The 71262-nt window shown below is 43.6% G+C and overlaps 3 protein-coding genes and 2 long non-coding RNA genes across 5 annotated transcripts in view; 1 reads left to right on the top strand and 4 right to left on the bottom strand.

Moving 5' to 3' along the window:
- LOC121642152 overlaps nucleotides 1-419 on the bottom strand; it is a 947-nt gene extending 528 nt beyond the window's left edge. The window contains exon 1 of the long non-coding RNA XR_006010847.1: nucleotides 369-419. This is a non-coding gene — a long non-coding RNA (uncharacterized LOC121642152). The remainder of the gene's footprint in view (nucleotides 1-368) is intronic.
- A 73-nt stretch (nucleotides 420-492) lies between these two features.
- LOC121642139 lies at nucleotides 493-1745 on the bottom strand. The gene is made up of 3 exons (XR_006010842.1): nucleotides 1675-1745; nucleotides 931-1543; nucleotides 493-824 (listed from the first exon to the last, which is right to left on the bottom strand). It is a non-coding gene; the product is annotated as an uncharacterized LOC121642139 (long non-coding RNA).
- Nucleotides 1746-25536: 23791 nt separating this feature from the next.
- On the bottom strand, nucleotides 25537-34527 carry LOC121642121 (E3 SUMO-protein ligase KIAA1586-like). The gene is made up of 4 exons (XM_041988615.1): nucleotides 33508-34527; nucleotides 33197-33292; nucleotides 32344-33004; nucleotides 25537-25693 (listed from the first exon to the last, which is right to left on the bottom strand). The coding sequence occupies exons 1-4, from the start codon at nucleotides 33659-33661 to the stop codon at nucleotides 25537-25539; spliced, it is 1068 nt and encodes a 355-aa protein (XP_041844549.1). The 5' UTR covers nucleotides 33662-34527.
- Nucleotides 34528-43363: 8836 nt separating this feature from the next.
- On the top strand, nucleotides 43364-51231 carry LOC121642120. The gene is made up of 11 exons (XM_041988614.1): nucleotides 43364-43492; nucleotides 43658-43785; nucleotides 43879-43987; nucleotides 48388-48486; nucleotides 48679-48720; nucleotides 49056-49103; nucleotides 49343-49582; nucleotides 50207-50257; nucleotides 50306-50350; nucleotides 50591-50884; nucleotides 51077-51231. Exons 1-11 carry the CDS (start codon nucleotides 43468-43470, stop codon nucleotides 51229-51231), a joined length of 1236 nt encoding a protein of 411 aa, XP_041844548.1. The 5' UTR covers nucleotides 43364-43467.
- LOC121642082 (proline-rich protein 36-like) lies at nucleotides 51168-53777 on the bottom strand. Its single transcript, XM_041988570.1, has 5 exons — nucleotides 53135-53777; nucleotides 52520-52581; nucleotides 52358-52413; nucleotides 52109-52182; nucleotides 51168-51422 (listed from the first exon to the last, which is right to left on the bottom strand). The coding sequence occupies exons 1-5, from the start codon at nucleotides 53426-53428 to the stop codon at nucleotides 51402-51404; spliced, it is 507 nt and encodes a 168-aa protein (XP_041844504.1). The 5' UTR covers nucleotides 53429-53777; the 3' UTR covers nucleotides 51168-51401.
- Between the last annotated feature and the right edge of the window lie 17485 nt (nucleotides 53778-71262).

Genomic DNA, 71262 nt, shown 5'->3' with positions numbered 1-71262 from the left:
TGCACATGGATAAGTAAAGATAACTGTATTCATGGTGCATTAAAATATTGATAAGAAATAGTGATTAACTAGATTTAAGCTAAAAGGCATACTAAGTTTATTTTGTTTGTTTTTGTGAGTGCAGACATAAGCAGTCAGCTGAAAAGGATTTGAAAAGGAAAATTGCTTTAAAGAAGTAATCATTAAAAACCACTGAAATCTGAAGTATTTAACTACCATAATAATTATATTACTGTTTGAATGACGACTGTACCTGGCTCCTCAGCATCGTCAGACATCTCATTTGGGGCAGCCTTTAGTTGTTGTTTTTGGAGGACAGTCTCTTTAAGTGTCCTGGCCTCCTGGATGACTTTATCTTTGAAACTGACGTTCCATTTTTCAAGGAATCTGGAGGCAACATCAGCTCCAAACATCAACAAAATCTAATGAAAAAGGAAAGGACAACCACAAACATTTTAGTTTCTTTTAATAAAATAAATACATCATTCAAAATTTACTACTTACCAGTCCTTTGACATCCAAGAAACGAGGAAACATTTGTAGTAAATCAGCTGAGCGCTCTGGATCATGAAGGATCTGCTGACGGTAGCAGAAGGTTTCTCTCATCTTCTGGAACACTAAGTCACGGTCAGTTGTGTGGTGAAGGAGAGACATGGCTTCCATGCAATCATCTCCCATTCGTGGGTCGTCCATGCTTTCAAACTTGATGATGTAGGACCTCCTGTGGGCGCCACTTTATCCGGGAGTGTTGACATAGTTCTGGATTTACGTTTCCACACGCCACTGAAGGAAGCCTTTGTTGCTCTGAATGTCATAGAAGTGTTCTTGAGATGAAAGCAGTATGTCATGTTGGATATAAAGAGTAATATTGTAACTGGAGAGCATAAATTATCGTTATGGTACTTATAAAAATTAGGCAGGAGAACTTACATAACCCTTTTAAGGGATCTTTAAGGGTCCTTCAGAGATGGGAACAGTGACACCATTCCAAGGGCACGGAATTCCTTTGTTGCTTCACTAACAACTCTCCTGCAAGAGTTAAAGTGGTGTTCATCTAATAATTTTAGCTCATTTAAAACAAAAACGGTAATATTTTCTTGAAGCATCTTACCCTTCTTTTTCATGCATGTGAGCCACAATAATGTTAACCATTAACCGCCGGGTGGAATCTTTCAAAGTCCCAGTCGTCTTATACTCTTTAATCACAGACATACCAGCTGCTTTTGAAGAGAGAATTTTCTCCACATTCTAAAAAAAACAACATATTTTAAAAGACAAACAAAAATTAAAAAAGATTATTACAACCTATAATCAAACCTATATTCAGAGTAGAATAATTGCATCACTGATTACTTAGAAAGTCTTTTTTAAAAAACAATTACATTTTTTGCAAGGATACCATTCAAAGGATCTATCTGACATCCCAGATCACTCGTCTCACTGCTTCAAATGCTTCAACTGCTTCAACTGCTTGAGACAGACACTGTATCCGTCAGGTTTGGGGAGAAGGTCCTTTCACCTTCTTGCTTCAGGACAGTCAAATCTGAAGATCACAAAAAAGAGTATGAAAGACATAAAATACTGAAATCTCTTAAAACAAAAGTGTATCAAAAACTTGGATGGATAGTCACTACCTCAAGTCAAAACCGGACATTTACCTATAGCTCTACTTACCACAAGTAGTGAGAGTCACATATTCTGTCAGGCCCAAACAGTCAGTTGAGTTCATGGATGCTTCAGCAGACAAAATGTCTGAGGTACAAACACATACAACTTAATTTAGACTGATACAATCTTATATTTTGAGCCTGTTATCCCTAGCATATAATCAGACATTTATTTTGTATTATGAGTCAAAATCTAAATGACTCAAAATGTTTCCGCAACAAAAGTTCTTTAATGTCCTACCATGATCAGTGTAGATGAAAAAACACATTTCTTTGTCTGTTGCAAGCTCTGAAAAAACATCCTCATCAACCTCAAACCCTGGTCATGTGTGACTCTTCGTGGTGTCGTCTCTGGTTTCAGAAACTTCTGCTGGACTTTAACATCCCAGAAACACGTTGCAAAGTTATTGTACTGTCCTCATTATTGGCTTAATAATAAACACACCACTCACCTGCAGTGAAGAACTCTGCAAAGCAAACTTCTTCCAGTTTCAGATACTTCTTCTTCCCTTTAAGTTGCACTTTTATTAACATTTTGGCCTGACATTAGGGGGGAAATAGGTATTTTTTTAAAACACTACTGTGACTGAATGGTGAATTATTTCAAGAGTTACAACACCATTAAACTTTTCGGGTTAGCTGTTAGCTTGTGGGTCAGGACTGAATTTATCACTCCGGGTTCGTCATTTTACACTCTCGATCAACTGGCATATGGTTACCTTAATGGATTAAATTATACCCAAACCATTAAAAGAAAGAAGAAAAAAAAACAAAACAAAACAAAACAAACAAACAAAGAAAAAACGTTAGCATTCCTAGCGTGACTACATCAACTTACTGGAACTGATTAGCTTTCTGTCTTCACAATACAACAACCAGGTTTATATTTTAAAGAAAAAACACTAAGATATAAAGAAACTGCTGACTTGAAAGACGGCTTGCTAGGTGTGATCTACAGGAATATGTGCACAGCACACTTGACCGCAGTTTAAAAAAAAACTAAAAAAAACGATATGTTACTTTGCCCAACAGTCATTGACGTTATTATATGTTATAGATAAAGTAACAACATCAACAAAAATATGTGAATATACTGTGAGCAAATACCAAATATCTTAAATAAATGAACAGCTTTATGGTTTTATCTACCATACCTCGTGATGAAGTCGTTAATGCTGCTTGCGCCACAGTGACTCTACACTCGGGGCAGTTCAGATTGGCCCCTGAACAGCCTGGAATTTACTCTGAAATACAACATTGCCAGCAAGTGTCGTTTAACTCAAAGGAGAGTCGAAGTTAAAAAATAAACTCCAGAAATCTAACACTTTCACACTTTTTGCTTAACTCCAGATTTTTCTACTCCAGAAATTTGCTGTGGGGATTCTCGTGTATTCAGATATCCTAGACAGAGCAAAATAATTCGAAGGACATCATGTTCTTAAACGTCTTTTAAACTCTAAGAAAAAAAATAAAAATTTTTTGCACATACAAAGCTTTTCATGAAGCTATGCTGCAAACATGTTCATGTCTACAATCCATTTCATAAAGTGGGGTTTTGTGAACGGAGGTAACAAGGCAGAGCTGAGAGGTGTGTATGGTGCGTTAGCTAATGCTATTAATTCAACACTAAAGTGGCATCTAGCAAAGAAACTTCCAACACTAACAAACAACAAAGAAACAATGAAAATTGGCTACAGATGCAGAAAACATCTGTCATGTTTGGCAACTCTGAAAAAAAATTAATTATTAATTAATTAAAATTAATTGTTTAATTAAATGTTTTCTATTTAAATATAAGCAAAAACCAAACATTTATTTACAGTTAATTTAATTTGAATGCATCCCTACAGCATTTTATTGATCAAATCTCAACTTATTTTAAGTCCCTGTGTTTTTCTTATTACTTTTTTCTAGATTTTGTGTTTTAAGACTGATTTAAGCTTTTAAATTAGTTTTTCTGTGAGCCTGATTTTGTTCCATGAATTATTGTCCTATTGGGAGTCTTGTCTTTGTGATGACCTCATTGTACCGTGTCAGACATTTTTTTTCCCCCATGTCGTATTTCAAAAGGTTTTAACTTGTTAAACTGCAAGTAGATTTGGTTTAGTTACTGAATACAAGAGTGAGATCAATTAAACCAACAGTATTAAGATTTGCAAGGGCCCCAGACCATTTATGTACTGGAAAAGTTGGCCCCAGGATAAAAAGGTTTAGAACGCCTGCCTAAGACAAGGTGATTTGTCCTATAGAGGAACTGAATGTGGACCATATTAAATAAATGATAATGCAATATTTTCCATCATGACAATTTCAAGTAATTACCTAACTCATCTCATTTGTCCATTCCAAGGAAGCTGGAGCCTATCCCAGCATTTTAACAGGTGAGAGGCAGGGTACACCTGGACAGGTCACGAGTCCATCGCAGGACCAACACAGAAAGAGACAAACAACCATTAACACACACACACACACTCACTCCGAAGGAGAATTTAGTGACCAATTACTGTACTTAGCTTGTCATAACAGGGCTCCAGACTCACTTTTAGCATTGGTTGCACTGGTGAGCTCAACTTTTTAATTTGGGTACACCAAAAAAATAAAAAATGTACATTGTTCTCAGTTTAGCTTATTATTTTTTTATTTTTAATAAAATATAATAATTTATTTTTATGAACATTCTCAAAACCTGTTTTAATATTTTCTGTTGTCAGGTTATTACTTTGTACTGCCAATCCATTAATTTGTTTAATACTGCTACCTAAGTTTCTAGTTACCGGTTGTAGTGGAGGGGCTTAATTAATAATGCTCTGCATGTTTGACATTTTTGCTGCTTCACAAGCAAAATGTTCTGTTCATTGTATGTATAAGACCAGCGCCATTTAATAAGACTGTTACACTTCTGAACTCTTTTTCTTTCCTGGCTCCCCATGAGCCGGCTAAAATCAACAACAGCCAACCATTTATAGACCAGTTCTTCCTTACATTGGTATGCTTGCGACTTGATCTTCCGTTTGAACTGTTGGCTTAACTGACTGGGTGTGCCGAGGCAACAGTGAGACGTTACTTTTGGAAGTGGATCGACATCATGTATGCAAAGATGGACTTTCTAGTGAGATGACCAGACCCAGAGACCATCATTATGACCTTGTCTCCAGAATTCATGGAAAAGTTTCCATGTCTAACGTTGATTATTGTGTGTTTTGAATTATTCTTCAGTATGCCAGGGAATTTTAAAACACACCAACAAACCTAATTATAATAAGCACTACAGTCAAGGTGCTGATGTCATGTAGTCCTCTAGGCATCATAATGTCATTGTAATGGGGTGGCAGGGTGTCAGATGTCTCCTTGTGCAGCAGTCTGGTTTCATAAGTCCAACAACACACCGGCCAGGTGACCAGATCTTAGCCGATCTGGACTTCCCTCTGGAAGATGATTTGTGGCCTTATGCAGAACTTCTAATCCCCTCTTTCACCAAAGGGAAAAACATAACTGTCGGCTAAAGATGTAGAAACTTCAAGGAAGAAATCGTCGATCAGGATTCATGTTGAGCAGGTCATTGGATGAAGAACAGATATGTGGTTCTTCACGGGACACTTCAAGGGATGAGGCAGATGAGGCTGCTCTTGCAAGTATTGATCGTCTCCTGACTGTCTTTGCTATGGTGGTAAATTTAGGACCAGCATTGTGTTCAAGGGATAGACTGCATGTGAAACACCCTGCAGAAAAATGCTAAACAAATTGATTCATTGTTACTTTCCATGACTGCTTTATGTATTCTGATGCTTTATGTTAAGATTATAAAAATAAACAGATATAAAAGCCTCCTTTGAAAATTTTTGACTGCATGAAAATCACATTGTACTTATGAATATGAAGCAAATTAAGGAGGTAGGATGAGATGTAATTTAGGAATGTAAAAATGTATCCTGTTATTAAGAAATGCAAATAAAAAAACAAATAAGTTAACTATTTACATTTTTTTAAGTTTGTAGTTAAAGTGACATTTTCTTTTTGCAGCCTTTACAGTACCATCTGTTTTTGGGTACAGTCTTGCTTTTTGGTTGTGCACACATCAGATGAATCCATCCTTTGTATGGGCACTGTAGACCATCACACCCAGTCATGGTCTCACTTCCATCCCATGGCTGGTTACAGTATCAATAAGAGATGCCTGTTGGTGGTTTGGTTGTTTTAGTAAAGTTCTCAGTGTCTCTTGTAAGCAGCTTCTTCACAATGTGTTGCCTCCAAAATGCTTCGAGTTCGGAAAGCAAAGTGTTATAGAACTGATCAACCCGAAGTAAGTGGCAGGAGATGGTTCCATCACAAAGTTTTACTAAGAGAAAACACTGATACACCCCATACACCTCCATTTGTAGTGGCACCTGTGTATTAAAAGGATGGTCATTTTATCTCCACAACTGAGGTTCCATGGTGTTGGCAGAGTTGTAGCAGGTGTTCTCCCTTGGTCGCTTGATTCCTCTCTCGAATCTCCCGTAGAGGTTAACATCCTTCATACACGTATATATATGGTGCAGTAGCGCTCGCACAGAAACACACTGCAGACATGCTATACTTGAACTAGCTGCGTGGTCCTCTCTTCCTCTCACACGGCTGAACTCTACAGCTCAACATACAGAGCTCCACTAACTGAAGTAAGAGGTTCCGCTCTCTTTATTAACTCAGTCACAGAACACAGAACTTTAGCACAGAGATCGTCTATAGTGACACACATCGCACTCTAACACCCCCACTCGATGCTGTCACTCATCTCACATTTGTACATCATATGCCAAACAAATATGAGCAGAACTTCTCATTTCTTGCTCTAGTAGCAGGCTTAACCACCAACCAGGCCAGAAATCTGGGTGTAGTGATGGACTCAGACCTTCACTTTGAGAAACACATGAAGGGAACCACAAAGTCAGCCTACTTTCACCTTAAGAACATATCAAGGGTAAAAGATGTGATGACTCAGCAGGACCTGGAAAAACTAGTCCAGCTTCCATCTTTAGTCGGCTTGATTATTGTAACAGTGTTTTTACAGGTTCTACCTAAAACATCAGTCAGACACCTGCAGCTGATCCAGAACTCTGCTGCTCCAGTCCTCACTAAGACCAAGAACGGGGACCACATCAGTCCAGCTCTGAGGTCTTTACACTGGCTGCCGGTCCGTCAGAGGATAGACTTTAAAGTCCTGCTGCTGGTCTAGAAAGCTCTGAATGGTTTAGGACCAACATACATCAGAGACCTGTTGACCCAGTGTGAACCTACCAGAACCCTCAGCTCATCTGGATCCAGTTTCTTATCAGTTTTAGAGTCAGAACCAGACATGGAGAAGCTGCATTCAGCTTCTATGCTCCACACATCTGGAACAAACTCCCAGAAAGCCTCAGATCAGCTGAAACACTCAGTTTATTTAGATCCAGGTTAAAGACCCACCTGTTCTCTGCTGCATGGACTAGTTTTTATTTAGAGTCCAGATCTGGATCTGGTTCTTTTAAGCTGGAATCATGTTTTAATATTGTCTTTAATTAATTAATTGCCTTTTCTTTTATTGCTGTCATGGCCCACGCTCCCTCACATCTCATACTTCCGGATGACCTTATTTGGAACACCGTTTGACACCGCTATCAGGACAGTGCTGCTGGAGGACATCAGGCTCATCACTCATCCCACATATGTGGACATCCAGTCTTCGCTGGATTATACTACTCTCTGTGGTAACCAGTCGAGCCCGAAGTCTAGTCTCTATCGTGGTGAAATCAAAAGCTTACCTGTGTTTGTTCTCTCTCCCTCAAGCTTCCGATCTGGATCTCGCCTGCCGTACCGAGAACCCTGTCTGCCCGCTCCAGCCCGTCCTCCAAGCAAACTCACCATAACCATCTGTATAGCTGACAATAAAGTGTTCTTTGACTTTTCAACGCGCTCCCTTCTCCTTGGATCCTCACACACCAGCCGTGACAGAATAATCCAGCCACAACATGGATCCAATGGAGCAAGCCAAATCAGCCGCCAGGAAACCTGAATCAGGAAGCGACCTACATCACGCCGTGTCATCACAGGGAAACCTGCTAGGTCAACACTCTCAGGTACTCCGATCCCTTGGAGAGGGCCAACTCGCCCTGCAAAAACAGTTAGATGGTATCACAAGGTCATTATCAGCCCTGTTTAACCAACCTTCTCAGCTCTCCGCTCCTACAGCCGCACAGCCTGTCTCCACGCCACCTCCGCCCACTCCAGCACGTGAGGTGGACATTCCGGATCCCAGACCCTTCACCGGAGAATTAGGAAAATGCCGGGGATTTCTTCTCCAGTGTGCCCTGATTTTCGAGCAGAAACCACTCACCTATTCCTCCGACCGAGCTAAGGTATCCTATATCATAGGATTACTCACGTCCAGAGCGCTAACATGGGCGGAAGCTTTTCTGGAAACCACACCCCTCCACACTCTGTCCCACCAAACCTTCACGTCAGAGCTAGTAAAAGTTTTGATGGACCAGTTCGGGGCCGCGAGGCGGCTAAACGTCTCATGTCCCTACGACAGGGGACCCACAGCGTGGCAGAGTTTTCTGTGGAGTTTCGGACTCTGGCCGCCGATTCTGGGTGGAATACAGCTGCATTAATGGATCATTTTTTGCATTGTTTAACAGGATCCCTGAAGGACGAGTTAGCAACTCGGGACCTCCCGGAGACTTTGGACGCCCTGATAGACCTGGCCATCCGTCTGGACAATCGCCTCCGGGAGAGGTACCGAGAACGCCGCAGTCCCATGTCGGCTCCACCACCTGTGGAGACCCTGGTTGCTCCGCCCGAACCACCTCAGGATTTCTCCTCCGCTTCAGCCGTCGAGCCGATGCAGGTGGGACGAACACATCTAACCCCGACAGAGCGGCAGAGACGGCTACAAGCAGGTAAATACCTGTATTGTGGCGTTGTGGGACATTTCCGAGCCACCTGTCCTGTTCGGCCAAAAGACCAGGGCCGTCAGTTCAGGTCGGGATTCTGACGGGCCAGACCCAGACCAAGACCCAGATCCCGGCAACTATATCCTACTCTGATCAGACCCTCACAGTCCAGGCATTAATCGACTCAGGTGCAGAAGATAGTTTTTTGGATGTCCGTCTGGCAGAGGACGCCCAGATTCCCCTGATACCGTTGACCCAACCCATGACAGCCAAAGCCTTGGATGGCCGAACCCTCGCTCAGGTAACACACACCACCGCACATGTAAAATTGAAACTCTCCGGCAATCACTCGGAACTAATCGAATTTAAGCTGATTTCAGCACCTGACTCCCCGCTGGTTCTCGGTCATCCCTGGCTATCACTCCACAACCCACACATTAACTGGACCTCCAGGACCATTACAGGCTGGAGCGAGGAGTGCCACCGATCCTGCCTATGGTCAGCCAGACCCCCCACAGACGCAGACAACAGTGGAACAGAAGCTCCAGACTTTTCAGCAGTTCCTAGTGAATATCATGACCTGACCGAGGTATTCAGTAAGCTTAAAGCCTCCTCTCTGCCTCCCCACAGACCATACGACTGTGCCATTGACCTCCTGCCAGGGTCCTCACTTCCTAACAGCAGACTGTATAATATCTCCAGACCTGAAAGGGAAACGATGGAGAAATACATTCAGGAATCCCTTGATGCAGGCATAATCAGACATTCTTCCTCTCCTTTGGCCGCAGGATTTTTCTTCGTCACGAAGAAGGATAAATCTCTGCGGCCCTGCATTGATTACCGGGGTCTGAACAAAATCACCATTCGTAATAAATACCCACTTCCCCTGATCGACTCTGCATTCGATGCCTTATTAGACTCCACGGTTTTCACTAAACTTGACCTCCGCAATGCTTATTATCTGGTCCGCATTAAGGAGGGAGACAAGTGGAAGACCGCATTCAAGACCCCGCTAGGCCACTTCAAGTACCTGGTCATGCCCTTCGGCCTCACAAATGCCCCTGCAGTATTCCAAGCCCTCGTCAATGACGTACTCCGAGATTTTCTTAACCGGTTTGTGTTTGTCTACCTCGACGACATTTTGATATACTCAAAAACCCTGTCGGAACACAAGAACCACGTCCGCTTGGTGCTTCAGAGGCTCCTCGAGAATAAGTTGTACGTTAAGGCAGAAAAATGTCATTTTCACTCGGACACTGTCAGCTTTCTGGGCTATGTTTTCGCGAGCGGGCAGATGAAGACTGATCCGGCTAAAGTTCAGGCGGTTCTGGACTGGCCCACACCAGACTCCGTGAAACAACTGCAGCGCTTTCTGGGCTTCGCGAACTTTTACCGCCGGTTCATTAAAAACTACAGTTTGGTGGCAGCCCCGCTTACACGGTTGACGTCCCCCAAGACGCCCTTTCTCTGGTCAGAGAGCGCGGACTCCGCTTTTCGGGAGTTGAAGGCGCGTTTCGCCTCGGCTCCGGTGCTCACTCAGCCTGACCCATCCCGGCAGTTCGTGGTTGAGGTGGATGCCTCCGATACTGGGGTGGGGGCAGTCCTGTCCCAGCGGTCAGAACAGTCGGGCGAATTACACCCCTGCGCCTTCTTCTCCCGGCGCCTTTCCCCAGCAGAACGAAATTACGACGTGGGCGAACGCGAGCTGCTGGCCGTAAAATTGGCATTGGAGGAATGGCGTCATTGGCTGGAGGGAGCAGCTCACCCATTCATCGTGTGGACAGATTACCGCAACTTGGAGTACATCCAGTCGGCCAAACGGCTGAACTCCCGGCAGGCCAGGTGGGCATTATTCTTTGGACGCTTTAACTTTTCTCTAACCTACAGACCAGGCACCAAGAACATAAAACCAGATGCACTGTCACGGCAGTTCAGCTCCGAGGGCCCGTCCACAGATTCTGACACCATCCTGCCTGCGTCCTGTGTGGTGGCCGCCGTCACCTGGGAAGTCGAGCAAAACGTCCGGGAGGCCCAACGAACTCATCCAGATCCAGGTACTGGCCCACCAAACAGACTGTTTGTTCCTGACAATGTCCGCTCTCAGGTGCTTCAGTGGGGACATTCTTCCCGGGTGGCCTGTCACTCCGGCCGAGCGCGCACTGCTACTCTCATCAGGCGGCGCTTCTGGTGGTCCACCTTGGAAAGAGACGTCCGGGAATTCGTGGCCGCCTGTCCGGTTTGTGCTCGAGGGAAGACCTCCCATCAGGCTCCCGCGGGGCTCCTGCGTCCGCTCCCCATCCCTGGGAGGCCCTGGTCACACATAGCACTGGACTTCGTTACCGGTCTCCCGCCATCACGAGGTAACACTACCATCCTGACAATAATCGACAGGTTCTCCAAAGCCACTCATTTTGTGGCATTGCCCAAACTGCCCTCGGCTTTGGAGACCGCTGAGATCATGTCCAACCAGGTCTTCCGTCTTCATGGCATTCCTGGGGACATCGTCTCGGACCGGGGACCTCAGTTCGTGTCTAGGGTCTGGAAGGCGTTCACCCCGTCTTCCACGTCTCTCAGCTGAAGCCTGTCTCCTCCAGTCCTTTGGTCCTTCCTTCCAGGCCCCCTCCGCCCGCCCGGGTCGTGGACAGTGATCCGGCCTTTTCTGTTCGCCGGCTCCTGGATGTCCGCCGCCGGGGTCGTGGCCTGCAGTACCTGGTGGACTGGGAGGGGTATGGGCCGGAGGAACGTTCCTGGATTCCCCGTTCCTTCATCCTGGATGCCGGCCTCGTCCGGGATTTTCGCCGCCGCCGGGCTGGTGGGTCGCCTTGGGGCTCCCCTTGAGGGGGGGGCACTGTCATGGCCCACGCTCCCTCACATCTCATACTTCCGGATGATGTTATTTGGAACACCGTTTGACACCACAATCAGGACAGCGCAGCTGGAGGACATCAGGCTCATCACTCATCCCACATATAAACCCCAGATGGACATCCAGTCTTCGCTGGATTATACTACTCTCTGTGGTAACCAGTCAAGCCCGAAGTCTAGTCTCTATCGTGGTGAAACCAAAAGCTTACCTGTGTTTGTTCTCTCTCCCTCAAGCTTCCGATCTGGATCTCGCCTGCCGTACCGAGAACCCTGTCTGCCCGCTCCAGTCCGTCCTCCAAGCAAACTCACCATAACCATCTGTATAGCTGACAATAAAGTGTTCTTTGACTTTTCAACGCGCTCCCTTCTCCTTGGATCCTCACACACCAGCCGTGACAATTGCTTTCTGCACCTTGCTGTAATATTTCATGTAAAGCACTTTGAATTGTCTCGTACATGAAATGTGCTATACAAATAAATTTGCCTTGCCTTTGTTAACACGACAATGCCATGTTTTCTGTTGGACAATACACCAAAACAATATCACCCTGCAAAACACTTGACCTTATAAAGTGGGACTTTATGTCCACGTTTACTCCTCTGGTGGTTTACAGGATTCTCTGCCAGGCGTATGGTCCCTTGATTGTCCTTGAAAATCTTCACCGAGGTATCCTGGAGACAATGATCCATGTCATTTAGTAGTTGTGTGAGGGAGAACACTTCCTGAACTGCGATTGATAATGCCATGTACTCGGCCTCACACGCTGACAATGCAACAGTTTGCTGTTTCTTTGTCTTCCACAAGATAAGCTCCACCACTCTGTAAGCTGAAACAATAGCCTGTGGTGCTTTTTCTGTCCTCTGGGTCGTTAGCCCAATCTGTGTCAGAATAACCCATCAGTTCCAACTTAGTGTCAACCTTCTTGTAACACATCTCAAAGTCTTTAGTTCCCTTCAGGTATCTGTACACATGTTTCACAGCAGTCATATGTTTTTCTCTGGGGTCTGACAGATACCGTGATAGTTTGCTCACAATCCAACTAATATCTGGTCCAGTACAGGTCGTGATGTAGATGAGGCTGCTTAACATTTCTCTGTACTTTTTCTGAGCCGTTTGGCCTCTCTCTGGAGTGAGGTCGCATTTAAACTAACTGGGTGTGACTTTACTTTTGCTGTCTGACATGCTAAATCTTATGAGGGGCCATTTGAGACGTTATTCAGAATTACCCTCTCACAGACACATTGAAGTCATTCACACATTATACTGAAACCTCTCATACACTATACTGAAACTGCCTCTTATATACTATACTGAAATCATTCACGCACTATAATGAAATTTCTGAAAAAATCGCATTTCACTAGTATGTATGAAAGGAATTCTACTAGTGTGTGTGAGTGAATTTCACTTGAAAAGGAAGTCATTTCAGTTAAAACGGAAGTCACGGAGTTGAAAAAAAGGAGCGCGTTTTGTTTCAAAACTGAAGAAGAAGAAGGAGGAGACTATGGTTACAAGAGATTTTATAAAGATTTATGCTGTACAGATGTCTGCTCAGCAGCCTGGAAGCCATCTAAGTTACTGCCTTACTGAATACATTACTGGCCTCAGCAGAGACGATTAGAACCCTGTCTAACGCAACAGCCGGACAACCAACAGTAGCAGAGGACACGCTAACTAGCCACCTAGCATCACTCTTTCCATCCCACCAGCAAAACCGTGTGTTGGCCGTTTCTTCCAGATCTTTTCCATTAAGGAGAGAATGTGAACCTTGTTATCAAGCACAGCATTGCTTCACTAAGTGGACACCAGGCACGAGGAGAAAAAGGTAAATATTATTTACTTTTTAGGCTCTTAATGTGCTACTGCTGCTAATTGCATTTCCACATTCAGACCTGTACAAACATGAACTTATCTGGACACGGTGATTTTAGTACTTCTCCTGAGTTTATTGGTTCTACTTGTGGAGTGGAAAGAGATGTTATTATCGTGTACTGTATAAACAGATCATTCCGTTGATATGTCGAGCGCAGTTTCATTGTCGAGGTGTCTTTCATTTCCAGCTTCGTCCCCTAATATAATATAATATAATATAATATAATATAATATAATATAATATAATATAATATAATATAATATTCATGCTGTTCCTCCCTGTCTTAAGAATGATTAATTACATTAGAATAAACAAATCCTGACCTCTTTTTTTTAAAGTAATATCAAGAAAAACAATGTTATCCAAATAGCTGTAATTACAGCTGTAAAATTGTACAATTCTCTCAGGAACTTACTTCTTGTCTAAAGCATTTTAAGTGTCCATGCAGTGAATGTTTTTAACTTATCAGGTTGCTCTTCTGAAGTTGTGGGTTTTGTGTGGCATTCTGTTTGTGGTCCCTGACACCGATGTTGGCCATGAAAGGCATACAGATTGTTGGACGACCATACACGGACTCTATCTACATTTATTGCAGCCCTGTCCACGTATGATCAGGAGGACCATGGCAATACCAGTAACCTAATAGAATCATTGTATGGATCTTTTAGAAATTTTCTGCCAGAATATGATGCCAGGCAGAGACCCATGGATGGCGATGATAATTTGACACCACCAACAACACTTGCAGGACGTCCTGGTCGGCCTCGTTATAGCATTGCCGCAGAGCACATGTCTCACTGCGTGTCTGTTGGGATGAGATGGCAAAGAATCGCAACATGCTTTGGAACAAATCGAAGAACCTATATAGGCACAGACAAGCTCTGGGACTGGTGCCATTAAGATATGCAGTGCTGTCAAATGACGAACTGAACAGCATGTGAATCATATCATGGGGAACACGCCAAACGCAGGTAAAGCATATGTTTTGGGCAGCCTGAGATCACGTGGATTGAGGATTCAACGCTGGAGGGTCAGACAGAGTTTGCAAAGAGTGGATCTGATGGGGCGGTCGTTCAGACAACGACATACTGCATACAGAAGAGTGTTCAGTGTTCAGGCTCCCAACCAGTTATGGTAAGATGACATTTGAATGGCTTGTAATATGCTTTGTTCCTGGTTAACACTAGAACCGCAAATAGGTCGTTTTTACTTCATTTGCATTTTAAACATGTTTCTCAAACTACATGTCTTTTCCTAAAATTACAATATTTGTCATCTTGTAAACTTTAAGATGTCTGTGATAAAAAATAAAGGGATGAATGATCACATATATGTAGACAAGCTGAGGGGTTCATGTTGATTATGAGGAAAACAATGTAAAACGCGGCAATCAGCTGTGACACTGCAGCGTCAGTGTTGCTAGGCAACCGGATCATGGTAAAGACAAATGAACCAGAGACTGACATATGACAGACTCAGTGGATTTCATTCAGCTAACTGATTTTATAAGTAGAAAAGTCAAATAAATGACCGATTTCACTAAATTGGTGCAGACCGCAATAAAAAAAATGATAAAAACCCTAAAACCTTGATTTAACCACCTATTTGTTAATGCCTGAGTCATAAAATTGCTAGATATATAAAATACTGTATAAATGTCATCTTTGTTGACAAAAACTGACTAAAATGTCAGGGAAGGGAAGGCATACTGATATTCTGCACATATCTTAGTTACTACAGTGCTTTTACTATGATAAATTCTAAAATACACAATGATACAAACTAATTTTCGATTATTTCTTCCAACAGGCATTTTGATGGCAACCACAAGCTGGTTAGGTGGCGGATGGTTTTTCATGGCTGCATCGATGGCCTCAGTCGTACAATAATATATCTGAAGTGCCTTTCAAACAACAGAGCCACACGTGTCTTGTCTTTCTTTTTAGAGGGAGTGGAGATGTTTGGCTTACCCTTCAGGGTAAGATGTGAACATGGTATGGAGAATGTTCAAGTTGCTTGTTTTATGTTGCAGAGAAGGGGACTGAAAAGTGTCATGACAGGGGTTTCAGTACACAACCAAAGAATAGAAAGACTATGGTCAGAACTCAATAGAGTTGTGTCTAGACAATTTATGAACATTTTTAACTTGATGGAGGAAGAGGGCATATTAAATTCATTGAATGAAATACACCTTTTTTGTTTGCATTACATTTATTTACCAAGAATTGAACGGGCAGTAATCAGTGGAACAACCATGGCCTGTCCACACAAGGTGGGCGGACTCCTCTTCAGCTGTGGCATACAGGTGCCATTAACAGCTTTGCAATCCATCCAGTTATAAATGATGTTATTCAAGATAACTATGGTGTTGATGAAGAAGGCCCATTACCAGAACTTCAAACCAATAACAATGTCATCATTCCTGACATTGACATAAACATTAATGAGACCATAATGAACATTATGGAATAGATGCATTTTTGTCACTTCTGCGCTTTTGTAGTAGATAATGGAGCTATGCCAAATTATTTTCAAAGTCTGCTTTACTTTCCCTTATTTTGTACATATTGTCATTAAACTGTTATTAAACAATTACTGGAACTTTTGTTTTTCATTCAGACACTAAGTTGAAGGTACACACAAGGGATCAACAATGACAAACTGAGTAGGAACGATTGGAAAATGCAGACAATTGAATCCAGAAAGACAAAGTACACCAATGACATTCACAACATGGCATCATTTTACTTGTCTAAAGTATTTCCTAAACAACTCTGTGTGTAGCCTGTTATCAAATTATTACTGCATTTAAAGAACTGCAGAGTGAGATAACCAGATAAGAGAGACAAAAACATGTTTTAGTTGTAGGTTCCATGAACATACAAATATATTCATGCTCTGCCAAAGCCGCATGTGTTTCCTAACGCAAAGTCAAACTTTTCCTTGAACAGTTGGTATGACACATGTTAGGGCAACTTAATGCAGTTAACACACGTGTTTGCGATAGGGAACATGGGTGTGTAGGAGAAGTCGTCATCGCCAATATGAATGAACTGAATAGAAGGTGTTGGTGAAAATCCAGTAGGTGGTACCATGGACGCACCGGTTGCAAAGGCCAGTATCTTCTGACGTTTTGACTACCCTTCCTCATCTTGTACCAAAAGAGCAAAAAACAAACACAAAGATTAACATGATTAATAGTTTGTCTAAATATTTTATTTCAGTGTTTTACACCTGAAAACCAAGCTTTAAAACATGTCAATGATGAAAAAATTACTTTTCTTTGACAATCCAACAGTGTTGAGGTGCCTCTGTGACTGCAATAAAATGACCATGACAAGTTTGCCAATAATAGTACAATAATAATGTAATAGGAATACACAAACTTGTGTATTTTAATGGCTTCATAAACAATTTAAAAAATATATTATTTGTTTTTGACAGCAGGTGGATTTTATAAAACAGCATTCATCTCACTTGCAGATTCAAGGACAGATTCTTAAGATGGATATGTGAGTATTCCCATAATAAAAGGTGCCAAATTACATTTACAGGTAGTGTTTAATGAGTGACTCTTAAAATCTACCAACCATCCAATAAATACAGTTTGAATTAATGCCTGGGAGATAGATGGCCAACCAAAAAGGACATTTAAGATTTTTTACATTGGTGAGTGGTTGGATTTCTAGGGTCAAATTCTGACACAGCGGTTATATTTACCATCATACAATATGCAGACCAACATGGTGAAAGGAATGCATGAAATGTTTTATTACAGAATTACTGTCTGCATCTTAGAGATAGTCTCTCCAGAATGTGACAACTTCTTCTTAAGCAGCTCTTTTGTTGCTTCCTTCTGGAGATAGGCGAATGCTAAAAAGGTCGTCAGTCTGGTCAGCAGTCAGACTGCCTGGTTCATAGCAGAACGAGGGGCGAAAGCTGTCTGGATGGATTCGGATTTTCTCCAGTACCCCGAGTGTTTTCAGTCCTTCACAGAATCTATAGCAATAATGTGTAATTAGAGGGTTTTAAACAACTGTACATGCACAATATAAAAAATGAAATTGGATATCTATTTCAGATGATGTAAATAACCATGAAGGGTACAATTCTAAACATTATTCTGAGTAACCTGACAGTAAATGCTTAGTACTGAATACCTCTGAAATGGACCTTGAACCCTGTGGATGACCTGAAACATGACGATGTCATGTATCAGCAGATCCCTGTCTCTTACTGAATGAATAGGTCTCAGACATCCTGCATTGGTCAAGCAGTCAAACAGTGGTGCCACTGACTTCTTGAGTTCTTCAAGAGTTGTACTTTCAGACACCTAGCATCACAAGGAGTAGGGATGGCTTGTTATAGAGGCTACTTGTTAGTGAGATACCACATACTGCAGACCCATGTAAAATTAGTAATACACAAGGTAGGCCCACATGTAAAACTATTTTTAATGTTTAAAAAATGCTATAAAAACGGAAATAATATGCTTTACTGAAACCACTAGAACAGTTATGTAATTGAAGAAATGCAAGAAACAACATTCAATTGTCCCTTCATGAGGCACACCTGTAAAATAAAATGTTCGGATACTAAATATGCAGCTAAGTAGAGTTGTTTTGGTCTTAGTCTTCCCTACAGATGACATTCAAAGTGATGCATTGATAGAGTAAATCAAGTAGATCATTACAGATATGAAATATCTGCAGCAAAGTCCGTTTCTGTCAGCACATGCACAGCTGGACCAGCTGTAAGAATTTACAGTTACTGTGGTATTTGTCTATAATGTTGACATTAATGGGACACACAGTAACCATCACTGACAGGCTGCATTGTGTTTTTAAAATGTTTGAAGAATAGCTGTACACTGTTAAATGTTTATACAATTAAAATACTGTGTTTATTACAGATGTTACAGATGGTTGAGACACTCTACAGAGAGATGTATAAATAGGTGGTTCTTCAGTTGTAGGTACGCTATTTACATATCCAACACTAATGCATACCTACATCACACATAATAAAATTATAATATTTTTGACAACTTCTCAAGAAATTTTAGCGTAAAATCTGCAGTCACAGCAGAGCAGTTGCAGGTATGAGGTAGCGAATTAATGCACTCTGATTCTTTCAGTAGCCACTCTGGCTTAGGCAGATGCCCATTTAAATAAAATGTTTTCTAGGACAGCTGAATGAGAGTGCATCCAGTCGACCCGCCGCCCGAGAGTGGGGGGGGGACCAACCAAGGCAGTGAAAATCATGGTGGAGGTGTGTCTGTGGTGGTGTATGTGTCTGTGGTGGTGTATGTGAGTGTGGTGCGTGTGTGTGTGCAGTAAGTGAGCTGATCCAGGAAAAGTCCACCGCCCAAGAGAAGTGTGGGGGGACTGAGCATCCGTCAACATAACCGTCCAGGAGAACTTTATAACCAGCCATCCAAGGCCAGTACAGGGAGCCAAATTAGATAACAGCCTTTGTTTTAGTTTCAGGCCAGAGCTGTTTCATCTGCCTTGAGTCCCTCAGTGGTCCCACTGGCGACTCTAAATCATCCGAATTTGTAGGTCAATTTCCATCCAGCCGAGCCGACAACTTCTCCAAGTTGGTGTCCACCCTGCGTACGAGCTTCGAAATTGCGACCAGCTTGCTATTCTGAGCTAGAAGATAACATGAGGGGAATAAGATGAGGCTAGGATAGCCTCCAGTTTACAATTCAGCTCCTGCAACGCCAAAGTCTGATTGTTCATAGCTCGACACACACCGGCACAGAAATCCGGCAGCTTGCCAGTGGCCGCCGACAGTGTCTGAATTTTGTGATATGCCAGGAAACCGCCCGCTCCAAACAGCAGAAACCCAGTTATCATGAATCCGAATGTATAGATGTCTTCAGCGTCATCAACAGACAGAATCAACAGGCACATGACTTTCCACACTCCCCAGGAATCCATCACAAATCCAGCCGAAAACGTTCCGCCGGGACAAGCAGGCTCCCCTAAGCCTGTTTTCTGGTTCAAATAAATTTGGTCGATTGCATTTAGGGACCAGCTGATCAAATCTGTGGTTCTAGATTCTAGATTCAGAACAGAAATGCCGAGAGAGGCTCAGAGATGACAGGACAAGTAGCAGGGCAGAGTGGGGAGGAGGGAGAGAGAAGAAAAGCGTCTGCCTTTGTCGAGAGCCGGAAGAAGAAAAAACTTTTGGTTATAAGTTCCAGAAGTATCTCTTGAACTGGGATCTGGGGTCAGTAAAATAAGAAAAGATAGACAAGCTCTGGCTCCTTTGTGATTATATGCTTAAATATACAACTAGAGAACCAGCATCACATATCATGCTGTGAAATGACACTTTGAAACATGAGCTATCTTATCAAGCTATCAGCACTTGTTTCAAAAAGTTGTGGAGTTGAAAATTAAAAACAATACCAGCAAACTTTAAACCACAAACATAATGTAGAATGACATGAAACAGCAATGTATTATGATGAATTTAGTTTGACTACAGAACAATAAACAATTAAAAAAAAGAATATGATCAGCAATATAACAACATTAAAAACAAGTAAAAAGATGCAGACATGGATTAGTAATAGGCAAATGTTTGACTCAACCAACTGGAAACATGAACGTATATGTAGTATATGTAAATTTTAGGTCTGTGGTCATTTCCATGACCAATTATAACATTTAACTGGTAATCTGACTATTCATTATTTTGCTGGTGAAATGTTCTTATTTGAGCCTTTAAGAGTGAACTCCTGTGATCAGGTTACGTCTGTGAGCCACCATAATGATCAACCTCAATTAAAAGTAAACTAGTTTGATGATACTGGAAAACTTGAGTTAAACTCAAGCTGAATGTACAAAATAATAATAACAGCCTGATAAAAGACAAAAAACAAGCCATTTGTTTATATTCATGTATCTTTCATTATTATGGGAGTGCTCCTCACCTTCGACTCTCCAAACTAGCCATTATAGCTAGATTGAGGTCCTCATCCTCAGAAAAGTCATCAGACAGACAAGTAAGTGTTAAATATGAAGAGTAGTCTTCATCATGACTCCTAGCGCTTGGGTTGCTGTCACTACTCGCAGAGTTGTCACCATCATAGCCGCTTGTGACTGCTCCACCATCATTTATTGCATAGTTTCTTTCACCATGGCTACTTGTGCTGGCTGGTCATCTCTACTTGTACAGTTCCCTCGCCCGCCATCATGACCACTTGTTCCTGCACTGTGGCCACGATTGTCACAGTTTCCATCATTTAACTCCATTACTCTTTTTCTTTTAACAGCACTGCTAACAGTGGGGTTACTTCCATAGCCATCATCATAGTGACTTCTAGTGCCAGGATTACCATCTTCATTGTGACTTCTTGAGCTTGTATCAGCTCTTGTGGTGATACGGCTGCTTGGGCTTGTGTGGTTGTGTGAAGCATCAACTTCAAAAAGGTCATCATCACTATCATTAGCAGTTGTAGCAGATGGTTGAGGTTGATTCAGGAGGGATAGGAGTAGACTCTTTTTCTTTACATTCAGTCTTTTAAAGAGAAAGTAAGAAGACCAAAAATTTTAAACAGAAGTAAACATTGCAACATCTAAATTACTGTAAACAACCATGTTAAAAAGTAGTACTTGTGTAAAAAAATATTTTGTATTATCCTTGTTCTGATTGCAATAAAATCATTTTTGTCGTTTAAAAGGTGTTGCACTACTACATGCGATACACAATATTTATATAATTTCTTAAGACAATTACACTATTTTAAGGATAATTATTTAAATAGTTAAGAAAATAATGTTACTTACTAGAAGGGTCTTTGATGGTCTAACAGATAGGGCTTTTGTTTTAGAAACCTTGTGGATTAGCATGCCATTCAGCTCCTGACTTTCCTTTCTTTAATGGGGATTTGAGGCGGAACTGTAGATTTGATCACAAATACATTATTATGTTGAAATATGTTTTTATATGTTGTAAAAAAATGGACCTTTACCTAACATCTTCTGGAAGGTGGTGACCAAAGCCTTCTCTGATGCATTTTATAACAGTCTGGTAGTCCCAAGCCTTGTGGAATTCAAAAGCACTAAGAATATGTCTATGTGTGTGCAGCCATTGTTTTGGCCCTTCTTTGCAAACTATATCCCATGTTGGGTTGGGAAGCAGTATTATGTCCTTGTTAAAATGGGCGTGCTGCTGATCCCTGGCTCTGAAACACATGAAAACAACAGGTTCATGTTAAGTCAGGGACCACTAACAGAATGTCACACAAAACCCACAACTTCAGAAGAGCAACCTGATAAGTTAAAAACATTCACTGCATGGACACTTAAAATGCTTTAGACAAGAAGTAAGTTCCTGAGAGAATTGTACAATTTTACAGCTGTAATTACAGCTATTTGGATAACATTGTTTTTCTTGATATTACTTTAAAAAAAAGAGGTCAGGATTTGTTTATTCTAATGTAATTAATCATTCTTAAGACAGGGAGGAACAGCATGAATATTATATTATATTATATTATATTATGAGAATTTAGGGGACGAAGCTGGAAATGAAAGACACCTCGACAATGAAACTGCGCTCGACATATCAACGGAATGATCTGTTTATACAGTACACGATAATAACATCTCTTTCCACTCCACAAGTAGAACCAATAAACTCAGGAGAAGTACTAAAATCACCGTGTCCAGATAAGTTCATGTTTGTACAGGTCTGAATGTGGAAATGCAATTAGCAGCAGTAGCACATTAAGAGCCTAAAAAGTAAATAATATTTACCTTTTTCTCCTCGTGCCTGGTGTCCACTTAGTGAAGCAATGCTGTGCTTGATAACAAGGTTCACATTCTCTCCTTAATGGAAAAGATCTGGAAGAAACGGCCAACACACGGTTTTGCTGGTGGGATGGAAAGAGTGATGCTAGGTGGCTAGTTAGCGTGTCCTCTGCTACTGTTGGTTGTCCGGCTGTTGCGTTAGACAGGGTTCTAATCGTCTCTGCTGAGGCCAGTAATGTATTCAGTAAGGCAGTAACTTAGATGGCTTCCAGGCTGCTGAGCAGACATCTGTACAGCATAAATCTTTATAAAATCTCTTGTAACCATAGTCTCCTCCTTCTTCTTCTTCAGTTTTGAAACAAAACGCGCTCCTTTTTTTCAACTCCGTGACTTCCGTTTTAACTGAAATGACTTCCTTTTCAAGTGAAATTCACTCACACACACTAGTAGAATTCCTTTCATACATACTAGTGAAATGCGATTTTTTCAGAAATTTCATTATAGTGCGTGAATGATTTCAGTATAGTATATAAGAGGCAGTTTCAGTATAGTGTATGAGAGGTTTCAGTATAATGTGTGAATGACTTCAATGTGTCTGTGAGAGGGTAATTCTGAATAACGTCTCAAATGGCCCCTCATAAGATTTGGCATGTCAGACAGCAAAAGTAAAGTCACACCCAGTTAGTTTAAATGCGACCTCACTCCAGAGAGAGGCCAAACGGCTCAGAAAAAGTACAGAGAAATGTTAAGCAGCCTCATCTACATCACGACCTGTACTGGACCAGATATTAGTTGGATTGTGAGCAAACTATCACGGTATCTGTCAGACCCCAGAGAAAAACATATGACTGCTGTGAAACATGTGTACAGATACCTGAAGGGAACTAAAGACTTTGAGATGTGTTACAAGAAGGTTGACACTAAGTTGGAACTGATGGGTTATTCTGACACAGATTGGGCTAACGACCCAGAGGACAGAAAAAGCACCACAGGCTATTGTTTCAGCTTACAGAGTGGTGGAGCTTATCTTGTGGAAGACAAAGAAACAGCAAACTGTTGAATTGTCAGCGTGTGAGGCCGAGTACATGGCGTTATCAATCGCAGTTCAGGAAGTGTTCTCCCTCACACAACTACAAAATGACATGGGTCATTGTCTCTAGGATACCTCGGTGAAGATTTTCAAGGACAATCAAGGGACCATACGCCTGGCAAAGAATCCTGTAAACCACCAGAGGAGTAAACGTGGACATAAAGTCCCACTTTATAAGGTCAAGTGTTTTGCAGGGTGATATTGTTTTGGTGTATTGTCCAACAGAAAACATGGCATTGTCGTGTTAACAAAGGCAAGGCAAATTTATTTGTATAGCACATTTCATGTACGAGACAATTCAAAGTGCTTTACATGAAATATTACAGCAAGGTGCAGAAAGCAATAAAAGAAAAGACAATTAATTAATTAAAGACAATATTAAAACATGATTCCAGCTTAAAAGAACCAGATCCAGATCTGGACTCTAAATAAAAACTAGTTAATGCAGCAGAGAACAGGTTGGTCTTTAACCTGGATCTAAATAAACTGAGTGTTTCAGCTGATCTGAGGCTTGCTGGGAGTTTGTTCCAGATGTGTAGAGCATAGAAGCTGAATGCAGCTTCTCCATGTCTGGTTCTGACTCTAAAACTGATAAGAAACTGGATCCAGATAAGCTGAGGGTTCTGGTAGGTTCATACTGGGTCAAGAGGTCTCCGATGTATGTTGGTCCTAAGCCATTCAGAGCTTTCTAGACCAGCAGCAGAAGTTTAAAGTCTATCCTCTGACGAACAGGCAGCCAGTGTAAAGACCTCAGAGCTGGACTGATGTGGTCCACTTTCTTGGTCTTAGTGAGGACTGGAGCAGCAGAGTTCTGGATCAGCTGCAGGTGTCTGACTGATGTTTTAGGTAGAACCTGTAAAAACACTGTTACAATAATCAAGCCGACTAAAGATGGAAGGTGGACTAGTTTTTCCAGGTCCTGCTGAGTCATCACATCTTTTACCCTTGATATGTTCTTAAGGTGAAAGTAGGCTGATTTTGTGGTTCCCTTCATGTGTTTCTCAAAGTTAAGGTCTGAGTCCATCACTAGACCCAGATTTCTGGCCTGGTTGGTGGTTAAGCCTGCTACTAGAGCAAGAAATGAGAAGTTCTGCTCATATTTGTTTGGCATATGATGTACAAATGTGAGATGAGTGACAGCATCGAGTGGGGGTGTTAGAGTGCGATGTGTGTCACTATAGACGATCTCTGTGCTAAAGTTCTGTGTTCTGTGACTGAGTTAATAAAGAGAGCGGAACCTCTTACTTCAGTTAGTGGAGCTCTGTATGTTGAGCTGTAGAGTTCAGCCGTGTGAGAGGAAGAGAGGACCACGCAGCTAGTTCAAGTATAGCATGTCTGCAGTGTGTTTCTGTGCGAGCGCTACTGCACCATATATATACGTGTATGAAGGATGTTAACCTATACGGGAGATTCGAGAGAGGAATCAAGAATTTTGAAACAAAACACGCTCCTTTTGCAGTTATATACAACCAGCTCTGATAACCATCGGCTATGTCTGCCAGTAGGATCATTATCCACAGAGCTCTGCCCAAACACCTGGTCAAAGATTGACCACTTCCTTTCTGACGGGCTGAGTGAGTGACTGGCATAGGCAATAACATGTTCCCAGTTGTCCTGGTACAGGCCACTTGCTGGTGGTAAAAGCTGATTTTTCTCTGTCCTGTGTCTCAAGCTCAACCTGCCAGTAGCCGCTGGATACGTCCATTGTGCTGAACCAGCAAGCACCAGACAGGCTGTCAAGGACGTCGGCAGGGCATGGAAGGAGACAAGAAGGGACAAGGACAAGAATGGAAAGGACAAGAATGACAAGATGGCGGCGCGCATGGATGCAGCGGCTTACGGCTCTCCATTCCAGTGCTCTTTTCTCTTTCTTATTCTGTCGTTTTTCTTTCTTTTGTGCACGAGTGGTCGTGCAAACATCCCGTACACCCACCAGATGCGACTTTCACCACACGCATAACATTCCAGACGACATAGCGAGACAACAGCGGGCTCATCCCAACGGTGTTCACATTATTGCGGGGGACTTTAATAAGGCCAACTTAAAGACTGTACTCCCGAAGTTCTACCAGCATGTTAAGTGTGCTACAAGGGGGGAGAACACCCTGGATCATGTCTACACTAAAATCAAGCATGCAAACAGGGCTGTACCCCTCCCCCACCTCGGACAGTCAGACCATCATTCCCTCCTGCTTCCCCCGGCCTACACCCCCTCAGACGTAGGAACAGGCCCACCACAAAAACTGTAACAACCTGGCCTGAAGATGCACTCGCCAAACTCCAAGACTGTTTCCAACAGACAGACTGGGACATGTTTGAACAACAGGAGCTGGACACACTCACAGGAACGGTACTGGACTATATTCAGTTCTGCATCGGGAATGTGACTGTGGACAAAACCATCAGGGCTTTCCCAAACCAGAAACCCTGGATGACCAGCCAGGTCCCCGCACTCCTCAGAGCCCGGGATGCTGCCTTCAGGTCAGGGGACAGAGCACTGTACAGTGCTGCTCGAGCTGACCTGAAAAGAGGCATAAAAAGAGCCAAGGCGGACCACAGGATGCGCATAGAGTCCCACCTGTCCAGCAACAACACTCGGGAGATGTGGCGGGGCATACAGGACATCACCAACTTCAGAGGTTGTGATGTGTCGACAGCAGATCAGAGTGCAACAACTGGCAGAGGAGCTAAACTGCTTCTTTGCCCGAGTACCGGGCAAGGTGCTCAGAGCACCACCAGCTCGCCCCCACCTTTACCAGGATCTTCAACCTCTCCCTGGATCAGGCAGTCATCCCACACTGCCTCAAATCTTCCATCATAGTCCCGGTGCCGAAGAAGTCTCCCATCACCAGTCTGAACGATTACCGACCAGTGGCCCTCACTCCGGTAATCATGAAGTGCTTTGAGAGACTTGTTCTTCAGCACATCAAGGACCATCTCCCCCCAGACTTCGACTCCCACCAGTTTGCATCCCGCTCAAACAGATCCACTGAGGACGCCATAGCTGTAGCTCTTCACTCTGCGCTGAACCACCTGGAGCAGCAGCAGAGCTACGTCCGGATGCTCTTTGTGGATTACAGTTCTGCGTTTAACACAATAATCCCGGACAGACTATGCACAAAACTGGACACTGTTGGCCTCCCCCCTCTCACATGTGCCTGGATAAAGGACTTTCTAACAGACCGACCCCAGACTATGAGACTAGGTCCCCACCTCTCCTCCACCCGCACGCTGAGCATTGGCTCCCCACAGGGCTGTGTGCTGAGCCCCCTCCTGTACTGTCTCTACACCCACGACTGCAGACCGGCCCACAATGACAACCTCATCGTCAAGTTCGCTGACGACACTACAGTGGTCAGACTCATCTCCGGGGGTGATGAGGCTGCCTACAGGGAGGAGATCCTGAAGCTGGCTGCTTGGTGTTCTGAGAACAACCTCACTCTCAACACCAAGAAAACCAGGGAGATGATCATCGACTTCAGGAGGCTCAGCACGGACCCAGCCCCCCTCTACATAAACGGCGAGTGTGTGGAGAGGGTCCACACCATCAGGTTTCTTGGCGTCATCATCTCAGCCGACATCTCCTGGTCAGAGAATATCACGTCAATCACTAAGAAGGCTCAGCACCAGCTACACTTCCTGAGAGTCCTCAGGAAGCGGAAAAAGAGACTGCTGCAGGTAGGTGACGCTGGTGGCAGGTTAGTGACACTAATGCTGTAGGTGACGTAGTTCCGGGGAGACGGCAGATTCAAACTAGGTGCTCCCAAACACTTATACTTTCATTCAATTGTATTTTGTTTCAGCCTAATCAAAATATTCTTTAAAGTAGGAAAATAGTATCTTTATAAGGTACACTCTGGAGCACAGCGGGGAGGATTTGGCCAGCCTGACAGATTTTATAGATCGTTGTTACGACAGAATCGTCATGGGGAAACCAAACAACACGTCCACCCCCTCCACCTCATCTAAGTCCAAGAGACAGCGAAATGAGGATTCACCTGGAGCTATTTCACCACCGGGGAACGACTCAATGGATGTTCTGATCTCTATAGATATGAAACTCAATAGTTTTGATGCGCGTTTGAGCCTGGTAGAAATTCTCCACAAGGAGTTCCAGGCGCTACGTGAATCATTAGAATTCAGCCAGAAGCAGGTGGAAACTCTGGCTGTAGAAAATGCCGGTCTCAGAGAGTTGGTAAAATCCCTCACCGAGGGCTTGACCCGTCTCTCGGAGGAAAATAAGAAGATGAAGGAAACGGTGATCGATCTGCAGGCGCGGAGCATGAGAGAGAACCTGGTATTTGCAGGGATTCCAGAGCAGACGGAGGAGGACCCCGAGACCACGGTGAAAAACTTAATCAAAACCCATCTGAAGCTCCCAGAGGAAACGGTGAAAAACATCTCCTTTCACAGAGTCCATCGGCTCAGCGGGAGGAAACCCGGGTCCAGCAGACCAAGACCTATTGTAGCGAAGTTCGTCAGCTTCAAACAGAAGGAGCAGGTGAAGAACCAGGGCCGCGAACTGAAGGGAACGAACTTTGGAGTAAACAACCAATATCCGAGAGAGATTCTGGACCAACGGAGAGTCCTGTTTCCCATCAGGAGGAAATTTATTGCTGAAGGCGCTCGCACTGTCATCGCGGTGGATAAATTATTTATTATTGGACAGCTGTACCGCGGCCCGGACATCACTCCGTGGCTCTACTGACTTGGTATGTGCTTTAATTTTCCTGTTTTCTCACTAGATCATGTTATATCCATAAAACTGCCATAAAAGATAATTTAGTTAACAGTAAATCCACTGCCCGTCTCCACTACACTGTTCATGATTCACAGGAACGCACACAGAACAGCACAAGCGCACATACATCTCTGTCACAACCAGCTGGGAGATACACATGCACGCAGAGAAGCAGTGGGATGCACGCACACACGCTTCAGTAATATGCATATAGCCTCATTTCTGTGGTTGGTTCATGAACGAACTCACATTTGTCACTTGGAATGTGCGTGGAGATGGCACAAGGGAAAAGAGGTTAAAAATTTTTAATCGTCTGTAAGAAATGAAAGCAGATATAATATTACTCCAAGAGACTCATTTATCAAACTCAACAATAGATCTTCTCTCAACAACCCAGTTTCCACACGTGTATTCAGCTTGTTATAATTCTAGGCAGAGAGGAGCAGCAACTCTTATTAATAGAAGGTTAAATTTTGATATAGATAATACAATCATAGATCCAGAAGGCAGATTTATAATAGTTACATTATCTATTAAGAATGTTAAGTTATGTATCGCAAATATATCTGGTCCAAATGTAGATGATCCTTCTTCTTTCACTCCCTCTTCGCCTCTATGGTCACTCAGATAACACACTAATTATAGGAGGGGATTTTAACATTATATTGGACAAACAAAGTACCACAGGAGCTCCTCGAGTCAGGAAATCCTCAGAAACTGTAAAACATGAAGGATTTTGGTCTCTGTGATGCTTGGCGCTCTCACCATCCCACACTAAGAGAATACACCTTCTTCTCTTCAGTCCACCATTCCTATTCTAGATTAGATTATTTCTTAACTAGCAGCTCGCTGATGAATGACATGTCAGAAATCAGAATCCATCCTATTAGCATTAGTGATCACGCACCAGTATCATTCACTCTGAGAAGTAAGAGCAATAAACCAGCAACTAGAAACTGGAGATTTAATACGTCATTACTTAAAGATCCTGAGTTTATCAGCTACTTTAAAAGAGAATGGTTCTTATATCTAGAAAATAAGGACTTTCCAGAAACTTCAGCGTGTGTTCTTTGGGAAGCAGGAAAAGCAGTAATGAGAGGGAAAATAATTTCCTTCTCTTCTCATTTTTTGAGCATGGCAACAAATCTGGAAGGTTCCTGGCTAATCAGTTAAAAACAAACAAGGAGAAATCAACCATCTCCTCTGTCAGAGATCCAGAAGGAAACATCAGCCACGACCCTGACAAGATAAATAACACTTTCAAAGAATTCTATCAAACATTATATACATCACAACTAACTACAACAGATGACAATATTGATAAATTTCTTAGTAACATCAATCTTCCAAAATTAAAACATTAAAATAAGATGGTCTTGGATTCCCACCTTTTAGTTGTCGAACTCCAAGAAGCTCTCCAGCATATGCTCAACAATAAAGCTCCAGGTCCAGATGGTCCAGGTCCAGATGGTTACCCAGCAGAATTCTACAAAGAATTCTGGACAATGCTGGCACCCACTTTCTACAATATGATATTAGAAATAAAGGAAAAACAAAAAATACCTTCAAATATGAACCTAGCCAATATTACTCTACTATTAAAACCAGGTAAAGACCCGACACTTCCATCCAGTTACCGTCCAATTTCATTAATAAATGTAAATCTCAAAATAATTAGCAAAGCTTTGGCCAGAAGAATAGAAAAAATAACCCCTCTAATAATACATCCTGACCAAACAGGCTTTATTAAAGGTAGACATTCCTCTACTAACATGTGTAGATTAATTAACATCATAGATTATTCTACTCTACATAACCTGGAATCCACAGTAATTTCTTTAGACACAGAAAAAGCGTTTGACCGAGTAAACTGGAAATTTTTATTTGCAACGTTAAACAAATTTGGGTTTGGGTCATCTTTCATAGATTGGATAAAAATATTATATAACAACCCAAATGCATGTGTGAAGACCAATGATCAAACCTCTCCAAGCTTCTGTTTGCAGAGAGGCACCAGGCAGGGCTGCCCGCTTTCTCCATCACTCTTTGCTATTTTTATTGAACCCCTAGCTGCTGCCATAAGACAAAATAAAGAGATTAAAGGAATCCATGCCGAAAATATAGAACACAAGATAAGTCTTTATGTTGATGATGTATTACTTTTCCTCCAGAACTCACCAACATCTCTCCCCCAGACAATCACACTTACTAACACATTCTCATCAATATCTGACTACTCTATTAACTGGTCTAAGACTATTATTATGCCCATCAACTGTGACCTACAAAACACACCCAATACTACAATACAGTCTGGAAACATTAGATATCTAGGCATAAACATTTCCTCCAGGTTATCAGAACTGACAAAGCTAAATTATGTCCAGCTACTTAAAGCAATAGAGGATGGTCTCTCACGGTGGAGGTAGCAGTTTGGATGAATCATGGTTAGATGTAGAGCAAGCATTGTGTGAGGATCTGTTTATCTCTGACCTGCCATTCATCAGCTCAACCATCAAAACACACAAGTGTTTTAAAAGCATCAATATCAGTTCCTCTTTAGTGGCTTGGTGGGATTTTCTAAAAATAACCAAATCCTCACTTTTTTCATGTAGGTTTACACCCCTCTGGAACAACCCTGACATCCTGCAAAACAAAAAACTTATCAATTTTACTCAATGGAAAAATAAAGGAATAAAACAGTTAGAACATATAATAGAAAATGGAAACTTCTTATCATTTAATATTCTCACTTCACAATATGGAATCAGTAGCAAAACATTTTTAGAATATCACCAGCTTAAATCTATTATATGTAAAAAATATACCATTAATCAATTAAACTTACAGCTACCTATCAGGGTGGCAGAATTCATGAATCTCAATGCCCCAAAGCTATTATCAAAAACATATAGACTATTATCCAAACTAGAAGACTCAATCTGTCTTCCAACTTCAAAATGGGAGGGGGACTTATCCAGTAACTTTAATAAATATAAATGGTGACAAATATGTTTAAACACCTTTAAAATGACTAAGAATTCAAATATGTAACTAATACAATTCAAAATTCTGCATAGAACTCATTATACAGGACAAAGGATGTTCAGGATGGGTCTGTCACAATCAAGCATCTGCACACACTGCAATGAAAACACACCTGACAACTATCTCCATGCCTTGTGGTCCTGCACACCTGTCCGCAGGTTCTGGCTTCAGGTATGTGTGGACATGTCAACATGGTTTAAATGTAATATTCCTACAATCCCCGCACTATGTCTACTAGGTGACTTGGGGGACATTAATATGGCAATTAACTCTGCACACACAATACGCACAGCATTATGCATCGCAAAGAAAACTATCCTTGTGAACTGGAAAAACAAAAATAATCTGTGTATTCAGCAGTTTAGGAATCTCTTAGTTGACCACATCAGTAGTGAGACAAAGTCTGCCTTCTCAAAGAACTATTTAGCTGAATCTCATTCCCTCTGGTCCCCTGTGCTTAGTTCCATCACTTAGTGTAGGTGGAGGACTGTGACCTCGTTGCTATGGGGGTTTGGGAAATGGCCGGGAGTGACTGGTGGTTGCGGGTTCTTTGTGGTTGCCCGTGGTGCGGGACCGGGCTGCTCTGCGGTGGGGGTGGCTCTGGGTCTGGCCTTGTCAGGGGCTGTGGGGGCCAGCGGTTGGAGTCGCCTCTTGGCGGGGGGTGAGGCCACTGGTGGCGCCTGGGTTGGTGGGCTTCGGTCCTGGGCCGGGAGGCCGGGCCATTCCGGCACGGGCTGGGCGGGGGTTCTGGGCTCTGGTGCCCGGGGGTGGTCCTCCTCCCTCCGGGGTGGTGGGGTCTGTGTGTGCTGGGGGTCTGGGCCTGCCTGTATGTGCTGCCGTGGTGTGGGTTGGTGCATGCCCTGGTATCTGGTTGCCACCCTGGGACCCAGGGTATGGTGGGTCTGCCGCTGTCCCCATCCTCTCATTCCCTGTTAGGGGTGTGGGAGGGTGGGTACTTTCTGGGGTTGATGACGGCTCACTGGCTGTGGTCCCTGAATGGCCCGGTCGTGGGGGGCGGCCTCTCCTGGCCTGTCTTGCCCTGGGGGGCCTCCTGGGGAGCGGGGGTGCCTAATGCCACTAGAGGCTCATCATCCAGAGGGAAGTTTGCTTCCCTCTGTACGTACATCCCCAGACCCCTCTTACTTCCCGCTCTCTCTGTCTCACACACACACACACACACACACACACATAGGGAGGCGTGGAGCCATGCGGGGTGGAACGGAGGAGACCATTCAGTCAGTGGTGTAGTGGTCCATGGAGAAGTGGGTATACTCAATTTTCGCCACGTTTTTTTCCTTTTTTCCAAGTAGTCCAAAAAAAGCTGTTTTAGAAACAGTGACATGTTTAGACTACTATAGTTGTTCATGTTTTCATGAAGCCACTCTTCTGTAAAGCCAGCATTAGTTAAACAGGTAAGTAACGCCTGTACTATGCCATCTGCTCTCTGATTTTCAAGTTCAACAAGTTCCAGGAATATAAACTCAGGGCTTTCTTCTTGAATTGATGCTTTAATAGAAACTGTCATGACAGCCTTGTGACTTAAAGAAGATGCCTCATCAATCAGAACAGCTAACTTACTGGATGATGCTATAATGCTACTGACAATTTTGCTCTGCATCTCACTAGCAACATGCTGTATTATTTGCGTTGCACTGTAACGTGAATGAAGTATTGAGCCCATTTTTACACCATTCAGTTCTTGCAGCTCAATGAGGCTTTCATGGTCAGAAAAGGGTCGGTTATTTTTGGCCAGATGGTAGGCTGTTCGAAACACAGCTTCAGTTTCCTTCATGTAGGACTCAGTCATGGTCTCCATTGCATTGTCAATGGCAGCTTCTTTCTGTTGCTCTGCCACCTTCACAGCCTGAGAGTGGGCCTTGGACAACGCATGTTTCCTCACCTTATTTCTCAAGACTGACAGACTTGTTGTTCTACTTTCATGGCCAGACACTTGAATTTCAAAGTTCATCCATTCTCTTGAGAGTGACACACCTTGCTCCTTGTTGATCCCAATGGAGTTCACACTGCTACAGACCAGACATCCTGTGAAGCATAAACAAGCAATGTAATACTGTACCCACAGCTGTACATGAGAATGGTCCTTTTACACACACACACACACACACACCTACACACACACACACACACACACACACACACACACACACACACACACACACACACACAGTTTCAGAAGTTACTTAGTTAGTTAACTGGCAATCTACCTAAACTTACCTAATTTTTTGTTTTTGGATCCCAACCAGGGGTTCTTGGATTTGAAGTCTTCTGTTTGTTTAGCACTCCACAGGTCTGGCCAGTCATTATTTATGTCTAAATAAAAAAAAATAAAAATAAATATTTTGCATCTCCATGTCTCTCTCTCTCACATACACTCACAATAGTCATCAGCAAGACATGGATCATGGATCCCCCGATTTTCATAAACAACCAACATTCAAAATGAGGTGTTATCTGTCAAAATCACCATTTGCTGAGGCTTCACTTTTCAATAAGCTGGAGAATTTACTTCCTCTGTATGTTCTGACCTGGTGGTGGTAGACTGGGTTGACTTGCCTGGCTAGCGCCCAGGTGGGAGCTGCCAGGTTTGCTGGTTTCAGGGCTGGGGTCTGCCTGGGGCTGGTCTGGGCCTGATTTGTGCCTCTTTATAAAAAAATCTGCAATATCTCCCTTTCTTTTCATTTTTGTCTGTCCCTAAACAAAGTAAGACATTCTGATTAGACCTCAATATTGTTTTAGGCCGAATCTTAAACTATTTGTCCCAATTCTTGTGTTTTTAACTTACTGTACTGAAAAATCAACTACCAGCCTAGCTACTTTAAAATTAAAATTACCTTTAAATTAAACGTTATAATTTAGACCTTCACAGTAACAAACAAGCTTCATAGAAACTGAGATAATCAGTTTCATCTAACATTAGTCTGGTATGAAATTCTAATTAACACTTACTGAAAACCAACAATGGCGCGGTTTCCCCTCATTATTCCAATCTAGCTAGCTTCAGCAACCTAACATTAGGGTAACATTAGCCTTTCATAACGCTAGCAACTCGCACAGTTTAACTACTGGTGACAAAATCTCGTCTCTTCTAAATGTCTAGTCATATTGCCAGTAGGTTAAAACAATGACTTATTTGGAAACCACCTTAAAACTCACCTGCAGGATGATGTCCTTCATCAACTGGGTTGGCATACTGCCGCCTGCTGTCTGCCGTTAGCGAGTTTTTTTTTTTCCACTTGCACCTGAGGTGTTAGCAATATTTTTCTTGGCATGACCCGCCCTCCTCTGCCTCTGATTGGCTCATCTGTACTCATGTCTAAAGTTAACCAATCTAATCAGTGAAGGCTGCGAGTACCAGCCAATTAGAGGCAGAAGAGGGTGGGTCGTGGCTTCATGATCCTTAAGGAAAAAATGGGCTACCTGGCTCACAGATATTACTGAATGGTGCGCATCAGGGGGATTTAGAAGTGGGTATACGCAATGCTGACCGAAAAATAAGTGGGTATACGCCGTATACCGCCGTATACCCTGGACTACACCACTGCATTCAGTGGTCTCCTTGGATGCACCCCGTGGCGACTCGCCTCTCAGTTTTAATTGCACCAAGACACCAAAACACAAGAAACACAACGCACAAACAACACCTGGGGGGCATGTCATATGGTGCATGTCGGGCGGGGCCACTTAAGTGGCCCGGCACCCGGCTCATTGCGGTCACTGCCCCTCAATTTTAATTGCACACAACACACACTACCTAAACAGTCTGTAGCGGGGAGGGAGAGAGTATTGGGGACCTCTCACACCCCTGTTCCCCCTGTGTGTGGCCGGGGGCAGGCGGGGGGAGGTGGTTGCCCCGGGGCCAGGTCCCGGGGTGGCTGCGCTGGTGGGCTGCTGGCTCTGTGGTTGTTGGGTCAAGGGGGGGTGCTTGGGGCTCGCTGTCCTCTGTTCCGCCTGGGGTGTCCCCCACAGGGCATGGCGGGTGGGTTGTGTGTGGCGTGACTGTGTGGTGGTGAGTGATTGTGGGTGCGGCGTGGGGGAGGGTGTGAGTGTGGGGTTATATAGGGAGCAGATTGGAGTAGGTGGGGAGTGGGGGGAGGGGGCCGATAGCACCCTGGTTCCCGGGGTGTGAGGCTGGAACATCGGGGTGTGTGCTGGCCTACGCCGGGTGGCTGTCTGGGGGGGCCTGGTCCTCCTAGGCATGTTGCGGGCCCTCTACCTTTTAGGGGGTGGGGCGGCCGCCTCTGGGCTACTGGGGCCCTGGGCTCTTCGCTTGGGCTGCCCTGGGTAGCCGGTCCCTGGCGGGGCCAGTGGCTGCTGATCTTGGTCCATGGGGCCTGTGTCCCGGGACCATTGGGGGCTCTTGCTGGGGCTCTCCTCTGCCGCGCTTCGGGTGGGGCTGGAGTCGTCTTTGTGGTGGGGTGGCTTGGGTTGGTGCTCTGGGTCTGCTGCTGGGGGCCTGGGCCTCTGGCCCTGGTCTGCCTCTGGCCTCCGTGGAGGCGTGGTCGCATTTGCATGATCTCACTTACCACTCTTCATCACTGATCCCTCCTTGTTTCTCATGCTCTGCATGCTGACACAGTCACTGAGTTGTTCAGTGGGTTTTAATACTAAGCGATAATTATTTTTGTATTTTTCCTGTGAGTTAGTATCTGGTCGCTGTTATTTCTTTTTGATTTGGTTATTATTTAAAAACTCTTAATGACTAGTTTTTTTCTGTGTGTGTGTTTCTGCTTTTGTAAAAGTTGTAGGAAATTTTCTGGTGTGTTCATGTACAGGTGTAACAGTTTGTTGTCTGGTGATGGTGTGGATTGAAGGGCCGTTGCCTTCTGTCTGTGACCTTTTTGTCTCCTTTCTTCTTTCCCTTTTGCTCTTTTTGCTATTTTCCATCTTTTTCTGTCCCCTCCGGTCAGGTCCAGCAAGATTACATAGATTCCGTGATTTAAAGTAAATAAATAAATGAATTAATTAGATTATCAAGAGGAGCCTTACCCATAGGCCTCCCCTTGGCAGAGCAAATTTGTTCAGCAAGATACAGCAACCAGATTATCATTTTGCTGCTATGATGCTGGACAGGACAAGTTAAAAAAGAAAAAAAAAAGGAAGCACAAACTAAACTCCAACCTGCTGCTGACCTTCTACCGCTCATCCATCGAGAGCCTGCTGACATACTGCATCACAGTATGGTACGGCAGCTGCACTGTAGCAGACAGGGAGTGGCTACAGAGAGTTGTAAAGACAGCACAGAAGATCATTGGCTGTCCTCTCCCCTCCCTGATGGACATTTACACCTCCCGCTGCCTCAGCAGAGCCAGAAACATCATAAATGACAGCTCCCACCCTGGCTCTGATCTGTTTGCCCTGCTGCCCTCTGGGAGGCGCTACAGGTGCATCAGGACTAAAACAAACAGACTCAAAAACAGTTTCTTTCCAAAAGCAGTAACTGCCCTGAACTCCTGTAGGACTTCAAATGTGAAATACTCTGGACACTAACGACATATGTGCAATATATGTGCATGTGACATGTACAACATATCATGATACGTGCAACAATACTTTGAATGTGCAATATATTTTCTGACTTGGATATGTTTCAGTGTAATTTATATATTTTCAGCTCGAACACTATACACATGTATAGTATACAGGTATATACATCATACTTATATCTGCAAATAACTCAAGGAGTGTGCACATCTGTTTATTTCTGTAAATATTTTATATCTTAGATCTTTTATTTATTTATTTATCTTCTATACTGCTCTCTTTGCACTGACATTGGGGATGGCTTAATCTCATTGTATATGTGTATAATGACAATAAAAGGCATTCTATTCTTCTTCTATTCTATTCTATATTATTTTAATTTATTTTCATATTACTCTTGTTGAGTTTATTTAATATTGTTTAAAGTATCCTGATGACTTGAAAGTCACTCTTTTTTTTATTGTAGCTTATTTATTCATTTTTTTAAGCTGGAAAACGATTGTAAGGTAGACGGGGAGAGACCGAGCCGCTGTCTGTGCCTCGTGCTATCTGCAGAATAAATGTGCAGATCCTGATTCCTGGTGGGACGTCATTATTTATTATATCAGCAGCTCATTTTAATACATTTTAAAGATTGTCTTTTGATCCTTACAAATATACAACAAAGGTTATTTAAGTTATTGTGAACAATAATGAGGTTTAGAAAAATCTTTGTCCTTATTTAAAGCACAAATGTAAAGTACAAATATTAAAAACATTTTCAAATATAAGCTTCTAGCTTCACTAAACTGAATGAAACTAAAATTTCAGACTTTGAAACAGCTCATGAGGTTGTGCTGCCTCTGGCAAATGATCCTGTCTGGATTTACGTTTCATCTTTTTCTTCATATTTATCGACTTGGACTTTTTTAAAATAATATTAGTAGTTTTGTCAACCACGTTTATTCATTTTCATGGGTTTTCTCCAGGACAGCCTCCAGGTGCAGCTTAAACACAGAGTGAGTTCGATGGAGGCCGGTCTGGTTCACCGGCAAGGTTTGTCAGCCAGTTTATTCTCACTCGAATACTTCACCAGAAACAGATGCACCTCTTTCAGTTTTTCTAGAGCTGTGAAGTGTTGGGTTTTTTTAGTTGTTAAAAATAACTTCTTAGCCACCGCTGAACGGGGGGAGACTTGATCCCGGTCAGTTAAGGTGGCGTCAGACGGGGGGCTGCAGCGGGTGAAACCCGTTCAGCTCTCATCCAGATTTCTGCTTCATGTTGCTCCGGCTCCGTGAATAACTCTCACATTAGTGAGGATAATAGATAACAACCATATATACGTAAATTCCAACGTATTTCATGTTTTACAATTGATTCCAGTTTATGTGATTCTCGTCTGTTGTTCTTCGCCGTACCAGATGTCTAATGTGCACCGGGTAGGGGGATGAACACAGAATACGCAGACAGACATTCGGAGATAATTAAAGTCCTTCACTTCCACCTGTGTGACATTTTTGTCCCAATTACAACAGTTATTGTCGCACTTTAGAGTCCTGCATAATATTCCTTGTGTACTCAGCTTCTTGTCCATCACTAATACGTCTCACAACTGCAGTCATCACTTCTGCAGATGACAGGACTCAGAGCTGTGTTGGAAGTGTGACGTATAAAGTGTGAAGAGACATGGTGAGAGTACAGGCCCTTGTGGTGTTCCAGTGCTGCTGACCACCATCTCAGACACACAACCTTTCAGTCTCACAAACTGTGGTCTGTTTGTTAGGTAGTCATAAATTCAGGTGGTTGTGGAGGTATGGAGGCTGTGGAAATTATGGAGCTTCTCACATAATAACAGGGCAGCTGAAATGTATTAAAAACACTTGATGAAACAAAGAACATGATCCTCAAAGTGCTGCCTGATTGATCCAGATGAGAGTGAGCTCTCTGAAGCAGGTAGATGATGGCATCTTCAACCCCAAGCCCATTACCATTTGCAAACAATGGGTCCTGAAAGGTGTAACTCATTGCTTATTGAAGAGAACTATGACAGCCTCTCAAGGACTTTCATAATATGACATGTTAGAGCAACTGGTCTGTAGTCTTTTGGTTCAGATGTTTGGGATTTTCTAAGTACTGGAACAAGACAGGAACTCAGCACAGGAACTCTTTTCTGACTCAGACTGGTGTTGAAAAACCCAACATGTTCTGTCATATTATAAAAATGTGTGAGTATAAATGTGCAGGAATGCAGGTTGTGGTGTTCATAGTTGTCTTTAAAACTTTATAGGCGTTTAAAGAACACAGACTAATAATAAATATTTTATTAATCCCAATTTAGAGGTTTTGTTTTTGCATTTATCCTAAATTAATTGCAGCCACGTCCCTTCGTTGCCAGCCAGGTGACTTGACACCAGTGTTGTGCATGAACAAGTTAAAATGAACACGTTGATTGAAAACATTCATTTTTGTGTAAATGATTAACGGAACACAACACATTTCTAAATAAAGACCATGAACGTGAACTTGTGAAGTCCTGTAACAGTCACTGCCTACATTTGGACCTGAGCTATACCCACTTCACACTAAGTTACCCACCATGCATTGCACACTTTAGCACAACTAACCAGCAACTCCTCAGTCACATGCTTTGAGTGTTTATGATTACTTACGGGACTATTACGTACTGTCTGCAGAGGATTCCAACAGTTAAAATCTAACACTTCTGTGCGAGGTATGTCTGCCTGCAGACAAACAGGCTTCTAATTTGAGGAGACATGTAGAGTTGAAGCATCTGTCCAGTTCGAGAGGATATCTGCAAGTCCTCGGCATTAAAAAAAAAAAAAAAAAAAACATTAGGGAAGGGCAAGACCCCCTGCCAACAGCCCCAAACAACCCATCACACTGGTGCAGGGGTGTAGCACAAAAATCTGGGCCCTTTGTACAAACATCTCTGTGGGCCCCAAAGTGGACTTGATCAATAGTTCTCATGCATACTTTTCCTGTGGTATGACTGTAAGGTAATAAATATGATCATGGTTTAACCTCTAAGTGGTTAACTGGCTTCTCTAGCCATTTTCCTGGTTCATCTGGCAGACACTCTTCTGCATTGCTCAGCCTTTCCCTGTCTTCCTTTTCCTCCTCTTTCCTCTCCTCAACCTCCTCACTACCTTCAGAGCAGCCTTTACGCCCTTTTTCTTCACATCTTCTGTATCTCACTCTGTGCTACAAGGAGGACAGACCACATAAAAGCTAGACAGATACAAGATTATCTTAACCTGCTTACAGCATAAAATACAATAGAATAAAACTTCATGTGTTACTGAGATTATTCTGTTCGAACCAGCTACATATTATTGATTATAAACTGAATAACATAACTGCCTCCATTAACTCGGTGATCATCTGGACATGATGATGGACCTGCTGCTGTGTCTGAGAATGAGGACCATATGGTTCATGATGGTAATCTTTGCTAATACTGATCATTGCATGTTACAGTGGTACTAATTCAATATATATGATTGTTAAGCATTAACCATTTGTCAGGCTACACCAACAAACACATCAGTCATGTTTTGTATTATCTCCTGTCTGACAATGAACTCTTCTACTCTGTACCCTAAAACATCTGGCTGGGCAGATTTCTGATTCATGGCACTCCGTTACTAAATAAAATAATTCAGTAATAATTACAAGACAGCGTTTTCCCCTTTTTCCAGGTTAGATATTTTTTATAAGGTACTGACTCAAAGCACCAACAGCAGGAGTTTGAATAAGAATCAGACTCTGACTTATTGATCAGTCATTGTTTCATTTTATTCATTCATGGTAGATCATTTGTTATCAACTTTACAGACTTCAGGGTCTGGTGCATTCAGTTTCTCAGAAACACAATGTCAGCAGCATCCTCACAAATGACAAAGAATCCGTTGATATCAGATATGTCATGACTGGTCTCTGGGAAAGGACTAAATAAGGACAGTAAGTGGACCTGTTTTTCTCACGAGGTCTGAAACATCAAACTATTTAACAACTTTGATGGATTTCTGATAGTAATACATGTGTGTTGTCCCCAAATGAATCCTGACATGTTTCCAACAGACACCTGCTGCTGATATCAGCTCAGACTGTTAGTCCAGGTGCTGCTCACCTCTTCTCTAACTAATGAATAAGAAGCTGCTGCCCCTTCACTTCATTTTCTAACCCTGTGTTTTTTTCTCTCCCTTTTATGATATCCAGACTTCACTTTCTTTGGGAAATACATGACTTTCTCCTCTGGCTGTCTCGCTGCTCGCTCTGTGTAACTCGGTTAGACAGACCAGTGTGGGTGTGGACTAAACCATTTTAAGAGGGGTGATAGGGCCTCATAGAACATTCATCATTATTGTTAATGCTAAATTAATTCTCTCTGCACCTTAACTCGGGCAAACTGACTTTGATTATCATATATATTAATTAGACATTTTAAAATGGAACATAAAAAATAAAATCATTCCAGGATTTTCAAGGGCCCTCACCCTGCAGCGGGCCCTGGCTAAATGGTACCGTTTACCCCCCCAGTCTGATGCCACTGTTCAAGGGTATGACTTTTCCAGCAACAGGTTAGCTGGTTAGTTACAGGTTTCTCAAGTTCAGTCTTTCATTCTCACTTCTAACTTAAAACAACTGAACTCCTCATTAATCCCACAGGGTGAAATAACTGAACGTGGAACACTGACCCAACCAACATGTCAGCATTTTTCTACCATACCACCTCCCTGGTTCTGTTAATAGCTGCAGCTTTGCCTGTTTTAGGTGAAAATATGTTTGTATTCTTCATGCAGCTCAGTCAACAGTCTTTGATCCTCTGATTTTGCCTTTTGTGTCATTCCTTTTATCAGGTTTTATTTAATCCATTCATTTGGGCTTGTTGGATATCTTGGGTGTGTGCACTAGTGAGACAAAACAAGACAAGACAAGGCAAGTCTGTCTTGAATCAATCTGGATTAAACAAAGGTGAGCTGCATTAGTTGGACGACTTCAGGCTTAATTAAAAGATGGCTGTTTAAGTTGAGTATTTCAGGTGAGTCTCGCATTTTTGAGCAACTTTCATAAAATACCTCCCTGGCTTCCGCTGTTTTTTCCAGTTATTCATGTGGTCATTAGCTCCCTCAGTTTAAAGCAACACTACATGAGTTTCCACCCTTACAACTCTGTGCTTCTGACTTGTGACATTCATAATACACATTTCTGTGGATGTCATTGCCCAGTACCATCCCGGGGCTGAGAAACCCCACTTCACAACTTTGTGATCCTTATTACAAATAGCCTTTACTTGCTCCATTAGTTAGATTTTTTCTTTTATTTTTTGTTACGTACTCTGAGGATCCCTTCTTTGCCTCATATTTTGCTGTATGTAAATGTAGTCAGATGTTAAATCATTCATACCATGTCCCACATAGGTCCTGTATCCTTATGGCAGCGCTGTGTCCATAAATCCTCATTCTGCTAACACTCCAACAGATGCTTCTTGGCCTTTCTTCTATTTACGTTCGTACATGGTTGGAGGTACATGGTTGGAGGTACATGGATGATGACGTTGTGAAACTGTTTGCTAGATGTAATAGCACAAGTATGTGATGTGTTGGCTAGAGGCTGCCATTTCTCCACGTGTATAGCAAGAATCTATGTGATGTCTAGTGTCCAATATGAAGTGTAATAAACTGCTGTGAAATGTCTAAACAATGCACACAATATTTCTAAGTGCTTATTGTGCATTCCAGTTGTCCTCTGAACTCATTTTCTGAAGGAAATTTTGCCAGAAAATGACAAAATGCTCTAGTTTATTCATATGGTAAACACCTTAGTTGCAGACATCATAACTGATACAATATTTATAAATTTAGTTTCCCAAAAGGCTCATAATTAAATAAAAAACAAAGAAACTAAATGACAGAAAACATTTCTCAAAACAAATATAAAAAATAACCTGAACTAAATTATCCAACAAAGTTGAATTGTTACCATCAGGAGATAAATAGTTCCTACAGATATACTCTTAATACAAACTTTTATTTTAAATAAGAACTATAATATTGAGACAATTAAACCCTATAACAAAGGCAAATTTATTTGTATAGCACATTTCATGTACAAGACAATTCAAAGTGCTTTACATGAAACATTACAGCAGGGAGCAGAAAGCAATACAAGTGCATTAAAAAACAAAAAACTACTAGACTGTTTTCCTCTGCAGGTGTGAAGTAACATCTCCTGCTTTACACACTTGTGTCCACCTAAATGTAAAAACAATTCACCACTTTCAGATTTCACACCACAGAGAAAATTTTAATCATATTTAAAAGCATTAAAATCCCACAAACTGATGAAAATCTCAGTTATTCAGGTTTCTCTTTCATGGTAATACTTGTGGAATGAGCACAAAATCTTTAACAATTCAAAGTCAGGAAGTTTTATTCAACCAGAACAGAGTTTGTTTGAGCTTCAAGTCCAGTGAAAAGTGTGAAGCAGCATTCCTAGTCGGAGGAAGGATGAGGTGGTGGCGGTGCTGAGCGTGGAGGTGGAGGAATGGAAGCAGAAATAATGGGATCACAGTTGTGGAGGAATGGCTCTTGGTCATCTGGTGCCTGATCTGGATGTCTGTGAAGTCCAGCTGGGTCTGGATGAAAATCACAGTGAAGATCAAAATGCATTCAGAGACCAAAGGCTTCATTTGGGTTGAGAATAGTGGATCGATCTATTTTCTTTACCTTTATAAAAACGTCTGACTCAGCACCTTCATCATCATGGTCTCTGAGGAAGTGCTCTTCATTTGACTCTGCGTAGACATGGCCATCGTTTGTCTGATCGCTGATGAACTTCCTGATGAAAGGAAACAAAGATATAATCAATCAAAGAAGGACGGCAGTGTGTCGGTGGTTGAACAGATCAGTCAGTAAAAAGCTCAAAGGCAAAGAAATGATCAAAGAACAGGAACATTTCCCTTACCATGAAGCTTCCTTTGATCAACCCTCATCAGCTGGAAGATGGAGGAGGAGACTGCAGGTGGAGGTGAGGCTGGAATTTTCTGGAGGTGGATGGTAAAGGCAGCACGTGGAGGTTAAAGGTGGATTTCTCTTCTTGGAGGTGGATGCTTTGCAGGTTGATGGCAGAGACTGCAGGTGGAGCTACATGTACAAAGATAGATAGAAGATGATGGAGGCTGTAGTTGAAGAGACAGGAGGGTGGTGCCTTGCAAGCCGATGGTGGTGGCTGCAGGAGGAAACAGGAAGGTGGTGCTTTGCAAGCTGATGGTGGTGGCTGCAGGAGGAGACAGGAGGGTGGTGCCTTGCAAGCCGATGGTGGTGGCTGCAAATGGTGACAGGAGGGTGGGGTTTTGCAAGCAGATGGTGGTGGCTGTAGGTGGAGATGGGGGGGGGCATTGCAAGCCGATGGTGGTGGCTGCAGGAGGAGACAGGAGGGTGGTGCCTTGCAAGCCGATGGTGGTGGCTGCAGGAGGAGACAGGAGGGTGGTGCCTTGCAAGCCGATAGTGGTGGCTGCAGATGGTGACAGGTGGGTGGGGTTTTGCAAGCCGATGGTGGTGGCTGTAGGTGGAGATGGGGGGCTTTGCAAGGCGATGGTGGTGGCTGCAGGAGGAGACAGGAAGGTGGTGCCTTTCAAGCCGATGGTGGTGGCTGCAGATGGTGACAGGTGGGTGGGGTTTTGCAAGCCGATGGTGGTGGCTGTAGGTGGAGATGGGGGGGGGGCATTGCAAGCTGATAGAAATGAGTTCTATCGGCTTGAAATGAGTTGTTAAATATACAAAAGTTATCATGAAGGACATGTGATGGTGTGTGTCCATCACAGGGAGGGAAGGTGGATTCTTACCTTGGGGGACAGTACTGTGCAAAAGTCTGGAGCAGCTCCAGGAAAAAAAGGCAGAAAAAAAGCAGAGATTTACAGAAAGACGTTGGCTGCTTTTTCTTCTGTTCTCTGTCAGCTTGATTCCACATTTCTTCATGATTTTCAGGTCTGGGATCTGAGGAGGATTCATCCCTCCATCAGACCTGTTACCACTGATTTTCAGTCCAGTTCTGCCGTCATCTGGCCCACCTCAGATCCACTATCAGCTCTGTGCTGGATTTCAGATGCTGTAGATGGTTTTTAGACTGACCACTGACCAGTGGCTTGGTCGATACCATGCTGAGATATGCCACATTTTCTACTGATAACTCTGGACTCACCTTGTTGGGTCAAAATACAATTTTTATGTCTGTCAAACTGTTTTTTATTTGTTATTTTTTATAATTAACAAAGAGATCAGAAGGAATAATAAAATCTTTGTGGCAGGCGGCTAACAAAGACCCTAAATGTTAAGTTATATTTCTGCCTGAGCGCATGCGCGGGAATGTTCGAGAATGTTCGTGTGTGCGTTGCCTGTGTGCAACGAGAATGGAAGTAAAAGTTCTTCTCCAAACTTCGTCTGGTTATTGGATTTAACATTGGTAGCAGAGGATGGTTCCTGCTGGCAACTACAAGGTTCCACCGCCATTTGACGAGAAGACGTCTTACGAAAGTTGGAAAATGAGATTAAAATATAGAGACGAGTCACCGACCTCGAAACAAAGAAACAGGCGCTAGCAGTTACCTTGTCACTCACCGGCAGAGTGAGGGAAAGTGCGCTGGAGATTGCCGCCGATGGCTTGAATTCTGACACTGTTGACACACTCTTGACAAAATTAGACTCTGTGTTTTTAAAAGAAGAGAAGGATCGGCAGTACGAAGCATATACAGAGTTGGATCGTATCACTAAAGAGAGTGGTATGTCTATGGTGGATTACATTGTCGAGTTTGAGCGACGGTACAAGATACGTTTGTTTAAAATGGAACTCCCAGATGCTGTGCTAGCCTTTAAACTTCTGGATACGGCTGGTCTCAAAGTAAAAGACAAACAGCTAGCGCTGACAGCTTGCTCAAACGTTTCTTTCGCTGATATTAAATCAGCTTTGAAAAGAATTTTTGGAGCTGTCACTTCGACACGAGGGGGCAGCAGCGTGCTAAAGATGAGTGCAGACATTGAATGCGTCTATTACACGAGATAGCCTTTTAAAAATGAAAGCAAATCCAGCAGCCTGCAACCACAAACAGCGATGCGAGGTACAAATCCTATTGATAAACGTGGCAGGAGAACGACATGTGCCAGAGCACATTTCACCGGGCAAAGGACTGTCCACACAAAAGAGAAAATGTCAAACTTACAGAAGATGAGGGACAAAAAGAAGAATATGAAGAATGCAATATCACACTATTTTCCAATGAAACTTTGTTAGTTATGTTTCTGCCTGAGCGCATGCGCGGGAATGTTCAAAAATGTTCATTGTGTGCGTTGCCTGTGTGCAACGAGAATGGAAGTAAAAGTTCTTCTCCAAACTTCGTCTGGTTATTGGATTTAACATTGGTTGAGATAGGTGCTAACAACATCAAGGATGATGTGCTAGTTTTGCAAGAAAACGTTTTTATGCCAGCCAAGCATGCGGAGCTCATGAACTGGGAGAAAGACAATGTATTTGATGAAGTCACATATGAAGGTCAGAAATGCATCTAAACAAGGTGGGTGTGCACGCTGAAAGAAACGTTTGAGCAAGCTGTCAGCACTAGCTGTTTGTCTTTTACGTTAAGACCAGCCGTATCCAGAAGTTTAAAGGCTAGCACAGCATCTGGGAGTTCCATTTTAAACAAACGTATCTTGTTGTTCCATCGCTCAAACTCGACAATGTAATCCACCATAGACATACCACTCTCTCTAGTGATACGATCCAACTTCGTATTGGCTTCGTACTGCCGATCCTTCTCTTCTTCTAAAAACACAGAGTCCAGTTTTGTCAAGAGTGTGTCAACAGTGTCAGAATTCAAGCCATCGGCGGCAATCTCCAGCGCACTTTCCCTCACTCTGCCGGTGAGTGACAAGGTAACTGCCAGCGCCTGTTTCTTTGTTTCGAGGTCGGTGACTCGTCTCTATATTTCAGTAAAGATCCAAATTAAAATCAGTTTTAAGTTTTCTATCATGTTGACGTTACACTTTGAGCTAGAAGCCTTTATGCACCTGAATGATTCAGAGTTCAGTGTTAAGAGGCAAACAAACATAAATATATAAACAAACAAACACATAAATAAAACAAAGACACGTTCCTCTTAAACCAGTCAGGTCCAAGAACTGGACTGAAAACAAGCTAAAAAGCAGCCAACATCTAAAGAAAAACTCCAAACATGCAGAAAGCCTGGACTACTGATGATGGAGGAAACTAGAAAAGGTTCCAGTTGTAAAAGGTTTCAGGAAAAGTTGAACTTGTCTTGAGCAACAGAAACTACTGCTCAAGACCAGGTCAACGTTGGAGATGGGAAAGACAGAAAAGGAGCGGCACGAGACCTTTTGTAGAGTACCGTGTTGGAAGAAAATGATGGTGGTTCCTGCAGCTGATGTTAGGTTTTCTTCCAGATGTTTTAAAAGCCGATGGTGGTGGCTGCAGGTGGAGACAGGAAGGTGTTGTGTTGCAAGCCGATGGTGGTGGCTGCAGGAGGAGACGGGAGGGTGGTGCCTTGTAAGCCAATGGTGGTGGCTGCAGCAGGAGACGGGAGGGTGGTGCCTTGTAAGCCGATGGTGGTGGCTGCAGGAGGAGACGGGAGGGTGGTGCTTTGCAAGCCGATGGTGGTGGCTGTAGGTGGAGACAGGAGGGTGGTGCGTTGAAAGCCGATGGTGGTGGCTGCAGGTGGAGACAGAAAGGAGGTTCGTTGCAAGCCGATGGTGGTGGCTGCAGGTGGAGGCAGGAGGGTGGAATTTGCAAGCCGATGGTGGTGGCTGCAGAAGGAGACAGGAGGGTGGTGCTTTGCAAGCCGATGGTGGTGGCTGCAAGAGGAGACATGAAGGTGGGGTTTTGCAAGCCGATGGTGGTGGCTGCAGGTGGAGGCAGGAGGGTGGGGTTTTGCAAGCCGATGGTGGTGCCTGCAAAAGGACACAGGAGGGTGGTGCTTTGCAAGCCGATGGTGGTGGCTGCAGGTGGAGACAGGAGGGTGGTGCGTTGCAAGCCAATGGTGGTGGCTGCAGGTGGAGGTAGGAGGGTGGAGCGTTGCAAGCCGATGGTGGTGGCTGCAGGTGGAGACAGGAGGGTGGTGCGTTGCAAGCCGATGGTGGTGGCTGTACGAGGAGACAGGAAGGTGGTGCCTTGCTAGCCGATGGTGGTGGCTGCAGGAGGAGACAGGAGGGTGGTGCGTTGAAAGCCGATGGTGAAGGCAGTAGGTAGAGACAGGAAGGTGGTGCTTTGCAAGCCGATGGTGGTGGCTGCAGGTGGAGACAGGAGGGTGGTGCGTTGCAAGCCGATCGTGGTGGCTGCAGCAGGAGACGGGAGGGTGGTGCCTTGTAAGCCGATGGTGGTGGCTGCAGCAGGAGACGGGAGGGTGGTGCCTTGTAAGCCGATGGTGGTGGCTGCAGGAGGAGACTGGAGAGTGGTGCCTTGCAAGCCGATCGTGGTGGCTTCAGATGGTCACAGGTGGGTGGGGTGTTGCAAGCAGATGATGGTGGCTGTAGGTGGAGATGGGGGGGGGGGGTTGCAAGCCGATGGTGGTGGCTGTAGGTGGAGACAGGAAGGTGGTGCTTTCCAAGCCGATGGTGGTGGCTGCAGGTGGAGACAGGAAGGTGGTGCTTTCCAAGCTGATGGTGGTGGCTGCAGGTGGAGACAGGAAGGTGGTGCTTTCCAAGCCGATGGTGGTGGCTCCAGGTGGAGACAGGAAGGTGTTGCGTCGCAAGCCGATGGTGGTGGCTGCAGGAGAAGACAGTAGGGTGGTGCTTTGAAAGCCGATGGTGGTGGCCGCAAGAGGAGACAGGAAGTTGGGGTTTTGCAAGCCGATGGTGGTGGCTGCAGGTGGAGGCAGGAGGGTGGGATTTGTAAGCCGATGGTGGTGGCTGCAGAAGGAGACAGGAGGGTGGTGCTTTGCAAGCCGATGGTGGTGGCTGCAGGTGGAGACAGGAGGGTGGTGCGTTGCAAGCCAATGGTGGTGGCTGCAGGTGGAGGTAGGAGGGTGGAGCGTTGCAAGCCGATGGTGGTGGCTGCAGGTGGAGACAGGAGGGTGGTGCGTTGCAAGCCGATGGTGGTGGCTGTACGAGGAGACAGGAAGGTGGTGCCTTGCTAGCCGAAGGTGGTGGCTGCAGGAGGAGACAGGAGGGTGGTGCGTTGAAAGCCGATGGTGAAGGCAGTAGGTAGAGACAGGAAGGTGGTGCTTTGCAAGCCGATGGTGGTGGCTGCAGGTGGAGACAGGAGGGTGGTGCGTTGCAAGCCGATCGTGGTGGCTGCAGCAGGAGACGGGAGGGTGGTGCCTTGTAAGCCGATGGTGGTGGCTGCAGCAGGAGACGGGAGGGTGGTGCCTTGTAAGCCGATGGTGGTGGCTGCAGGAGGAGACTGGAGAGTGGTGCCTTGCAAGCCGATCGTGGTGGCTTCAGATGGTCACAGGTGGGTGGGGTGTTGCAAGCAGATGATGGTGGCTGTAGGTGGAGATGGGGGGGGGGGGGTTGCAAGCCGATGGTGGTGGCTGTAGGTGGAGACAGGAAGGTGGTGCTTTCCAAGCCGATGGTGGTGGCTGCAGGTGGAGACAGGAAGGTGGTGCTTTCCAAGCTGATGGTGGTGGCTGCAGGTGGAGACAGGAAGGTGGTGCTTTCCAAGCCGATGGTGGTGGCTCCAGGTGGAGACAGGAAGGTGTTGCGTCGCAAGCCGATGGTGGTGGCTGCAGGAGAAGACAGTAGGGTGGTGCTTTGAAAGCCGATGGTGGTGGCCGCAAGAGGAGACAGGAAGTTGGGGTTTTGCAAGCCGATGGTGGTGGCTGCAGGTGGAGGCAGGAGGGTGGGATTTGCAAGCCGATGGTGGTGGCTGCAGAAGGAGACAGGAGGGTGGTGCTTTGCAAGCCTATGGTGGTGACTGCAAGAGGAGACATGAAGGTGGGGTTTTGCAAGCCGATGGTGGTGGCTGCAGGTGGAGGCAGGAGGGTGGGGTTTTGCAAGCCGATGGTGGTGCCTGCAGAAGGACAGAGGAGGGTGGTGCTTTGCAAGCCTATGGTGGTGGCTGCAAGAGGAGACAGGAAGGTGGGGTTTTGCAAGCCGATGGTGGTGGCTGCAGGTGGAGACAGGAGGGTGGTGCTTTGCAAGCCAACGGAGATGGCTGTAGGTGGAGACAGCAAGGTGGTGCTTTGCAAGCTGATGGTGGTGGCTGCAGGTGGAGAAAGTTGTGTGGAGCATTGCAAGCCGATGGTGGTGGCTGCAGTTGGAGACAGGAGGGTGGTGCTTTGCAAGCCAATGGAGATGGCTGTAGGTGGAGACAGCAAGGTGGTGCTTTGCAAGCTGATGGTGGTGGCTGCAGGTGGAGAAAGATGTGTGGAGCATTGCAAGCCGATGGTGGTGGCTGCAGGTGGAGACAGGTGGGTGGTGTTTTGCAAGCCGATGGTGGTGGCTGCAGGTGGAAACAGGTGGGTGGTGCTTTGCAAGCCGATGGTGGTGGCTGCAGGTGGAGGTAGGAGGGTGGTGTTTTGCAAGCCAATGGTGGTGGCTGCAGAGGGAGACAGGAGGGTGGTGCGTTGAAAGCCGATGGTGGTGGCTGCAGGTAGAGACAGGTGGGTGGTGCTTTGCAAGCTGATGGTGGTGGCTGCAGGTGGAGACAGGAGGGTGGTGCCTTGCAAGCCGATGGTGGTGGCTGCAGGAGGAGACGGGAGGGTGGAGCTTTGTAAGCCGATGGTGGTGGCTGCAGGTGGAGACGGGAGGGTGGTGCCTTGCAAGCCGATGGTGGTGGCTGCAGGAGGCGGTAGGAGGATGGAGCCTTGCAAGCCGATGGTGGTGGCTGTACGAGGAGACAGGAAGGTGGTGCTTTGCAAGCCGATGGTGGTGGCTGTAGGTGGAGACAGAAAGGTGGGGCTTTGCAAGCCGATGGTGGTGGCTGCAGGAGGCGGTAGGAGGGTGGAGCCTTGCAAGCCGATGGTGGTGGCTGTACGAGGAGACAGGAAGGTGGTGCCTTGCTAGCCGATGGTGGTGGCTGCAGGAGGAGACAGGAGGGTGGTGTGTTGAAAGCCGATGGTGGTGGTTGCTGGTGGAGACAGGAGGGTGGTGCGTTGAAAGTCGATGGTGGTGGCTGCAGGTGGAGACAGGAGGGTGGTGCCTTGCAAGCCAATGGTGGTGGCTGTAGGTGGAGACAGAAAGGTGGGGCTTTGCAAGCCAATGGTGGTGGCTGCAGGTGGAGACCGGAGGGTGGTGCCTTGCAAGCCGATGGTGGTGGCTGCAGGTGGAGACAGGAAGGTGGTGCTTTGCAAGCCTATGGTGGTTTCTGCAAGAGGAGACAGGAAGGTGGGGTTTTGCAAGCCAATGGTGGTGGCTGCAGGTGGAGACAGGAGGGTGGGGCTTTACAAGCCGATGGTGGTGGCTGCAGGAGGAGGTAGGAGGGTGGTGCCTTGCAAGCCAATGGTGGTGGCTGTACGAGGAGACAGGAGGGTGGCGCGTTGAAAGCCGATGGTGATGGCAGTAGGTAGAGACAGGAAGGTGGTGCCTTGCTAGCCGATGGTGGTGGCTGCAGGAGGAGACAGGAGGGTGGCGCGTTGAAAGCCGATGGTGATGGCAGTAGGTAGAGACAGGAAGGTGGTGCCTTGCAAGCCGATGGTGGTGGCCGCAGGTGGAGACAGGTGGGTGGAGTGTTGCAAGCCGATGGTGATGGCTGCAGGTGGAGGTAGATGGTGCACACTGCAGAGGGACAGTAAAGAAAACTATTTTGAATTTTTAAATTAAACTTTGAATGAACTATTTACATGTAAAATGAAAAAAAAATAAATAAAACATGAAAGAACAAAAGTGAACTATATACAGAAGTTAAACATTTCATTGAAATGTAAAACTTAGTGAAGTGGTGATCTCCGGCGGGGTCCCAGAACTTCTGGTCAACCCTCTGGAACCACACTTCAAGAAGGCCACTCAGACGCCTACAAGAGACAGAAGAAGCATGAATGACATCATGATAATAAATAAATTACTCAGCAGCTTTTTTTAAATCGGGTCAACTTTTAGTTTTCTATTCAAACAGAAAGTGTGTCAGCCTTTCTTCCCCAGACAGACACAGAACGGGCTGAAAACTAAAAGTCCTGCCACCCATTCTAGTTTTAGAAATTCTCGGTACCACAAGTTGTCTGATGTTTTGGGAATGATGGGAAATAAGAAACAATCAGACATTTGAGATAAATTTTACAGAGAGCCAGTGTAGAGAGGCTAACTCAGGAGAAATGTGCTCTTCTTGTCAGTAATCTGGCAGCAACATTTTGGATCAGCTGAAGGATTTTAAGGGCGTAGTTTGGGGATCCACTTAAGATGGTGTTACAGTAGTCCAACACAGATGGGATAAAATGCGTGGAGAAGATGTTCAGCATCACTTCAGGACAGGATGCTCCTTATGTTGGTGACATGATGGAAATGAAGCTACTCTAGAGATGTGTTTGGTGTGAGCACTAAAAAACAAATCCTGGTCAATTAACAGGGACTAACTGATCAACCATCTTTAAGGATTTAAGGGCCAAAAAAGTTCCCTAAAATTCTGAAAAGGTGGAGTCTGTCTGGGCTGAAGGTGGTGCACGAGTGGAGGACCCAACAGGATCCACCAGAGTTTGGGGCTTACGTCGTTAGCTTCAGGCCTTGCGTGGCTTTTTGGCACATGGCAGCTTGTCGTCATCATCATCACGCTTCCTCTTCCTGCAGCCACAAAACAGAATAAAAACCAATCAGAGCAGAGCTCACCTGTTTCCATGGCAACTCCCGTTTAAGAAAAAAAAGTATTTTAAAGAGAATTATTGAGACAAAAAGGCATAAACCTAATCCACTGACACAGATCAGGAGTGAGGAGAAGATCTGGAGTGAGAAAACTTACTGGGAGCAGCGGGGTTCAGGGTGGCTGCAGCAGGGCGGGCGTCAAACACCGGCATCCTGCAGGGACACACACACACATTTTACAGCAGGAAGACAGTGTGGACATACAAACAGAAGCTCAGCTGCTGATCTAAGCATTGATCAGGATTTGTCTTTTACTTTCTGGGATCCAAAAGGGACCAAGAACTGTCCATGAAGGAGCCAAAACCATGGTAGAGCGCTGACCTGCAGACACAAACACACACAGAACAGATGTGAAACAACAAGCTGTGGTGGCATCAGCTCACCAGCTCACACACACAAAAACACATCCTTCCATCATAGGAAAGAGCTGGGGAACAGAGACATGTTCACCTGTTTGTGTTCATCAATTACATCTGATCAGCTTTTATCATCAACACTGTTTCATGTCATTCATCTTTCCAAAGAAATCATCTGTTTATCTGACCATATTGTTGGGTTTTAGAATTTACTTATTGACTGGATTAAACTTATAATCCTTAAATTGTTGCCTAAAACAGACTTTTATATATATATATAAAAGAAGGCTTGTTGTGGACCAACTATTTCACTGGACCCTTGCTGGACTTTGCTGGACTTTTAATCAAGTCACTTCACATTCTAGCTCCTAAAAACCAAATTGTATGTGATGATTTATTTCTATGACTTTATCCTGAATTGCTCTGAAATCTTGGTTACTGATCAGCATCTTTATGGATGAAGCAGCATGAACATCTGCTCGTTCCCTCCACCCTCACCTGTTCCTGTCAGCACCTACCGGACTGGTCAGGTGAGCCGCCGGCAGGAAGATGAGAGCAGGGTAAGCTGGACCCAAGACTGCAGGGAGACCAGGAGGAGGAGGAGGAAGAAGAGAGGGATAAAAGAGGAGAGGAGGAGCGGAGGGGGGAGGAGGAAGAAAAGAGGTAAAAGAGAAAAGAGAGGCAGGAAAAGAAGGATAAAGAAAAGGGGGACAAAGAGAAGGATGGAGAGGAACGGGACGAGGGAGAACACGAGGAAGGGAAGAGGAAGGAGGGGAGGAGGGAGGAGGAGAAAGAGGAGGGCTGGTGTCCATTTCCTGTGACACATGATGACATGTTGCTGCAGTTCAACGTCTCCCAGAAATCAAAGAGCAGAAAACTAAAGCAGGAAAATATGTCGGACTCTCACTGCAGATTTATGACACTAAGACTGAAATACAATTATTATTATTATGTTATAAAGCATGAAAATGTGTGAAAATGAGTCTGCTTTGCATTGTAGACCAAGTTAGAGTATTTCTGGTGTGTACTGATGGTTACAGTGCAGAGTACACACACATATAATAAACACACCACCTGATTTCTGTCAGTGTTCAGTAAACACACTCCCTGGTCTAAATTATTCTGTGTAATTTGTAGAAAGTCTAGAAGCATATTTTTTTATTTGTTACATATATTTAGTACTTAATTTAGTATTTTGTTGTATTTTAGTATCAGAATATTTTCTTTATCAAAAAATAGCCTTCTTCTTCTAAAAACCTTTTTTGTGTGTTTATTTTTTTGTTTAAAGTGGAAGTTTTGGGTTAACAATTTAATTATTAAAAGTGTAGAAACATATAAAATGAATTAAAATATCCATCCATTCATCTCCAGGTTGGGTCAAGCAGAGAAGCCCGACAATCCTTCCTCCTCCTTCCACCTCACTTCATCACTTCATGTCCAACATTTATTGTTTGTTGTAATAACTTAAACATCTTCTTGTTCAATCAATCTGCCACTCTATTTAAATTTGTGTTTTTCATGTGAAGTTTTAAGTATGTTTTATTATTATTGTTCAGCTGTTTTTGTCCAGGTTCTGCACATCCTTTTTGTATATTGTAGAACAAAAAGAGAGACCAGATTTAAATTCCATGTATGTATACATGTGGGCTGCATGCACCTTAATCACTTATAGAATAGAATAGAATAGAAATACTTTATTAATCCCTTTGGAGAGTCCTCAGGGAAATTTGGGTACCAGCAGCAATACAACACCAACAGTAAAGCAGGACAAGCACAAGACACAATATATACAAGTACAAAGCAAAATAGAGGCAACAAGGTGCAAGAAAAGCACAAATAGAATGCAATAAATAACAATAAGATAAGTTAATTAAACAATATAAACAAGCATTGCACACAGTAGAGGTGGAACAGATTCCCAGTTCACTATTGCACGTATAAGTTATTGCAACTGTTTGTATGGGTTATTGTGCATGTGTTGTATCAGGCGGACTGCACACCTCCCTCTCCCCCCTCCTTCTCCCCCCTCCCTCTCCCCCCTCCTTCTCCCCCTCCTGCCTAATGCAGAGTTGTACAGTTTGATGGCTCGGGGGACAAAGGAGTCTCTGAGCCGGTTGGTCCTACTCTTGGGGAGGAGCAGCCTGTTACTGGTCAGGCTTCTCTGTGCACTGACGACAGTGTGCAGAGGGTGACTGGCATCATTCACAATAGCCAGTAGTTTTTTTTAGTGTTCTCCTCTCTGCCACTGTCACCAGGGAGTCCAGCTTCATGCCAACCACAGAGCCTGCCCGCCTGATGAGTTTTTCCAGCCTGTTAGCACACCTTTTTGTCATGTTACCCCCCCAGCAGACAACAGCATAAAAAAGCGTACTAGCCACCACAGACTGATAGAACATCCACAGGAGTTTCCTGCAGATGTTAAAAGATCTCAGTCTTCGCAGGAAGTACAGACGGCTTTGGCCCTTCTTGTACAGGTGATCTGTACAGCATGTCCAGTCCAGCTTGTTATCCAGCCACAACCCGAGGTACCTGTAGTTGTCTACAATCTCCACCTTATCGTCCCTGATGGTCACTGGACGTGGTTGTTGGCTGGACTTCCTGAAGTCAATAACCAGCTCTTGTTGCTTTAAGTAGCTTATTTGAAACCCTAGTATGAAAATACCTGTATAGTGTTGCTTTTCATTCATTACTTATTTCATATTCTAATACTTACAGCTCTTTAAAAACAGCACCTTGAACAAGTTGCTGCTATGACGACTCAAATCGCCTCCGGGGATTAATAATATTTTCTGATTCTGACCATTTTGATTTTAAATAACAGCAGACCAACTGGCGGACACTTCGCACATGCACACTTGATTTAAAGTCTGGAAGCAGAGGCGGGAACGTCGGCGTATCGGCCAGCTGCTTTGAGCATGTGCAGTTCATTTACAGTCTGGACGTAAAGGGGTGACGTCTGCGTCCAACCAGTCAATCAAAGTTTTATACATCCAAAACACATTTTTAATCTAACAGAGCAGGTTTAATGAATACATTTCACTTATAAGCTGTTTTTTTCTTGAAATGTACAAAAGTTTAATACAAACAGCCCAAATAATAAAACTTCAAGTGAGTTTTCAGTTTTCAAATGCAAATTTTCTGCTCTAAATTAGTTAAATCCAGACTTAAACTCTTGAATCTACTTCGTTACCTCATTAGTGGAAGTTAAAAGTCTTAAATTATGACCTACAGAATGTAAATAAGCTCAAATCTTACATTTTCCATATTTGGTGCTTTGAATTTCTTCTTGATTGACTCTCAAGACGAACTTGTCAACTTGTCTTCAGAAAGGACTTGTTGAGAAAAAATGGAATTTTCAGAAAAGCTGTTTTATCAGTGAAAACTTTGTTTGTTTTTAAATAATGATGCATCTCTGTAGCAACCATGGAATCCAAGCCAGCCTGAGCCATTCTGTGCAGTTCAGTGTATGTGGACAAAATAGTGGTATGAGATGTCTCATGTTGTCTCATATCAGTGAAGGTGTATAATTTTTACCTGAAAAAGCTCCAATCACACATTTACATCTGTCCATAAAAACACAGCAGCTCTGCTACAACTTGGCTTATTTTTCTATTGTTTCATTACACCTCATGTGTTCATCTCACGTAAAAACAAATAGTCCGCGGTGTTTATTTATTTATTTATTGCTGTTTGTATCAATCAATGTTTATTTAGGGTAATTCTGCATTACTTTTACATCCTCTTTAGAAAAAATGTAAACAGTCTGTGCAGATAAACAGAGTTTGTTCCCCAGCAGCCAGATGTGCAGCTGATTACAGCTGTGTTTTAACAACTTGCTACTTTGGCTCACAGTTACCACAAACACGTCTTGATATCCAATGACAGCAGCAATGTCATGTTTGTTGTGATATGTGATGATGTATTATGTGAATGTGTTGTAACAGCAGAGGGCGCTACTGAACTTACCTGCTAATGTGACTATATAAGCTAGTAGGCATGAAGAAGTGACAGTCACCCGACAGTACGTATGGACATTTGATCATTGAGCACAATAAAGTTCAGAGTAGAGCTGCAACTAATGACTATTCTGATGGTCGATTAGTCACCGACTATTAAAACGACTAGTTGAGCAATCGGATTATGTATCTCATGATTATTATAAATGGATCTTATTTCACTTTCAGCTTTGAAATTTTGCATAAGGTTGTTATGTAAGTCCGATGTGCCTCTTCCTCTCCTCTAAATGTTCGAGCATTGCAGATGTACTTCCGTGGTACACAAGGTCCGCTTTACAAATCTCATATGTATTTAATTTATTTTGTAAGTTTAATGTTAAGTTATCCCAGACTTTTAAAGTTCTCCACCACTATATTTTTCCCTGGCAGACTTTATTGCGCATGTGCAACTCTCAGCAGAGATTAAAAAAGAAGACGATGTCTCACTCTGTATTTTTTCCCCTCTCTGCGCATGTGCATTGTGCAACTCTCAGCAGAGATAGGATTAGAAGACGATGTCTCACTCGGTAGTTTTTTTGTTTTTTTTTTTGCCGACAATAGTCTACGGCTAAATTCGTCGTCGACTATTTTCATTGTCAACTATTGTCGACAACGTCGACTAATCGTTGCAGCCCTAGTTCGGAGCGTAAGCTTATTTGATCTGCAATGATGCCTCCTCATTGACAGAACAAAACATGGTACCAGGAGTGGTGCGCCAGGTAGTCTGCGCCAAGAGTGATGGACTGACGGTAGTACTGGGAGTGAAAGGCTGACAACTTTTCCAGGGCTGACAGGTGCATTCCTTTGGTTGAAGATGGAGACGCTGAGACCACCGGATGGCTTGAAGCTTGTGGGTAATGTGGATTAAAGCAGATCTTTTAAGCAACAGTTCGAGCTGTCTCTTGCTGCTGTAGGATTGGAATCCAAGCCCGACGCCAGGAAGATTGCTTTGCTACTTACCGTGGCGGGTCCTCAGGCCATTGAAGTCTTCAACACTTTCGAGTTCGACAGGCCGGGTGATAAACAAATGTATGAAAAGGTGATGGAAAAGTTTGATGCACATTGTTCACCACAGAAGAACACCGTCTATGAGAGGTATGTGTTCCGGTCGCGTGTGCAACACCCGGAGGAAACTTTTGATGTCTTTGTCACAGACTTAAGGCTGAAGGCACAGTTTTGTGAATTTGGACTGTTAAAAGACTCTATGATCCGTGATCAGATAGTGTATGGAGTTAATGACAAACGGATGAGAAAGAGGCTGCTGAGGGAGGCGAAGCTAACTTTGGAGGACGCCGAGAGGATGTGCCAGGCTAACGTGTTAGCTCAGCAGCATGCTAAGACGCTCAATGAGTCAAGTGTGGCTAACGAAAATGCTACAGTTGCTGTGGTCAAGAATAAGACACAGAGACATGAACTTAGACAATGTCCAGCTTATGGGAAAAAGTGTGTGAAGTGTAATGGAAAAAATCATTTTGCAAAACAGTGTCGATCAAAGTGCAAAACCAAATCTGTGAGGTTGGTTGATGAACCTGACCTTTGTGAAACTTTCTTTGTGGGTATGGTGTCATGTGAAGGTGCAGAGACTCATAAACAAAAATAATATACATTCAGACAGTGAGGATTCATGGATTGTTTCTCTCCCTGTAAATAGAGCATTGTTTGCACTGAGAATTGATACAGGGGCATAAGCTAATTTAATCAGCGTGACAGATGTACATGTTATGAAGGAAAAGCCCAAAATATTTGATAAAAGAGTGTGTTTAAAAGACTACAATGGAAAAGCAAATTGAAAGCAAAGGTCAAAGAGATGGTAAAGAACAAAGTTCATAATATACTGTTCACTATTGTATCTGAAGATCGTGAATCATTGCTTAGTGGGGCTACTTCAAAAAGATTAAATCTAGCAAAAAGAGTTTATAATGTTAGAGTGTTACCAGACATGGAAACAGGGAATTCCATTGTGAAGCAGTATGACGATGTGTTCAGAGGTTTGGGATGCTTACCATATACATACAAGATCCAGCTCAAAGAAGATGCAGTACCAGTGATTAATGCATCAAGGCGAGTTCCAGTACCACTTCGGGATCGTCTTAAAAAGGAACTGGACCGGATGGGTCAGTTAAAAGTCATCACTAAAGTAGAGGAACCAACTTAGTGGGTCAACTATGGTTTGTGTGGACAAAAAGAATGATAAAAAAGAACTGAGAATATGCATGGATCCTGGTGATTTAAATAAGAATATCACACGCGAGCATTATCAGATTCCAAAGCATGAAGAAATTGCTAGTGAGATGGTTGGAGCCAAGTATTTTTTATCAGTGAGAACATCAGCTTTAAGGGAGTTGCTGTGTGACTCTGCTGAATTCAAGTGGACATGCAGACATGAGCGGAATATGTTAAAAGTTGTTCTTACAACTACACCAGTGCTAGCTTATTATGATCCAGTTAAACGTCTGAAAACATCAACCGATGCCTCTAAAGATGGGCTGGGTGCTGTGTTATTGCATGCTGAAGATGAAACTGGAAGTCGGTAGCATTTGCTTGTAGATCAATGTTGCTCAATCCTGGTCCTCGAGGACCACTGCCCTGCATGTTTTACAGGTGTCGATCTTTAACACACCTGACTCAAATGAATGGCTCATTAGCAGGCTTGCAAAGAACTTGACAAGCAGTTAAATTAATCTGAATCAGGTGTGATGGAGTTGGACAGAACTAAAACATGCAGGGCAGTCGTCCCTGAGGACCAGGATTGAGAAACACTGCTCTAGATCAATGACTAAAACTGAGATGAAGTATGCTCAGATTGAGAAAGAGTGTCTGGGTTTAGTATATGGTTTGGACATTTTTCACTGCTATGTTTATGGTCTACCTAGTATAACGATGGAGACGGATCACGGTCCACTGGTGTATATTATAAATAAGGGTCTTGTCACCAAGAATTCAGCGCCTCATGATGAAGTTAGAGGTATGACTTTGACTTAATATACACGCCTGGCAAGCAGTTGGTGTTGGCAGATGCTTTGTCACGTGCGCCAGAATTAAGTTGCAGGAGCGCAAGTGAAAAAGAGGTGGAGGAGCATGTACATGTGATTGTTAAGTCTCTACCAGTATTGGATACTAAGTCAAAACAAATAAGTGAAGAAACTGTGAAAGATGCAGAACATCACAGATTCAGACGGGTTGGCCGAGAGGGTCATGTCAGTTGTATTAATATATTAGATCAGAGTTCATTGTGGCGAATGGATTGTTGCTGAGAGATAAGAGAATTGTGGTTCCTTGTAGCATGAGGACGGACATGCTACAGAAAACACATGAGGGACACTTGGGAATAGAGAAATGCAAAAGACGAGCCAGAGATGCTGTATACTGGCCGGGCATCAATAAGGATATAGAACAGTTGATCGCAAGATGTGAAACATGTCCAAAGTGTCAGAGCAGTCAGGCAAGGGAACCAATGGTGATACCTTGGAAGAAGGTTGGAACAGTTGGTTATTGATTACTATTCCAACTACCCTGAAATAGCCTTGCTCTCAAGCACAAATTCGATTAATGTTATCATGCATGTTAAGTCTATTTTTGCTAGACATGGCATACCAGAGACTGTAGTGAGTGATAATAGGCCGTGTTACAGTTGCAGAGAATGGCCACAGTTCTCTATGCAGTATGGTTTTCAACATGTGACGTGTAGTCCTCAATATGCACAGTCTAATGGAAAAGCAGAAAAAGGCGTACATATCATTAAACAACTTCTGAAGAAGGCCACTGATAGCAGATCAGATCCGTATAGCTCTTTTGAGTTATAGGACAGCTCCGCTAGAGTGCAACTCTCCCCTGCAGAGTTGCTGATGAATCGCAAGTTGCATACAACTTTACCTTGCTATACAGAAGACAGACAGAAGGTTGGTTTGAAAACAAAACTGGATAATTTAAAAAGGAAACAAAAATATCATTATGATAAGTCAACTAAGGTACTTTCACAACTGGAGAAAGATGATGTTGTCCGAGTACAAGTTCAGGATGCATGGAACAAAAAGGCAATGGTTTTAAAGGAAGTTGGACCGAGGTCATATGAAGTGAAGACTGAGGATGGTAACGTTCTCAGGAGAAATCGTAGAAATCTTCTAAGGACTTCAGAAATCTTCCAAGAAACTAGTTGTGTTAATGAACAAAGTGCGAATGCTGGGATATCTTCTTCTACAGTGGTGGAATGTAAACCAGATGGACTAAATTCAGAAGGACATGAGCAAGCAAATGAGGTTACATCAGCATCGTCTGTGTTAAGGAGGTCGAGTCGGCATATAAAAAAAACCTGATAGGCTGCAATTGTGAACCTGTGGATTCATTGGGGTGTGTTTTAACATGGGTTTATGATGGACTGTAAGTCATGGGTTGATATGTGTAGACGTTAAAATATTTAGTGCTCATGTATGAGAATACTGAATGTTATTTTATTGTCATTAGCAAAACATGTAAAAAAAAAATGTGAAAACTGTGTGTTTGTGGTGTTGTATTGTAGAACAAAGAAATATGCTAAGTGTATTGATGTAAATTTTAAGGATGGGTTCATTTGGGTATAAGGGGGGATGTTGTGATATGTGATGATGTATTATGTGAATGTGTTGTAACAGCAGAGGGCGCTACTGAACTTACCTGCTAATGTGACTATATACACTACCGTTCAAAAGTTTGGGGTCACTTTGCCATGGGATTCAGTAGGGAAGTGACCCCAAACTTTTGAACGGTAGTGTAAGCTAGTAGGCATGAAGAAGTGACAGTCACCCGACAGTACGTATGGACATTTGATCATTGAGCACAATAAAGTTCAGAGCGTAAGCTTATTTGATCTGCAATGATGCCTCCTCATTGACAGAACAAAACAATGTTTAATAGAGCTTCTTAGCTTATCATAACAGGGCTCCAGACTAACTTTCAGCATTGGTTGCACCGCAGCGACCAACTTTTTCATTTAGGTGCACCAGCAAAAAAATTTAGGTGAACCCCAAATTTGACCATGTTCTCAGCAGCTCATTTTAATACATTTTTAGGATTGTCTTTTGATCATTGCACATAGACAACAATGGTTATTTTAAATTATTGTGACCAATAATGAGGTTTAGAAAGTAAAGGAAAATAGAAGGAAAGGAAATAAACTTCTAGCTTCACTGAATAAAAACGGAACTTTTCAAATTTTGAAATAGCTCATGAGGTTGTGCTGCTTCTGGAAAATAATCCTCCTCTGGATTTACTCTTTTTTAATCTTGAGACAGACGAAGTCTCAGTATGTTCTGATGAGGAGGGAGATGAGGCTTGTGGAGGGTGTGTGGTCTGTTGGGCTGGAGGCAGGTGGTGGACTGAACCTGTTGAAGAACATGTTCAGCTCATCAGCTCCGTCCAGACTTCCATCAGTCTGATCCTCCTTTAGCTTGAAGCCAGTGATTTTCATTCCTAGCCACGCATCCCTCCTGTTGTTCTGCTGGAGCTGGTGTCTAACTTTTTACTGTAGTCCTCCTTGCACTTCTTAATCTTTGTTTTGTGATTGTAACCTAGGTAACTTCATCTTTGGGTTGTAATTACACAAAATCTGTTTAAGTGTTGACATACCTAAAAGGATCACTAAAAGTCACTGCATTTCACTTTGAGTTATAAGCTCCTCCTTCCTGGTTTCTGATTCTTGGAGTACCCTATAAATTCCTTAGGCCCTTGTACCCCTCCCCTTTTGTGCAGTTCACCTGTATGAGAGGTGGGTGCCATCGTCATTTACTTCTTTATTTATCCCAAGCCATCCTTTTGTTTCTTATCCTTTTTTTGTCATTTTTTATTTCTATCATCAAAACTGAACGTCTTTTTTAACATCTAATTTAGTTTCTGTTTATTTGTTTAGGAACTGGAGCCAGCAGATTTACATGGTGGCTTTTATTTTTCTTTGCTGTTCTCAGCAAGAGATCACGCTGTGTGACGGCAGCACAACACGGAAACTCACTGGTTACATGGTGTCTTCAGTATCTCTCTGACAGGTTGTTTAGCAGCTATTCAGGTCACTGGTGATCAAGCAGCTGTGGAAGCAGCTCACTGTTGGGACGATGCTGTCCACACTATCACACACTCAGTCATGGTATTGGTATTGATGTCATCTCCATGTGGTTCACATGCTAGTGATCTCACATTTCCTATCAGATAAGTTTAAAGAAATGCTTTGAATTTCCTCAGTTTTTTAAAAATGTGATTGCAATTATTGTCATAAAAACTGAGTCACTGTAAGTCCCAAGTCAAAACAATAGTACACTTGTGTCAAACCACAAAAAATAAGTTATATGACTTAATCAAAAAGCTAGATGAATTATATTAACACAGGTAAGGAAATTAGGGCTTGTTGGATTGCTCCTTTGTAACAATGCTTCTTGGCCAGAAAGTGTTTATTTCCCTTTTAAATTGTCACATTTGTAAGGAAAATGCATTTGTGGGTTGAACCATGAAAAACTTGCCAAATCTTCTCTACCAATGCCAAACAGCTTAGCTTGTGTCGCTGTCTGTGTGTTTTTGGTTTAGTTTTACTCCTTATGGGTTCATTGTCTTGTCTGGTTTTATTTTGTAGGTTATTCTCCTTGTTTATTGTGTTTTGCTTTCTGTTCGTTAGCTCACCTGGTTAATTTGTAAATTCGCTTCACCTGTTCCCTATTAGTTCCTCTGTGTATTTATACGCCTTGGTTTCAGTGTTTTTGTGTTACATTATCCATACTGTTTCTTTATGGTGTTCTTTGTCATGTGTTTCCTGTTATTCTGGTTTTTGAATTAAATCATTTGTTCCTGCATTCTGTCTGCTTCCTGCCTCTCTGTCAGCATTTGGGTCCTTATTTCTGTCAAACGCTGACAAGCTTGCTGTTGATGGTGTCAGTTTTTCTCATCTTTATTTTACCAGGTGAAATGTTTAAGAACAAATTCTCATTTGCAAACATGCCCTGGCCAGGAGGACCCAGTAAGGAGAGAATAAGAAATGACAGAGGCACATAGATCCATATTAACATGCAAACATACCACACATTGTAAAAGATCCTTATAAATCAAGCATTCAAATCAACAAGCATTTAAACAACAAGAGTCAGAAGAAAAAGAGTTAGCTAGTAATAAGAGAAGAGTACAGAAGCGTAGAGCTGTCAACCAAATAAAAAAAAAATGTAAAAATTAGGATGTTATCCAGTTATGTGTGAAACATATCACCTCACCTTCATCTTTGAATGAGGAAACTGTTCATGCAGTAGATCAGAGAAATGTCTAATTTACCAAATGGCATTAAATTCATTCATACTGGACTGAGACAAGGTTTTTTTTTAAACTTCTCTCTGGCTTATTGCTCTGGTGCTATAAACATTAAACCTGGCAGGCTACTCCATTGGAGGAGGAAGCAGTTGAGTCAGATGACTTAATTCTCCCGGCCCATGTCCGTCTTGGGGTAACCTGTGTCCAACTCGAGGAGGAGGTGTTACAGGCTCAGCCTAGTGGCTGTCCTGTAAATTTCTTGTATGTACCTCTGTAATGCAGGTGCTTCTGGCCAACCAGTAGGAGGTGGACAAAAATGTACAGAACCAAGTTAAAAAAGGTAAATTTATTACAAAAAAGGGTTCAGGAAACACTAATAAAAAAAAGAGGAATAAGGTTCTTAAGTGCAGGTGTGCTGCTGGCCCTGTTAGGAGGGGGAAGAGAGTCAGCGGAAGAAATTGGGTCAGTTACTCCCCGTCATCAGTCTGTGGCAACGCACTACAGTCAGCCGAGTGATGCTTGTGTTTGAGGTCAGACAGCCCGGACTGCTGACTCGGACCTATACAGTTCCTCCTTCTAGGCAAAACCTGCGGATCCCCCTCCAAGCACACCTGGACACAGAGTTCACCGAGTCACAAAGAGAGTTAATAACCATGAAATGTCTCAATATAACCAAATAAAATAAATACAAGAATAAAATAAGTACAAGTACAACGTGTGTTACGCCAATGTACAATTACCTGGACACAGAGTTCACCAAGCCCCAAAGAGTCAGAGCATTGTGTGTCTGCTGCTTAAATAGAGTAGTGCTCCCCTGAGCAGAAAACACCTGGTTCACCACACCCACACAAACACCCCCACAGCAAACCACACAAAAGAACATAAGCTGGATACAATTCTACCAGGTTACGCCTCCTAACCTGCTTTCCAGGTTTCTTGAACTCTGCCACTCCTCCCATCTGGACTGTCATCCAGGAGTTCTCCTGTCTCAACGGTTTTGGTCTGAAAATGGCTCACTTTGTCGCTCTTCCCACAGCTAAAAAGATGGCAGATCTCCTGACAGTCCATGTGTTCAGGTTGCACTGTCTCCCTCTGGATGTCGTTTCAGACCGTGGGCCCTAGTTCACTTCCAGGTTTTGTGTTAACTCCTGAACGCTTCTTGCCATCTCTCCTGCCTGCGGACCTGTTTTCTCTCGGAGTTGTTGCCTCAGCCTGGCAAATTCTGCTTCTGCCTGTGTGGATTTTTTGGACTGTTTTTGTAGGTTTAGATTTTACAGGGAACCCAGCATTAATATCCCTCAGTCACTCTAACTCTAACCTCTGGCTCAGCAGTCTCTTTTTCAGCTTCCCAGCGGAGGTTCCTCTAAACAACTCTCTCTCTCTCTCTCAGCACCCTCGCCTGGGTTCCATCCCTCCTGCCGGTACATTATGATCTTACTTTAAAACATTAACTCCTGAGTATTCAAAGTTTTCATCCCTGTTCTCCTGCGTTTACAGACAGAGTCTACAACCCTGAAACATTCCCCTAAACTCAATAAATCTTATTACTCCAATCCTAAGGTCTCTGATATATTTTGTGGGTCCAGTCTGCTGAGCTGTGACAAATGTCCCAAACCATGTGTTTGCATCTGGTCCACATGTGTTTTATGTGTTTGCACATGTGGAGCACGTTCTTTGCATATAATCACATTAAAAAACATTCCATAATCACATTTACACATGTGGAACAAACGTTATTTATGTGAATCATGTGATATTGCTCTGAAATGATATGTGAAATCATGTGAACCACATGTGGACCAGATGTGTTCATATGTTTGCACATGTGAATCACATATTCATGTGATTTGGATGAAAATGTTCCAAACCTATATGTATGTGGTCCACATGTGCGTCACTCCACTTTAGATCATGTGTATTTCACATGGTTGCACATGTAGAGTACATACTTCACATGTAAATAATATGAAAGCGTCCCAAAACCACGTTTGCACATGTGGACACATAGCTTCACATTTGGGTCACACGAAAATGTTCCAAAACTACATATTTACACCTGTTTCACATGTTTGCACATGTGCATTACCCATTCTTTGTGTATGGATGAAATTAAAATGTTCCAAACCACATGTTTGCATATGTGGATCAAATTTGATCATGTTCTTCAAATGCTGATCATATGACAATTTCAAAAACCAAATGTTTGCACATGTGACCCACCCACCTTCCTGAACCAGGTGTGTTTCATATGTGGTCTGCATGTTTTCCACATGTTTTTTTTTACATGTACCCCATGTACAAACATGGGGTTCACATTCGCATGGACATGTGGTATGCATGTGGAATGTATGATCTAAAGTTTTTAATATGCAGATTATTCTGATTTACACTCCATCGCCCTCTGGAGATGTAGAAGATTGCTCTGTTGTCTTTCAGCCACAAGCTAATCATCCCTCTCCAACTGGGACTATGTTTACAAACTGAATGAAGTCGCCATCATTCAGATCATTAAACTGAACCTCTAAACTAAGTTTAAATGCTTTTTTTGACCAGCAGATAGTGAGAAAATCACAGCGTTAGACACACACAGGGTGTGCGTTGTGTACTAAGGAGAGCAGGTTTGTAAGGATGCAGTGTTTTGGCTGTTTGGCAGAATGATGGATTGTTGTGTTGTAACACAGAGTTAAGCCCTGAGGGTAAAACAGCACAACAGAGCTGGTGGTGGAGGATCACACTTACGTCTTCTGCTTCTATACAGGCTGAAAATGTAAACATATGGGGTGGTACACTGTAATTACACATGAAGCAACAAACACAGTAATTAAAATACAGTTGCAGTAGTGGGAGTTGGTTATGATTTACCTACAGCTTTAAACTTCCTGTCTGAGGCATCATCTCCGGAATCGTGAGGACGGTGAGGAACGTTCCTGTCTTTCCACACACTGATGCCGTCTTCCTGTGCACTGAAACATCTGCTACAGTGCTATGTGACCGGGCTACATGTCAGCACAGCGGCAGGATGAAAGATAACCTCGTATTATGCACAGGTCCCAGGGTTTCAGCCAGAGGACTGATCAGAGGAAAGCCAGGCTTGAAAAAGTGGGTGAGAGGGGGGTGCAGGGAGGCGAGGGTAGGGTTGCTGCATTATAGTGTTCGACAGGAACAATGCAACAGCTGCAGGCCAACAGGCACAGCACCACCTTCTCTAAACCTAAATATAACTGCAGGGATTTAAATCTGATTAATGATGTGTGGATCGAAACCAAACTATCAATTCTATCGATACTAGCCTTTTATGTTCCAGAATCAATTTTTATGTTAGAATGTATAGATATTTTTCTGAATTGGGGAAAAATGAAGTCTATCACGAACTGGAATACAGTGGAAAGTAGCTACAATAGCAGGATCTTCTCTAAATTATACCCAGTTGACAGGAACTACTTTTCCTTTCGCCTATCAAAGTGATATGTGAAATGGCCCAGTGTAGGGGTGCAGCAGCACGTCTCTCACTCACTCAGGCCAAAGCATCACGTATGGAGCTGAACAGCATGTATGATGTGTGTGGAAAGACATAGAGGTGCTGTAGCAACATGGCAGTCCTTCTTATACATCTGCAAGTCCACCATAACACAGTACATAATTAATTATGATGAGGAAGAGGAGGAAATTAGCAGGACAGGTGCTGCAAGGACGAGACATGTCACTCTTGGAGTCTTTTGATGCTGCAGGCAGGTACTAACCACTATTCAGAGGGAGGAAATGTGGAGCTGTGGACTACTGATTTTACATTTTGGGAAAATGATTTTCACCTGTCTGCTATGCTCAGGTTTTTGTGTTCCCCTCGTTCTAGAGACTATAGCATTCTGTTTTGTTATGTACAGCATTAATGCTGTGATAAATAGCTGTATGAGTTCCTTTTGTACGTGTCCCTAAAATCAGCTCACATTAATTCAACAGGCCTAGATTTAGTGGATAAGGATGCTGCAGAGGCTGGTGTCATTAAATGTTCACTAAAATAGACATTGTAGGCTTTTTAAATATAATAAAAAAAAAAAAACAGATGAAAAATATTTAATAGGATAGAAAGACAATACCATCAATCCCTCTCATTTGTTTAGACTGATGGTTAACTAGCTATTTTTATATGCAGGTGTTGACAAACATGTTCAATTATTGTTGTATTTATACATTTATTTATGCATTTTATTGATAATTTCACTAAAAAAAATCATATAGTTCCTCCTTCTAGGCAAAAAATATTCTATAAAATATAACTCCCAGTTCCTTTCCCCTCAGCGTCGACTGCTTTGAAATAGACATATTAAATATCCATCATCATTCAATCTCATAGCAGCCTTTTTCTAAGAAAAGATATCTACAACATGTTCAAAGTCAAAGTCAGCTTTATTGTCAGTTCTGCAGCATACAGGACAACCAGAACAGAAATGATGGTTCTCTCAAACTTTGGTGCATGAAATACAAGAATGTAAGCCAACAAACAAAACCAGTACTTTCACTGAGTAAATAAAACACAGTAATAAACAGACGGGCAGATTACAGTCAGTGTGATATGTGTTTATGGTTATAGAGCAACAGCAGACTGAGTTAGCTTTGGTCTGGTTAAACTGGTTAAACTGGTTAAAATGGTTAAAGTGGCTGTGTGCTGGTTCCTGAGGGGGTAAAAAGTGCAGGTGTTGACGGGGTTGGATAGATTGGTAGAAGGGGGGGTGAGCAGGGAGAGTTCAGCATCCTGACAGCCTGGTGGACTAAGCTGTCCCTCAGTCTGCTGGTCCTGGTCTTGGTCCTGGTCCTGGTCCTAGTCCTGGTCATGGCCTGCAGGCTCCTTCCTGATGGCAGCAGGCTGAAGAAGCTGTGTGACGGGTGGGCGGGGCCTCTCTCCATGCAGAGGGCTTTACGGATGAAGAGAGGTGGAGATGTTTGCAGGGAGGGGACAGGCACTGACCATCTTCTACACTGCTCTCCGGATGTTTTGGAGGGTTTTCATGCAGGACGTGGAGCAGGTGGCGTACCACACGGTGATGCCGCTGGTCAAGACACTCGCCATGGTGCCTCTGTAGAAGGTGCACATGATGGGGGCGGGGCTGGACCTTTCCGGAGGGTGTAGAGGCACTGATTGTCATTCTGGGCCGGTGATGTGGTGGTGATGGTCCAAGAGAGGTCCTCTGTGACGTGCACACCCAGGAACTCTGTGCTGCTCACTCTCTCCACCTTAGCACCATTGATGGTCAGAGGTGCATGCTGGGGGCGTGGTCTCCTGAAGTCCACAACCATCCCCTTCATCTTCTCCACATTCAGATTGTTGTGTTCCCACCACAAGGACAGGTGGTTCACCTCGCTCCTGTAGTCTGGCTCATCCTCGTTGCTGATGAGACCCACCACAGTCTGTCATCTGCTAACTGGATGAGGAGGCTGGAGCTGTGTGACGGTGTGCAGTTGTGGGTCAGCAGAATGAAGAGGAGGGGGCTCAGCACACATCCTTAAGGGACCTGTGTCCAGTGTGGAGATGCTGGATGTGTTCCTGCTGACCCGAACTGCCTGTGGTCTCCCGGTCAGGAAGTCCAGCAGCCAGTTGCACAGTGAGGTGTTAATTCCCAGCTGGTCCAGTTTCAGAATGAGCTGTTGGGGGATGATCATGTTGAATGCTGAACTAAAGTCTATGAACAGCATTCTGACATAGTCTTTTGTGTCCAGATGTGTGAGGACTGTGTGGAGGACAGTGGAGATGGCATCGTTGGTCGAGCGGTTGGACCGATATGCATCCTGAAAGTGGTCCACGGAGGGTGGGAGGACAGGCTTCATGTGTTTCCACACTAGCCATTCGAAGCACTTTATAAGAATGGGAGTGAGGGCTACCGGACGGTAGTCATGGACCCAGGAGGCGGACGACTTCTTCGGGACAGAGATGATGGTGGTGGTTTTAAGGCACATGAGTACGACAGCCTGGCTCAACAACATGTGAAAATATCCGAGAGGACATCCGCGAGCTCCCGGGCACAGTCCCTCAGCAAACGACCAGGTATGTTTTCAGGACTCAAAGCTTTGCGAGCATTGATCCTGCTGAGTGTCCTCACGCTGTCTGAGGACAGTGTCAACACCTGCTCTCCAGGAGGAAGTCATTTAGCTCATTTAGCAGAGAGGTGAAGCTGTACTAAGTCTACAGTGGAGCTTGTAGTCCATGATGGTCTGCATCTCTTGCCACAGGCTCTGTGTGTCTCTGCTGTTGCTGAAGAGATGAGTTATCCTCCTGGAGTCCTGCTTTTTACTTCTCTGATGCCGCGTGACAGGTTGGCCCTCGCTGTCCTCAGGCCACATCTCCTGCTCTGAAGGCAGCGTTCCGAGCTGTCGGCAGCCTTTGGACCTCCGCTGTCAGCCATGGCTTCTGATTGGCCGGAACGGTGATGGTCTCGAGTACGGTTATGTCATCTATGTACTTGGTGATGTAGGCAGTGACGACATCTGTGTACTCCTGGAGGTCTGTGTTGTTGTGGTAGGGGGTGCCCTGTTTAAACACACTCCAGTCTGTGGTGCTTTACCCATCCTTGGGTACCTCCAGGGGCCCTTACAGCCACACATGTAGCTCTTTGAATACTGGTGTGGTCTGTGTGCTGGCATTACCATGATAGTGATGTGGTCAAAGGCGCTGAGGTGTGGGAGGGGATGTTCTGCAGCAAAGAGGAAAAACTTCCATCAGAACCAAAAGGAAAACCTCCATCAATAACCAGAACCAGGAAGGAAATCCTCCATCAGGACCAGAACCAAGAAGGAAAACCCCATCAGAAATGAGGGGAGTAAAGACGGGTCTGATAACTGTCATTTCTGTCTCACATTCTAGTTTTAGAACCTCCAGGATCCACCAGTAAACCTGCAGTCTGAGAGTGAAGCGCTGAGAATCTGGAACTCTGAGATCTTTAAGATCCAGGGGATCTTGGTCACTAAGAGTTTTATATGTGAGAAAAAGAATTTTAGATTCTGTTCTGGATTTAATAGGGAGCCAATGAAGAGAAGATAAAACTGGAGAAATATTAATCTCTCCTTGTACTTGTCATCAGAACCCTTATTACAGCATTTTTGATCAGCTGGAGACTTTTTAGAACATTAATCTGGAATTACAGTCGTCTAATCTGAAAGGAACAAATTTATGGATCAGATTTCCTGCATCACTCTGAGACAGGAAGCTCCTCGTTCTGGGAATATTACGAAAGAAGGAGGTCCTAGAAACCTGTTCCATATGTGAGTCAAAGAACATGTCCTGGTCCAGGATAACTCCATGGTTCCTCACTGTAGTACTGGAAGCCAAGGTAATACCATCCAGAGTAATTCCATGGCTAGACAGAGTTTTCCTGAGGTTCTCAGGTCCAAAGACAACGACCTCAGTC

The sequence above is a fragment of the Melanotaenia boesemani genome, chromosome 6 (genome assembly GCF_017639745.1).
Source record: "Melanotaenia boesemani isolate fMelBoe1 chromosome 6, fMelBoe1.pri, whole genome shotgun sequence".
Taxonomy (NCBI): domain Eukaryota; kingdom Metazoa; phylum Chordata; class Actinopteri; order Atheriniformes; family Melanotaeniidae; genus Melanotaenia; species Melanotaenia boesemani.
The sequence above is the reverse complement of the archived record's forward strand: the minus strand, read 5'-3'. Positions and strand labels throughout refer to the sequence as shown.

What these genes read in the sequence shown, in the direction of transcription:
- LOC121642121 (XM_041988615.1), bottom strand. Translation starts at nt 33,661, where the DNA reads ATGAAAAGAAAGGGAGATATTGCAGATTTTTTTATAAAGAGGCACAAA. An exon ending in ATCCAAAAACAAAAAATTAG is followed by an intron (nt 33,005 to 33,196) that starts GTAAGTTTAGGT and finishes TATGCTTCACAG; the next exon opens with GATGTCTGGTCTGTAGCAGT. An exon ending in AATGCTGGCTTTACAGAAGA is followed by an intron (nt 25,694 to 32,343) that starts GTGGCTTCATGA and finishes GCCTCTTTTCAG; the next exon opens with GTCAGCTCGAGCAGCACTGT.
- LOC121642120 (XM_041988614.1), top strand. Translation starts at nt 43,468, where the DNA reads ATGGAGGAGGAGACTGCAGGTGGAG. An exon ending in GCCGATGGTGGTGGCTGCAG is followed by an intron (nt 48,721 to 49,055) that starts GTGGAGACAGGA and finishes TGGTGGCTGCAG; the next exon opens with GTGGAGACAGGAAGGTGGTG. An exon ending in GCCGATGGTGGTGGCTGCAG is followed by an intron (nt 49,583 to 50,206) that starts GTGGAGACAGGA and finishes TGGTGGCTGCAG; the next exon opens with GTGGAGACGGGAGGGTGGTG.
- LOC121642082 (XM_041988570.1), bottom strand. Translation starts at nt 53,428, where the DNA reads ATGGACACCAGCCCTCCTCTTTCTCCTCCTCCCTCCTCCCCTCCTTCC. An exon ending in TTGGTCCCTTTTGGATCCCA is followed by an intron (nt 52,414 to 52,519) that starts GAAAGTAAAAGA and finishes GTGTCCCTGCAG; the next exon opens with GATGCCGGTGTTTGACGCCC. An exon ending in CAAGGCCTGAAGCTAACGAC is followed by an intron (nt 51,423 to 52,108) that starts GTAAGCCCCAAA and finishes TGTCTCTTGTAG; the next exon opens with GCGTCTGAGTGGCCTTCTTG.